The following is a 70374-nucleotide window of genomic DNA, read 5'->3' as shown; positions in this document are numbered from 1 at the left end:
TAGTTAGAAATCTAATATTCACAAATTGTTGTAAAGTGCCATCACATTGACATACTTTTTTGGATAATAGATTTGGTGCTGCAATTTCTGGCTTTAGGCTTATCGTAATAATTTGATATCTAACTCGCAATTTGCAAGTGGAGGGAAATATCACGAAAGTCTATTTTTACCCTGATCTCCCTGCATGATATGACAAGGCTCTCTTTACAAGTTTACATAGTTTCTTGGTTTTTGTTATGGCCCCCTTAGACCTGGCTGCCCTTGCCTTCTTGTTGGTTATGAATCCTGAAGACATCTATGCATGATCTAGTTGGCGTGAAAAAGATCCCCCGAAGAAATCTGCAACACCTGTTCTCTTGAACAATGCGGGTCTCTGTGGGGTAATGAGGCTCGGCGCAGGCCCCGTATCTCTGTCCAGTTTCGGGCTGTAAAATGTGGCTATGGACAGCCTCTCGATCTCACGATTAACCGTTGCACGATGTTCGATGCTGCTGTAAATTTCATCTGTCACAATCTGTCAAACAAGAGAGACATCTAGCTAATGTCAATCTAAATTATGCATTCAAATTAACAACCTAATAACATAACATATGATATTGTTTGGCAATAAAAGCATTATTCAGGGGTTTTAGAGGAACCCAAATCCCATCCTTTTTTTTATATCTGAAGGCCTTCGATTTCATTGACTATGAGGACAACGTCCGAGCAAGGGTCGAGGCCAAAGGCGAGCCTAACGGTAAATTGAGAAAAAAAAGCATTTCATTAAAAAAAAAAGAGAGTAGATTCTTGAGGTGTTCACGGGAAGGAAAAGACTTAATAGGAAGCGAAGTCGAAGTCAACTTATTCAATCGAAAAGATGAACCTAGGGTCTATTATTGGAGATGCTCGTCTTAGTTAAAAGTGTGATACCATCTTTTGAATCATATTTTATAAACCATATGATGTGCAGGTTGATGATTTTGAAACCTTCTTTTTAGACCATATTTTTTGAGTCATTAAAGATGGAATCCAAGTATTAACCAACATACCATGTGGTCGATAACACGCCTACGCAATATCACTTCACACAACTAGTCAATATTATGTTGTCAATAACATATCAAGATGATTTTCGTATAACTTGCACAAAAACTATGCTACAATACTATAGTGCTATTTGAGAACATCATGTTGAGAATGTATTTCAAATTAATGTGAGAATGGGTTTGCATGAACTTATAAATAAATTGAGATTCTACTATAAAAATTCATCACTAGTGAGGGGCATGTTGAGAATTTATTCCACATTGATGGAAGAATAAACCTTGCATGAGTTTATAAGTATGCCGGCTACTCTTCCATATTATCAATTAGTTTTATAATGAAATCTCAATTTTCTTCACATCATTACGATATTATTTTAACTTTGAGAATAAACGGTCATTTGTTTTTAATATTATTTTACGCAAATACAATGTACCTGGATTTTAGATAAGGTCCAAAGTATTTCTTTGGTGCCTCCAATTGTGTTACTTGAATGGTGCCTCCAATTGTGTTACTTGAACAAAAACAAACAAACAAACAAGTTGTACTATTTCAGACAGCGACTCACTAATTCTAGTAATGCCTTTAAGTTTAATATAACAAACAATGTCATTACGTCAAACACTTGTCTCCGGTAGCTATCGATACATGCATACAAATTAAATGGCACTTAATATTCTTGACAATCTTTTTTTTTAACTTGGCGGCAGCAATCGATCGACACCTGCAATCAATTGCACCGATCCCTTGAATTTGAGGGTTGTCCACTTTGAGGATGAGGAGGCATGACCATTATTGGTTTCCATCTTATCTAGAGAAACCAGATCACAAGTAGCTTTCCACTCTAATTTGGATATAAGGTTACGATCCAAATCTTAAACCTAGAATTAAACCGCTACACCGTGACTGATTTTTGAATCCATTCGATCTCTTAAAAGGATTACTAATCCTTGAACTTTTCAAGGAATCCTTCATCAATGGTTGTGAATGATTGATTTCTCTCAATCTTTTTTACCTTGGTTATGTAGGAGCAAGTCAGATAGATTGAGAAATAGAACCATATAATTTGATTCGTTTCTCGATAGCCAAAGAATACTTCTAACAAGATATATATCAAAGAATTAGTGCGAGATTATTTATCTGAAGCTTGGTCTAAAATTCCATAAAAAATTAGCTTTTATGATTACATCTGCAATAAGGCAAAGGAGTGGTTGTTCAGATTTTGCCTTTCTAAAGGAACATAAGCTATAACAATTGTGTCTCCCCCTTCCAAAACAACCAGAAATGTTAAAAAAAAGTATGCCACGACGTACAAAGCTTTCATGCTCCTCTTTATCACTAAATATAGGATGTCCTAATAATTAACCACCCAACAAATATTCCAACCTTGTCGTCCAATGTGCATGTAGCATATGTTTACTTATCATGAAAGAAAATGTAAGATATGAGTATCATTCTTATTTATGGCAAGTAGTGACAATTAGACTCCCCTTAGACCTGGCTGCCCTTCTTCTTGGTTATGAATCCTGATGACATCTATGCATGATCTAGTTGGCGTGAAAAAGATCCCCTGAAGAAAATCTGCAACACCTACCCTCTTGAACAATGCGGGTCTCTCCCGGGTAATGATGCTGCAGGTCCGTATCTCTGTCCAGTTTCGGGCTGTAAATTGTGGCTATGGACAGCCTCTCGTTCTCACGATTAACCGTTGCATGATGTTCGATGCTGTGGTAAATTCCATCTATCAAATGTGAGAGACATTTAGCTAATGTCAATCTAAATTATGCATCCAAATTAACAGCCTAATAACGTAACATATGATATTGTTTGACAATAAAAGCATTATTCAGGGGTTTTAGAGGAACCCAAATACCATCCTTTTTTTATCTGAAGGCCTTCGATTTCATTGACTACGAGGACAACGTCCGAGCGAGGGTTGAGGCCAGTGGTAAGCCTAACGGTAAATTGAGAAAAAAAAGCATTTCATTAAAAAAGAGAGTAGATTCTTGTGGTGTTCATGGGAGGGAAAAGATCTAACAGGGAAGCGAAGTTGAAGTCAATTTATTCAATCGAAAAGATGAACCTAGGGTTTATCATTGGAGATGCTCTTATCTCAGTTAAAAGTGTGATGTTAAAGGATAATCTTTTGAACGATATTTTATAAACCATATGATGTGCAGATTGATGGTTGGAAACCTTCCTTTTAAACCATATTTTTTGAGTCATTAAAGATGGAATCCAAATATTAACTGACATAGCATATATGGTCAATAACACACCTATGCAATATCACTTCACACAACTAGACAATATTATGTTGTTGATAACATATCAAGCTGATTTTCGTATAACTTGCACAAAAAACTATGCTACAATACTATAGTGCTATTTGAGAACACTGTCTTGAGAATGTATCTCAAATTAATGTGAGAATGGGTTTGCATGAGCTTATAAATAAATTGAGATTCTTATATAAAATTCGTCACTAGTGAAGGGCATGTTGAGAATTTATTCTACATTAATGGGAGAATAAACTTTGCATGAGTTTATAAGTATGCCGGCTACTCTCCCATATTATCAATTAGTTTTATAATGAAATCTCAATTTTCTTCACATCATTGCGATATTATTTTAACTTTGAGAATAAATGGTCGTTTGTTTTTAATAGTATTTTATACAAATACAATGTACCTGGATTTTAGATAAGGTCCAAAGTTGGAGGATTTCTTTGGTGCCTCCAATTGTGTTACTTCTTGAACCAAAACAAACAAACAAACAAGTTGTATTATTTCAGACAGTGAGTCACTAATTCTAGTAATGCCCTTAAGTTTAATATAACAAACAATGTCATTACGTCAATGTCATTACGTCAAACACTTGTCTCCGGTAACTATCGATATATGCATACAAAATAAATGGCACTTAAATCTTCTTGACAATCTTTTTCGTACTTGGCGGCAGCAATCGATCGACACCTCCGATCAATTGCACCGATCCCTTGAATTTGAGGGTTGTCCACTTTGAGGATGAGGAGGCATGACCATTATTGGTTTCCATCTTATCTAGAGAAACCAGATCACAAGTAGCTTTCTACTCTAATTTGGATACAAGGTTACGATCCAAATCTTAAACCTAGAATTAAACCGCTACAACGTGACTGATTTTTGAATCCATTCGATTTCTTAAAAGGATTACTAATCCTTGAACTTTTCAAGGAATCCTTCATCAATGGTTGTGAATAACTGATTTCTCGCAATCTTTTCGACCTTGATTATGTACGAGCAAGTCAGAAAGATTGAGAAATAGAACCATTTAATTTGATTCATTTCTCTATAGCCAAAGAATACTTCCAAGAAGATATATATCGAAGAATTAGTGCTCGGTTAGCTGAAAACCATAGTTTATCTGAAGCTTGGTCAAAAATTCCAGAAAAAACTAGCTTTTTATGATTACATCGGCAATAAGGCAAAGGAATGGTTGTTCAGATTTCGCCTTTCTAAAGGAACATCGGCTATAACAATTGTATCTCTCTCTACCAAAACAACCGAAAATGCTAAAAAAAAAAAAAGTATGCCACGACGTACAAAGCGTTCGTGCTCCTCTTTATCACTAAATATAGGATGTCCAAATTAACCACCCAACAAATATTCCAACCTTGTTGTCCATTGTGCCCGTAGCACATGTTTACTTATCATGAAAGAGAATGTAAGATATGAGTATCATTCTCATTTATGGGAGAGTGTAAAATACATATCATTTTCGCAACACATTCTCTCTATATAAACATGTGTCAATATAAAGGCATCTTTGCTTATCATGTATGAGGATGGGAATGACGGATGATTCTAATCTTATGTTTACTACGAAGAAATTTGAGGTTCTGTCATAAAATTACATGACAATATGAAAAGTTACACAACTTCTAATAAATCCTTACATTGTTTGATTCCATACCGATGTGGGAATGCTCTAACCATATGAGCCGCATCAGTTTTGAATATGGGATACTTGAAAAAGAAAGATATCTCATTAACGTAGGAAGTGGTCCTTCAAATCCTCATTCCAATCCACATGGTTTGACCACTTTCTTGATACATTCCCCATGTAAGGTTGAAATGCTTTGGATGAGAGATAAGTTTACTCTCGCATCATGGCTTTATTTTAATAACCCATTCTAATATTATCCACCAACAAATTAAGATCTATGTATATCACAAGAAATTTTTCAGTATATTGGAAACACAGCCTGTTATATCAATTGTAATAACACAATTGGTTAAAAACTTAAAAAACAAAATTCAACTAACTATATTATAACAATTAGTGTACCAGATCGTGTTCTCGATACATTGAAAAATCTCTTGCATTTTAGGCTTTTGATGGTGGAGAGATTTTTCAGAATACTAGAGCACGGGTACATACACCATATGTTCTTTTACAAGTAGAGCAATACTTGGGGAAAAAAAAAGAAGAACCTTCTTTCACTTGTATAATTTCATATGACATATTGCCCTGTATTTCAGCCACGTTGAAAATTTTCTCCATAGAGTAAATGGAATGCATTGGTCTTAGGACCATGCCACCATGTCCAATATCGGGTTTAATTACCCCAATTGTTTGATAATCATGCATGTTGAATCCTCCAAGATCTTGGAAATTAAGAAGTATTTATTTCCCGCATATTTACAACGGCGACCGAGAATAAAATTATCACTTTATTTGATCATTTTTCTACTTCTTTCCCTCGCCCTACAAATTGAGGAATGTACGTACGTGGAGGCCCTAATCTTTTTTTTTTTTTTTTTTTTTTTTAATATAGGAAACCCTAAACATGTTAAGACTGAGACTTCAGTATTAAACAGAATGGAACGATTCTAATTCAACCAAATAATAGAGTTCAATCAATTCAACAAAGTGTGTTTGAAGACATGTTCTTGGTTTGTATTTACTACGCTTTAATAGCAAGGAATACGAATCCTACCTCTTCGAAATTAATCGATTTTCGAATATGGATAGAGAACCAAATGCAAATCAGATTATACATATTTTGGCCATTGATTAAGTCCATTTCTTTGCTCTGGAAGGTCATCATCCACTAACTTTCGGATATTCTATTTAATCATGAATTCTTGGAATCAATATTAACCACTCCAAGAATATGTATTAATTAATTCTAAATTAGCTATCTAGTTAATCATCATAAAATACTCAAAGCACATTAGACAGTTAGCCCTTGGACCACTTCAAGGAGAGGTTTTTAAGTGTTTCGGAAACACAGTTTGATACACAAAATGTTGCAATATAATTAGTTGAAAACTTGAAGAAAATAAAATTTTCAACTTTTGCATTATGACACTTGATATACATAGCTTGTCATACTAAAAAATTTCTCCAAGAGATTAAATTGGCCAACTTGAGTTAAAAAACCATCATACTTGCATCAGTTGTATTAATTTGTGGTTAAAACATGACTAATTGCCATTCCAATTTCCAGCAGCATGTATGTCACTGACGTCAGTCGTAATCCTTAGTAATAATTATCTTTGGGGTCTTTTGATCGGATCGTTTCGATATGTAAATTGTAATGATACTTCACATCAACCTCTACGTAACCTAAAACTATATACAACCTTTTTTTCTCAAATAACATGAAACATGCATGTGCCATGTATGATGACCTAACAGAAACACGGCATACACAACACACACACACACACACACACACTGTTTTGATAAACAGGGCATTTATAACTTTGACATTTCAGCAGAGAGTCCATCATGCATCCCAGAATCCCATGATATATATATATTTCTACATGTACGTATGCAAGTTATATATACCCATGCATGCATAGCCTTCAGGCAGAGAAATTATTAGGTGATACTGTAGCACCAGTCAGGACCGGTCTTGAAATTTTCAGAGCCTTGTACGAAATTTTCACTAAAAGCATTATTACGAAAATTTTATATCACGAACTGAAGATGCACATTAGTTCTTCGGCTCTTTTTTGTTAAAATTATTTCAGCACAAGTGTATACAAATATATTATAGTTAGTTGAATTGGCCATGGATTTTTAAGTCATATATGGGGTCCTGGTTTCCAAACAATTGGTGCTGTTTTGAATTTTCCTTTTTTTTTCTTCTTCTTAAAAATAAAAAAAAACTAATGAAAAATATTTGAAAACTATGAGTTTTAACTATAAGAACAAAATAAAATATGTTAACTCTGCTAGCTAGCAATGGCACTGGCATCACCTGCTAGCTAGCTAGCAGTGCCGAGTGCTGTTACTGATCCACTAAAAATTTGACACGTGTACAACTAAAATGCGTCAACTCTGTCGTTAACGCCCAATTACACTTACAAACCACCCTACCGGGTTCAAGCAACTCCATGCGAATACAAATAAGGACGAGAGAGTGAATTAGGGTTTAGGGTTGAATTGGTTGCGCACTAGTACTGCTTGGTATTGAAAAGGATCAAGAACGATGAAGTAGTTTCTCAACGAAGGCTGATTGTTTAAGTAGGAAACTAGATCAATAAAAGTTGTGGAGCCCCAAAGGTTCTGATACCAAACCAAGACAAAAGAACAAAAAGATTAGAATTTCCTGAATTTTATCAGTGGATAATTACACAGGCAGCACCTTTTAATACAACAAACACGCAGTACCCAGATTAACAAGCGGCGGGTTGGCTTCCAATAACTCCCTCCGCCACCACCATTTTCAATTAGATAGATTTTCTCCCATCTTCAAGCTGTAGCTCACAAAATTGAAATCAATTGCGGCGGTGACCATGTCTGTCGCAATGGTTTCTTATTGTTAAAATTACATATTAATGAACACAAAATGCAGATAAAAAAATAGAGAATACTTAGCGATCTGAGTCTTGACCATTACCAGAATAATTTGACATCTTCCTTAGTATGTAACTGGACGTTAACAGCAGAAGCTAATTTGTTTTAGTTGTACACGTGTCAAACTTTTAGTGATGAATATCACCACTCAAAACTGCGAGCTGCTGCTGCTACGATACCACCTAATACCGTGGACACATGTATAGAAACGGCACCAAACAGTTTTCCGCCCGGCGCGGTGAAAATTTTCCATCACTGATGACGATCGTCCCACCATTTAATTAAGTGATCACTTGAATATGTCCGCCGAATCAAGACATTATTGCACCACAAATCGGCTCGTCCTAATCAGAAACGTGCTCTTAAACTACTAAACAACTAATAAATACTCCATCAGTCAGACAACGTGTATTCATTTTCCAGTTAAATAGTACATAAAAGGTCAAGTCAAATTAGAGGTATCAATTTATACCCAAAAAAATGGATAATTAAGCACGTTTTTGTTCTCTAAGGATTAAATAATTCATTCCGTAAGTAGCAAGCTGTAGGTGAAAATGACATCCATGAGACACCCATCACGCAACCTTACATTGTTTAAAAAGAGAACAAAATTGTGGGGTTGTTTACTTTAGAAAATTAGATTGTCATCTCTGAATGAAAGTGTTAGTTTTATTAAACTCTGATATTTGGTGGAATATTAATTTATAAAAAAATTGAACGTCTCCCTTTACGCAAGAGCAAAGAAAATTACATGACTTAGATACGAGGGTAGTATTATGTGTCAGTTAAACGATAATATGTAGAATAAATTTACACGTATTATTATATAATGTGCAATGTTAAAGAGACTAAATTTGTAGACTAAATTTTGTAAACTAAATAAAATAGAAGTCGATAATTGAATTATTACTGAAGTATTCATTAATGTACTTATTTTTTTATTAATGATAGTTTACAAATTTGATTTACATAATATAGAGATGACAGTGTAATCGTGTGGTTAAATTCTTATCGGGGACAAGGACATGCACACCTAATTATTTTTTCGAGGAGGGTAATGTTTAATTAGTTGTGGGAAAGTAGGTAGGAGAAAAATAAATACGTGTACATAAGTAAATTGTATATATGCACTTACGTACCTACATAAAACCAAAATCAGAAGATCTTAAGTACATTTGGAATATGTTTTTTTAGGGGTGTGATATCCACACATTTGCATTTGCATCCTTTCATACACTGGCTTTTTTTTCACTAAGCCTGAGTGTAATTTCCCTTTTCCACCCGTTCCAAAATAAAAAAATGGAATATGTTTGAATTTCTAAGAAATACAAATTCTCATTAAACTTAGACATATACAATCATTTAACTTGATGTTCTACCAATAAAGCATAATAGATCATTTGAATTTTTTCCTTAGCGATTTGTTATAGCTAAACCTATATATGTATGTATGTATGTATGCTGATTGAAATCTTATGCCAATTTAGTCAAGAGTCATCTATATAGTTAATGCATATAATAGGTTGTTTGAACATATTATAAATTAAATGTTCCCAAGCCTGCAACATGCATCTGGGAAGAGATTATCAATCACTGTTCAATCTATCAGCTGCCACCTTAAAGGATGCTCCCGCAATTCATCCTACATATTTTAACGGCAAAGTTTACAAAGCTCAGAGATCAATCCACGAATTATATGGGGGTGGAATATGCATTGAAAATAAAATCCTCTATTCACTCGAACATATGATATAAAGACTGAAAATACACACTCGGATTTTGTTTGGTTCTTAATCTTAAAAACCAAAGCTAATTTTGATTTTTAATAACGACTCACAACTGTGAATTTAATTCTTAACGGATTATCTATCTGGGTACTAATAGTTGACAATAATGCATGTGTATTTTGTATGATTGAACTCACTTCCCGGGGGAACTTGTAACAGATATGCAGGCAATATATATGGGATGTTTCTTTTCAGGTTAATTTTTATAGCTAACATAAAAGATGTAGACACCGGTTCATCTCCAATTGACGACGTGCATGAAAGGCGTAAACTAACAACGTCGGTCTTGCAGAAAACTTCAAATAGAAGCATTCGCCGAGAAACACCCAATGATTTGGACCAAGTAAAGGGAATAACACTTTAATTACACTACTATGCCCTAGTTTTTTAATAATTTGATATCAAGAGTTTTTCTCTCTCAATATTTGCAGTTTTTGCCCATTCGTTTTAGCCTATATAAACACCCATAACTTTGTGGTGTATATAGACTTGAGCTCATTAATAAGAAATAAGAAATGGCATCACTATCGCAGCTCCCAGCAGGCTCTGAAAGCTCTAATTCGCTATTCAGCGTCATAGAGACCGCCAAAGAGCCCTTAACTTCAGTCCCACAATGTTACGTTCGTTTGGAACAAGAACCAACTCCATCTGAACTCTCTGATGATAATAAGGGCACCTTCCGTTCTATCCCTACCATCGACATGACGAAATTAGTTAAGGGAGAAACCTCAGACTTTGCAAATCAACTGGAGAAACTGCACTCAGCTTGCAAAGACTGGGGCATTTTTCAGGTCTAAAATTGATCTTTCAAATTTCTTGGACTTAAATACTTTTTCTTAACATAGACACTAGCTAGTACTCCACTTAAATATTATATATCTCCTCATCAAGACAAGCTATAGTAGATTTACATGAATTTAATATCCGATGAACTAATAAATTGTAATTAAGATTTCATAGTTAAGCATAGCTAGTTAGATATATTGTCTTGTTTTATAGGGCTTTAATTTTTTTTCTTTCTATTTCTAATTTCTAGATTAATTTTTGTTATTGTGTAAACGAATTTTAATTTATTATTATATATATATGTCTACATAATTTATCAAACTAAAGTTGGAGAAAACTCATAACCTTGATGTCCTTTTTTTTTGTTCTTGAAGTTGGTGAACCATGGAGTTAACCCTATGCTGTTAGAGAATCTGGAACATGAGATTGAAGTATTCTTTAAGCTTCCCTTGGAAGAGAAAATGAAATATGCAATGAGGTCAGGTGATTTTGAAGGCTATGGAAACATAGGCAACACCAAAGACCAAAAGCTTGACTGGGGTGATAGGTTATTTATGATAACCAACCCTATTCATCGAAGAAAGCCGTACCTCTTCGCAGAGCTCCCTTCATCCATCAGGTCCTCTCTCTGATAAATCTCAAGCGCCTATTTGATAACCATTTCAGTTTTTTTTTTTTTTGAAAACAAAATGAAACAAAAGCTGAAAACTTAAATGCAAAATGATTATGAAATGGCCCCCTAAACTTGTATACAATTGTTCTCTTACGCATTCAAACACGCATGCACCCCGTTTTTCAAAATTTTTATTAAATTGACATGTTTTCTTGGTATATACTAGGAATACCTTGGAGTCATACTTTATGGAATTGGACAAACTTGCCATGAGACTTCTTGGGTTTATGGTTAAAGCTCTGAAGACAGAGATGAGAGAGATAGAGGAGTTGTTCGATAAAGACGGGATGCAATCAGTGAGGATGACATACTATCCTCCATGTCCACAACCAGAGCTGGTTATAGGGATCTCACCTCACTCAGATATATCTGGGATCACCATCCTCAACCAGCTTAATGGAGTTGACGGTCTCCAAATTAAAAAAGACGGGGCTTGGATGCCCGTCAACTTCCAAAAAGATGCCTTTGTGGTGAATGTGGGGGACATCTTTGAGGTTTGTCCTGTATATACTTCTTTCCTCGCACTTCTTTTCTAGGTAAGTTTAGAACCGAAAATTTGAGTTTTACTCCCAAGCTTTGGAGTAGGTCTAAGGTTAGCAAACGTCGGATTTCGAATCTCTATATATGAGTTTGTGGGAAAATTTGAAACGAAATTGTTCAGTACTATACAAGCACTAGGTGCGGACAATAATTAACTGTTGCATTTGATTTTAATGATCTAACTGAATGAAGAAAGATTGTTACACTAAATTCAGCGTTAAAATATGTAACGTTAAATATATAAGTAATAAACAACATTGGTGAAATTGAGGCATAAATTAGATAAGCTGCAGCAAAACACGTGAGTGCGGGCAGACAGAAAATTTGAGATTTGTAACTCCACACACTCGCGTTAGCAACAGGTAATACTACTTAAATAAAACGGTGCGTACTTGCTTTATCAATATTATTGGATTGGGCTGTAGAATGAACAAACTAGGCTGTGGAAAATTGGTTAATGTTAAGAAGAAGGAACCAACAACGCAGCGGAAAATTGGTTAGTGTTAAGAAAAAAATTATAGAGATCATGCTTTTAGATCATATTTTGTGAATCACATGATGTGACGGTTGATGATTGGATTCCTTCTTCCACATCATGTGATCTACAAAATATAATTTAAGAGATGATATTTCTAGTATCACTCCAGTGTTAATATGTTGAGACTGTTGAGTTCGATCATTTAACAATAAAATAAAAACTTGAATCTATCATATTAGGACAATACTTGGCTTCACGACTTAAGTCCATGTTCTTTCAATGACAATGAGTAATCGTTTCACATTGTCACTGGAGAAGGAATGACTTCTTATATGTAAAAAGTCAAATCGTTGTACCCATGCTATTGATTCATTTACGTTATTATACGTGTATTCATATGGTAATACTATACCTTAGATCATGGCATATATGGGGACACCAATATTAAGGAAAATTTATATTACATTTGCAGATGCTGAGCAACGGAGTTTACAAAAGCATTGAACACAGGGTAATGGTGAATTCGGAGAAAGAAAGGGTGTCGGTTGCGATGTTCTTCAACCCTAAATTTGAGGCTGAGATTGGGCCACTCAGAAGCTTGATAACCCCAGAAAACCCACCACTGTTCCAAAGGGTTGGGATGGAAAAGTACATCAACGATTTCGTCTCCCGCCGTAGGCTTGATGGAAAATCGTACTTGGAGCAAATGAAAATCTAAAATGCTTGATTAATGACTGATCGATCACTTATTAATCGATGAGCCATTAATCAAGATATATAGTACTATATGGTGTGACAATAATTAAAGTTGTGCATATATATATATATATGCATAAGCTTTTCCAAATATGTGGATTCTGCAAAACTGGGAATGAATCATACTGCTATAAAATAAGGCGTTCTTTGTACAGCAAGAAAGCCAGCTTCTATTTGGTATATTGTGTATCCTATATAGTAAAAGTGAGGAAGGAAATAAAATGTGTGGTTGTTCTAATAAAGAGATGATTATTGTGTTACATATCGTTTTATATCTTATAAAAATCCCTGATTAAGTTTTATTTATACACAGTTATGTCTTACAAAACGAAATAATTCTTGAAGAAGTAAAGTTTTTGAATTCCAACTTGACACGAGTCACGTTTTTGATTGAGTTAGGATGAGTTTGGTACGATTTCATAAGATTGTTGTTAGTTTGTTATTCTCACTTGCATAATTTCCCAACCACCTGTAAATAAAAATATTAATGTCAATTCATGCTGTTGAGAGTATCCCCTTTTGTGATAAAATAGTTAAGTGTGACAATACTAGTATGGTTAGGAATGGGTCAATGACCCATCTCTCTGAATATCTGACATATACAATGAATTCTAAAAACATGAGTAAAAGTAAATAGAAATACTAGCACCATATCAAACATGAAGAAATTTCAAACCCAGGTGTCCAGAAAACACTCATCAAGACAAGCTATAGTAGATTTACATGAATTTAATATCCGATGAACTAATAAATTGAATTAAGATTTCATAGTTAAGCATAGCTAGTTTTATAGGACTTTAATTTTTTTTTTCTTTCTATTTCTAATTTCTAGATTAATTTTTGTTATTGTGTAAACGAATTTTAATTTATTATATATAATTTATCAAACTAAAGTTGGAGAAAACTCATAACCTTGATGTTGTCCTTTTATTTTGTTCTTCAAGTTGGTGAACCATGGAGTTAACCCTATGCTGTTAGAGAATCTGGAACATGAGATTGAAGTATTCTTTAAGCTTCCCTTGGAAGAGAAAATGAAATATGCAATAAGGTCAGGTGATGTTGAAGGCTATGGAAACATAGTCAAGACCAAAGACCAAAAGCTTGACTGGGGTGATAGGTTCTATATGATAACCAACCCTATTCACCGAAGAAGGCCGTACCTCTTTGCAGAGCTCCCTTCATCCATCAGGTCCTCTCTCTGATAAATCTTAAGCGCCCATTTGATAACCATTTCAATTTTTTATTTTTGAAAACAAAATGAAACAAAAGCTGAAAACTTAAATGCAAAATGATTATGAAATGGCCCCTAAACTTGTATACAATTGTTATCTTACGCATTCAAACACCCATGCACCCCGTTTTTTAAATTTTTTATTAAATTGACATGTTTTCTTGGCATATACTAGGAATACCTTGGAGTCATACTTTATGGAATTGGACCAACTTGCCATGAGACTTCTTGGGTTTATGGTGAAAGCTCTGAAGACAGAGATGAGAGAGATAGAGGAGTTGTTTGATACAGACGGGATGCAATCAGTGAGGATGACATTCTATCCTCCATGTCCACAACCAGAGCTGGTTATAGGGATCTCACCTCACTCAGATACATCTGGGATCACCATCCTCAACCAGCTTAATGGAGTTGACGGTCTCCAAATTAAAAAAGACGGGGCTTGGATGCCCGTCAACTTCCAAAAAGATGCCTGTGTGGTGAATGTGGGGGACATCTTTGAGGTTTGACCTGTATATACTTCTTTCCTCGCACTTCTTTTCTAGGTTATATATTCGACCATAAAGTAGAAGAAAAAAGAAGACTACTAAGACCATTTCTAAGGCCTTCTCCAACTCTAGGCTAAAACTCAAATTTCACCCCAACCACACACACCCTTAAAAAAAAAAAAAAAAAAAAAAAAAAAAAAAAAAAAAAAAAGAAAAAACCTCAACCCAACGCAACCCAAGCTTAAAATGTGGCCTAAAACCAAAAACTCAAATAAAGGCCAAATTTAACCCAGGATTAGTGAGGCTAACCCACCATTAAGATCTAATTTGATGAAATTCAATGGTAAAATAAAATTTTAACTGTCCAAATTTAAATCTAACGGTTAAAATAATTATAAAAAAAAAATTCTTTCATTTGTTTCATATTTTTTTTCATAGTGTTTAACGAGTTTCATGATGTCAGTTAGTGATTTTTTAGTATTTGTCAGAATCTAAACATTTTTAGGTTAAAATGTTCATAAAATTAAATTAGGATAGTCTACATAATTTTATTTTTTAAAAAAGTTACTTTAAGAAAAAAATTAGTCTAAATTCATTCTTTAATAATTTGGGACTAAAATTTTAGTCAAGAAGGGTTGGAGCAGAAAAGCTCTTTCTGGGCTAAAAATGTTAGGTTTTAAGCTAAGGGTTGGAGATGGTCTAAGGCTTGGGTTAAAATCTAAAATTTTTAGCCCAGAAAATTTAGGTTTTAATCTAGAAGCAACTTTTTTTGCTCCAACCCTTTTGGGTTAAAATTTTAGCCCCAAATTATTAAAGAATGAATTTAGGCTAAGTTTTTTTTTTCTTCTTAAAGTAACTTTTTTTAAAAGAAAAAATTATGTAGGCTATCCTAATTTATTTATGAACATTTTAACCTAAAAATATTTATATTCCGACAAGTATTGAAAAATCACTAACCAACATCATGAAACTTGTGAAATACTATGAAAAAATATGAAACACATAAAAGTTTTTTTTTTTTTAATTACCTTAGCTATTGGATTTAAATTTGGACCATTAGATTTTTATTTTTTTTTAACCGTTGAATTTCATCAAATTAGATCTTAACCGTTTGATTCAATGAATTTATAAGTATAAAACTAAAAAAAATATACATATATGGTGGGTCAGCCCTACTAACCCTTGGTAGAATCCTGGGCTAAATTTGGCCTAGAAATGAGTTTTGAGTTTTAATTCATATTTGCTGCAAGGGTTGGGGCAAGTTGAGATAAGTTTAGAATTTAAAATTTGAGTTTTATTCCAAAGGTTGGAGTAGGTCTAAGGTTAGCAAACGTCGGATTTCGAATCTCTACACATGAGTGTGGGAATATTTGAAATGAAATTGTTTAGTACTATACAAGCACTAGGTGCAGACAATAATTAACTGTTGTATTTGATTTTAATGATTTAACTGAATGAAGAAAGATTGTCGCATTAAATTCAGCGGTAAAATATGTAACGTTAAATATATAAGTAATAAACAACATTAGTGAAATTGAGGCATAAATTAGATAAGCCGCAGCAAAAGACGAAAATTTGAGATTTGCATGATGCATGAGTACTCCACACACTCACGTTAGCAACAGGTAATGCTACTTAAATGAAACGGTGCGTACTTGCTTTATCAATATTATTGGATTGGGCTGTAGAGTGAACAAACCAGGCTGTAGAAAATTGGTTAATGTTAAGAAGAATGAACCAACAACGCAGCGGAAAATTGGTTAGTGTCAAGAAAAATGTTATAGAGATCATGTTTTTCGATCATATTTTGTGGATCACATGATGTGACGGTTGATGGTTGAATTCCTTCTTCCACATCATGTGATCTACAAAATATAATTTAAGAGATGATATTTCTAATATCACTCCAGTGTTAATGGATTGAGACTTTTGAGTTCGATCATTTAACAATAAAATAAAAACTTGAATCTATCATATTAGGACAATACTTGGCTTCACGACTTAAGTCCATGTTCTTTCAATGACAACGAGTAATCGTTTCACATCGTCACTGAAAAAGGAAAGACTTCTTATATGTAAAGAGTCAAATCGTTCGTTGTACCGGCGCTATTAATTCATTTATTTTATTATATGTGTATTCATATGGTAATACTATACCTTAGATCATGGCATATATGGGGACACCAATATTAAGGAAAATTTATATTACATTTGCATATGCTGAGCAACGGAGTTTACAAACGCATTGAACACAGGGCAATGGTGAATTCAGAGAAAGAAAGGGTGTCGGTTGCGATGTTCTTCAACCCTAAATTTGAGGCAGAGATTGGGCCACTCAGAAGCTTGATAACCCTAGAAAACCCACCACTGTTCCAAAGGTTGGGATGGAAAAGTACGTCAACGAGTTCTTCTCCCGCCGCAGGCTTGACGGAAAATCGTACTTGGAGCAAATGAAAATCTAAAATGCTTGATTAATGACTGATCGATCATTTATTTGATCGATAAGCCATTAATCAAGATATATAGTACTATATGGTGTGACAATAATTAAAGTTGTGCATATATATATATATATGCATATGCTTTTCCAAATATGTGGATTCCGGAAACTGGGAATGAATCATACTGCTATGAAATAAGGCGTTCTTTGTACAGCAAGAAAGCCAGCTTCATTTGGTATGTTGTGTATCCTATATAGTAAAAGTGAGAACGGAAATAAAATGTGTGGTTGTTCTAATAAAGAGCTGATTATTGTGTTATATATCGTTTTATATCTTATAAAAATCCCTGATTAAGTTTTCTTTATACACAGTTATGTCTTACACAGTTATTAAGAGTGTGTGAGGCTTTTAACATTTGTTGTTACCCTCCATTTGTTGAAGCTCTTGTGGTGAAGCTTTTGTAGGTGAAACTTTGTAGGTGAAGCTTTGTTGGGCACCATGAATTGATTTTGCTTCAAACTATCTTGATCAAGAGTGTGTGAAGCTTTTGAGAGTTGTAGTTACCCTCCATTTGTTGAAGTTGTTAAATTTCCCAAATTTTTTTTTTTTTTGGGAAAATTAGAAATTTGAAAATGTGGGAGAGACAACATATACAAATTTTGCTTCCACATTGTTGAGCAAGAGATTGTGATGCAAGCCACACCTTGTAGTAGTCAAAGGTTTGGATGAACCATATAAATTAAATTTGCTTCGAACAGTCTTGATCAAGAGTGTTGAAGCTTTCTACGAGCTGTAGTGTTTGCATTGTTACAGAGAAGAAATGTCTGAAGCAAATGTAAGAAGGCTGAAGAGCTTGATCTCCGTATACCATACACTGAAGCCGTTGTTGGCTTGCAATAAGACTTTGTTGGTGACTATAACTCTTGTTAGGCATAAGTGCTCCCCTAGTTGAGTTGTAAAGCTTGAGAGTTTTTGATTATTTAGGAATGCTAGGAGTTCACATGTACAAGTTGTACCAATCGTCTTCTGGTTGGTGGAATGAATGGTGAGTTGCTTTCATCACTTGGTTAGTGGTACGAATGTGAGTTCCTTTATCACCTTTCATCACATTTCATCACCTGGTTAGTGGCACGAAGATGAGTTTGTTCTTCACCTGGTTGGTGGTATGAGTGGCAAGTTATTAAATGATGTTAGAGTACGGGTTATACATTTCATCACCTGGTTGATGGCACGAAGATGAGTTCTTTCTTCACTTGGTTGGTGGCATGAGTGGCAAGTTGCCAAATGATGTTAGAGTACGGGTTGTACATTTCATCACCTGGTTGGTGGCACGAAGATGAGTTCCTTCTTCACTTGGTTGGTGGCATGAGTGGCAAGTTGCCAAATGATATTAGAGTACGGGTTGTACATTTCATCACCTAGTTGGTGGCATAAAGGAGAGTACGAGTTGTACACTTCATCACCTGTTTGGTGGCATGAAAATAAGTTCCTTCTTCACCTGGTTGGTGGCATGACTGGCAAGTTGCCAAATGATATTAGAATACAGGTTCTACATTTTATCACCTGGTTGGTGGCATGAAGGATAGTACAGGTTGTACATTTTATCACGTTGTTGGTGGCATGAAGATGAGTTATTTCTTCACATTTCATCACTTGGTTGGTGAGAATAAGGGCGAGGTGTCAAGGCAATTGTAGCAAGTGTCGAATGACACAAAGTATGTTGAACCCTTTTGAAGCGCAGTTGGCTTATGTATGGATGTGTTGGAATGTATGATGTTTATGTATGAATGTGTTGGAATGCATAATGTTTATGTTAATTGACATGAGTAATGCTTATGAATGTTTTCCTATGCATGAAGGGATCCATGCGTTCGATATATGAACCATGTTGGTTGTAATACTTAGTATCACATACTTTGTGTCAAAGTACGCATGTTGAAGTTCTATGTTGAAGTATAGGGGTAGGTCAGCGTAGACCAAGTGTTCTGGTGTTAGGATTGCAAAAGACTCGGAAGAAGTTGTCAGCGTAGGCCACATTATAATTATAAACCAAGTTCTTTAACTACATTTATATACTATTAGGAATATTATTGGCACTATAAAAATCTCATTTTATACTATTTATTAGTGTAATTTTTTCAATTACAGAAAGTTTAGAGTGCAAATGAAATTTTGGAAAGACAAAATGAGATTTTTGAAGTGCATATTGTTGTAGGCATAATTTACTGAACAATTATGGAGGCCATAGAGAGAGGGAGAAAGTGCGGCATAGAGAGAGAGAAGAGAATGTGTAATTGTGAGGTATGTTCTATTCCATCCCATTGTGCCTTTATTTATAGTAGTAGGGAAGGTTAATTTCTTACCTTTTTAGGATTACAACTCTTAATAGGTTTCAACTCCTAATAGGAATATAAGAGATATTCCAAGATATACTAGGATTTACACCATCACATTCCTAATCTAATAGGATTGCAACACTCCCCTTTGAGTGTGTAAATACTAAAGTAAAAGGCACATCAGGTCTTCAGCGATGAAGTAAGTACAATTGATGAAGTTGTTGGCACAATGAGCGAATGCGAGTCTCAAAACAACGGAAGAATGTATAAAAAGGTAAAACTCACAAAACCTTACTATGGTAAAACCTAAGGTGAGGGAAAACCCCATAGTCTAATGAGAAAAGTGAGAAGTTGCATTAAGTCAAACTTATAAATCTTTTGGACGCAAGTAAAAGAGCTCACAAAGGTATGATAAGCCCAGGATAGTTGCCTCGTTAAAACTTAGTTAAGTAGCAAAAACCCAGTAGGAAAAATGCTCTTTATCGTAAGGAAAAATAGTACATTAAGATCAAGTGAGTATACTTCTGGATACTCCCCCTGAGTTTAACATAACTTCCAAATGAGAACTACAAGCATTGCATATGATAGTTAAGCATACCAATTCTTCGAACAAGTTTCTAGAAGGTTGACTTCGGCAATGATATTGTGTAGAGGTCGGCAAGGTTATCTAGGATTGGCTTGCATGACTTCAATCTTCTGATGATTTGTTGATGTAGATGTAGATACAATATGTCTTGGTGTTGACTTTGTTGATGTATCATGGCTTGGTCGGGTTGATACATGCGGCATAGTCTTCATGGATCATCGTCAGAACTCAACGATGGATGAAAACACAGCAAGTACTTCGAATATGCTCAACAAGAACTCCTAACCATGTCTCACTTGTGGCGTAGTGAAGTGAGGTGAGTCTTGGAACGATTCGAAGATTTTTCAACTAACCATTTGGAGATTTTGCCTTATATGGGTTTGATAGGCAAGCATCATTCCGAGGATCAGGGGGGTTGGATCCCCTCGAGATGCGTTGGGATTTAATTTGCCCAAATTCGTAGTACCTTCAATGTACATCTTTAATACCAATTCAATAGTTGCGTGTAGGCGTGGTGCTGTATCTTTACCGAGATCAACAGTGAAAGAGATGTCTTGTCTAAATACAATAAGCTAAGTACAACAAAGTGCAAAGTTGAACTTAGATATGGAATTTCGAATTCCATAACCTCTTCGAGGGTCTCATTTGCATATAACGTATGGGATCATGGGTATACTCAAAGGTGACACCTTCAGGATGTAGTTCGACTGGTAGACTAAAATACCGTCATAACAATGCTTTAACTTCAAGTCAAGGCATAAACGAGTTTTCCCAAGATCCTTCATCTCAAATTTCATCTTCACGTGCGAGGCAATTTTCTCAAGCTCTTCCAGAGTTTTTGTGAGATTCGTGTCAACGACATAAACTGTAACTCTAGCAATTCAGAATAAAACTTCATATTTTAACACGCAAAGGCATAATTTATCCCTGATTGATCAAATAATCACTTAGACGGGATACCACATCCGTCAGATTGTAAGTGAACGCCTCAAATAAGTTAAGAGGGTGTTCCGTGGTTTTGGAACTATTTAAACCAGTCCATGTAATTCTTCAGGAACTTACACTTAAATGTCCGTATTAATATCCCCATGAAGAAAACACTAACCACATTTCATAATGTCACTATCAATCACATGACGTTTTGAGAGAAACCTTGCGTCGTAAGGCATGCATCATATCGCACTATTTCATTCATCTCATAACATTTCCTTTCCCACTTGTAACATAATAGGGTTACCTTGGGTAGTGTAGGAACGACAAGTCCAAAACACACTTTGGTAAGGAATTTGACCTGGATTGTAATTTTAGTTGTCCAATCAGTTTTACGTTGTCACTTAATCAACGGAACACGATTCGATATTGTTGCTTTTCATTTATGTCGGTAGCTACCATATAAGTGAAAACATCATCGATGGTAATATCATTTCAATTCCATTTAGCTTATCCAAACTAGTATACTGGACCAAGAACTTCAAGTCTCGGGAGTAATCCGGATTAATCTCATGAGATGGAAATGATTTGAGACAGCAATCAAGTATAGATTCATTGTTGTGTCATGTCTTCTTCTTCTAGAGAAATGAATCTTATGAACCAAGTGATCTATCATGCTCCAGGCCAAGACGAACTGATTGGTTATCCACTGGTGTACTGGACCGTCCAACAAGGGCGGCACACTCTCCAAAGGATGTTGACTCGACGTCCGTTAAGTACGTTTATCCTCGCAGGCATGATTGTAGCTGGTATATGTTCTCATCACTTCAGCTAGATCAGAGGAATGCGTCTGGGGCAACATTCTGAAAGGTAGAATTCATCGCACTTGCATATCACACTGGTGTGATACGGGAATTGAGATGAAACATAGTGGGCAACGTCCATGCAAATTTGCACCGTTCTCCAGGAACGTTGACGTTCTTATCTCCTCCTGATGGTTGGAATACTATCTCATTGAAGTGACAACCCGCAAATGAGTGGTAAAGAAATTGCGTGCAATGGCTTGAAGAGAGCTAGTGTGAAGAAGAATCATAATCGACAAAGATTCACATCCTTGGGCCATGAGGATCATGGCGGCCCAGCAAAGAATTGCTTGCTGCTGTCCTGAAAAAGAAAGGCTCAGGCCAGGCTGCACGGGGCAGCCCATGCAAGTAAGCAAGCTGCAATTGCAGCAGGGAAGTGGGCCAAGGGGAAGCCTAACGATGCTGGCATATTGGGATGAGATGCGGGCATAGATCCCAGCATGAAAGACTCAGGCAATGTCCAATACAAGTGCAGCAAGCCCAAACAGAGGCTGCTGATGTAGGACTGAAGTCGTCCGTGTCACTGGCTCAAGCTGCAGGCTTGGCGCGGCTGGGAGCAGCGCTCAATCGCAATTTTCCCCAAAATAATTTTCTTTCTTTTTTTTTTTTTAATTTTTTTTTATTGAATTTTAGGGTTTGAAAAAACCCAAAAGTGCTTATATTTTCTTTCAATTCTTTGACTCACAAATTCCCCGTAGCGATTTATAATTGTGTATTGCATGAACAAGTATATATATTGACAAAAGATATGAACATATATATGATATATATATATATATATATATATATTGGAAGAAAAATATAAATGTAGAGGGTTCATGCATCATGGGGAATGTTTTCATGCTTCAAGGTCGTTTCAAATATCTTCTTTTATTTTAAGCGTACCTGATTGGCAGAAGACAACAAAAGCCTTTGAATTTGTAGAAGATCTATCTCGGAAAGCTGAAATTGCATCTCCAATGCATTGTATCACGTTTAACATAGAAAAATTAAATTGAATCAATAACATGTAGACAATTTAATAAATAATTAATCATAATAAAAATAATAATTAAAATGTAATACTTTCCTGATGGAAAAATAAACTCTCTTTAGCGCAACATCAAGAGCGTGCTAAAAAAGTATTGTAGGCATAATTTACTGAACAATTTGGAGGCCATAAAGAGAGGGAAAGAGTGCGGCATACAGAAAGAATAGAGATGTGTAATTGTGAGATGTGTTCTATTCCACCTCATTGTGTCTTTATTTATAGTAGTAGTGAAAGTTAATTTATTACCCTTTTAAGATTACAACTCTTAATAGGTAATCAACTCTTAATATATAAGAGATATTTCAATATATACTAAGATTTACACAAGCACATTTCTAATCTAATAAAACTGTAACACATATAACAATTTCCTATTATTAATATCCAATATAAAACCATGTGGGACCCCATCATGTGTGCCTCGACAAGATTTTTTTTTTTTTTTTAATTGTACTATTATATTCTTGAGCCATTCAACCAAGAGATTTTTCAAAGTATTTGAACATGAGATAGTATATCAAATGTCATTATACGAGTGGTGAGATAATGCTAAAAATTTCACAACTTAAAAAATAAAAACTTTGTCCCCTTACATAATAACACGTATTATATCATTCGTATTTCAGAGACAATAAAAATATTTTTCCATTCAACCATGTCTTTTATCTTCAAGAGATGTAAATGAGTTGTGACTTTCAGCCATTCAACATTATCTGTCCCTTCAGATAGCTCAAAAGTTTAAAATTCTTCTAATTGAAAAATTAACTAGTCTTATTCAAAAGTTAAGCCATCCCAACTTGTGGTCGTCAATTAGTTCACAACCAACACGTGTTAAAAATAACAGAAATTCTAGACAGACTCTTTGGAAATAGAACTAGCTATAAATTTTCCATCATTTTATATTTTTGATATAATTTTAGTGTTAATATTATTAAATATTATGTCAAAAAAAAAAAAAAAATGATTGAGTGTTTCACTTTGAGAGAGTCCAACTTTAAAAGAGTCTACTTAGCATTTCTCTAAAAATAAAAACAAATTTACATCTTAATGAAGATCACAAATTAAAACTAGTTAATGAGCAAAGGTCACGAGTTAAAGACTAGTTATGCTATAAATGCTAAGCAAATTTTTTTAAAAGTGAGATTTTTTTATGAACTTGCTGTCATCTTATTTTTGTGGCACAATTCTCGTACCAATATTATAAAATAATATGTCAAAAAATAAAATAACAAAGTCCATAAAAAATTTTACTTTGAGATGATCTATTTAGTATTTCTCCTAGTTATGATTGCTCGTCAACCTACTCGACTTAATGTCTCCATTATTATAATAAAAAAGTCATAAAAATAATAATTTTACTTCAAAACGCATACATTTTTGTCTTTATTTGTACTTGAACTTTTTCGTCTAATAATAAGTTCTTTATTTTAAACTAAGGTGTTTCTACCATTTAATATTATAATTTAATGATATTTATTTTCATAGGTATTAGGTTCGATTCTCACCATAAGAGAATTTGATCATATTATTATTAGTCTATTGTAAGGTTAAATACACCCTCTTTTTTTAATGTAAATAATATCATTAGTCCAAAAACATAAAACTAAAGTGGTCTTAGTACATGCAATCAACTATGCAAATTCTCTTGTGTAATGATAAGCAGTACATTCACTTTCCAATATCAAAAGCTTCAGCTTCGTACTTTTGATTACAACCTGGGTTGGAAGAATAAAAGCTCTTAATAAATTGAGCTAGCTCTAAATGGTTTGCTAATTCGCTATGTAGAAGCTCTATGTAACAAAGCAAGTGCAGAAAGAAAAATACAATAATTTTAAGTGATTTAAATTCAGTCCAATCATTGCTTATTTGATTGTCAGGATCAAGCTGTCAATTTTCCACTTGACATGGTTTAAGTTGTAAGGAATTACGGCAGGGACGAAAGGTTGAATAATTCTAAGTTCTGTTTTTCAGGCTCGAGATGCAAATGGATTGGTGGTTCTGCTACCACTACGTCTTCAGGCCTCTACAAAATTAGTCCTAGTTCTTGTTAAGGGACGCCAATTCTTGCTTTTGTATACATGGAATATTCATACAAAAAGTCTAGGAAGATGTGAACATTTAGATTAAGGTTACGGATTTTAATTGGGCAGACAATTAAGGTGCACTAAATTGTTGTTTATGATACACGATTTAGTATTTGTTAAACCACTACTAGTTCTATTCCGTAGTTGGTATTCGTAAATGTTTCTTTTTATGCATGTTAGTCCAAAGATCTCTTGCTAAACGCTCTCTAACTACGTTTAGCAGAACATAAATTTTTTCAAGTCATAAAACTGTTTTATAGACAAACGCAGGTTAGATGACCCTTTTAAATGCACTTTCAAGTAATTTTTCATCAAGGACATGAAATTTTAATAAAAAATTTACTACATTCTCAAGTTTATAACAAAAACAATTGTAACATACACTATGCTTATTAACTAAAGTGCTTTCCACGAATGCATGCCCTTTACGATAACCGGTCTAAGCGTAACATTCCCCATAATTAGTAACCACAGCCACATCATAATTATAAACCAAGTTCTTTAACTACATTAATATGCTATTAGAAATGTTATTAGCATTATAAAAATTTCACTTATTAGCACTATAAAAATGTCATTTTACAATCTTCACAAGTGTCTTTTTTCTTTTCAATTATAAAAAATTTAAAATGCAAATGAAATTTTAGGAACGCAGCATAAGATTTTTAAAATGCATAAAACAATTCCTTACTATTAATATCCAATCGAAAACCATGTGGGACCCCATCATGTGTGCTTGACAAGATTTTTCCTTTTTTAATTCTATTATTATATTCTAGAGCCATTCAACCAAGAGATTTTTCAAAGTATTTGAACACGGAGTAGTATATCTCATACGAGTGGTAAGATAATGTTAAGAAATGCACAACTTAAAAAATAAAAACTCCGTCCTCTTATATAATAACATGTAATGTATCATTCGTATACACGATGAAAATAATTTTCCATTCAATCATGTCATTGTCTTCAAGAGATGTGACTGCGTTGTGACTTTCAGCCATTCAACATCAGCTGTCTCTTCAGAAAGGTCAAAAAATTGAAAATTCTTCTAATTGAAAATTTGAGTAGTCTTATTCAAAAGTTGAGCCATTCCAATTTGTGGCCGTCAATTAGTTCACAACAAACATGTGTTAAAAATAAAAGAAATGCTAAAAAGACTTTTTGGAAGTAGAATTTTTTATAAATTTTTTGTTATTTTATATTTTGCCACAATTTTAATGTTAATATAATAAAATAATATGCTGAAAAAAAGATAAAGGAAAGTTCTACTAAAATGATAATTAAGCACGTTTCTTTTAGTACACAAAAGGTCAAGTCAGATTCCAGGTATCAATTTATACCCAAGAAAAATTGATAATTAAGCACGTTTTTTTTAGTACATGAAAGGTCGTCAGATTACAGGTATCAATTTATACCCAAAAAAAAAAAAAGGGGATAATTAAGCACTTTTTTTTTAGTACGTTCGACAAAAAAAAAAAGATGGAGGCAGATTGTTTACCCGTCTGTTTGGATATCATTCATATTCTCTTCTATTTTGTGCGGTTATGATTAAGTCATGTAAATATTTTATATTAATTTTATAAAGATAATAAGACAAAAAACAATATGAATATAAAATATTGACATAATTTAACCGTGATCACACAAATAGAAAATGATGGAAAGGGCATCCAAACAGGAGGGCAGACAATCTGGCTCCCGAAAAGATTTCAGCTATCAATTTATACCAAAAAAAAAAAATGATAATTAAGCACCTTTTTTTTAGTACATAAAAGGTCAAGTCAGATAATTAAGCATGTTTTTGTTCTATAAGGATTAAATAATTCATTCCGTAAGTAGCAGGCTGTTAAAATGACATCCATTGGGCACCTATTACGCAACCTTGCATTGTTTAAAAAGAGAACAAAATTGTGGGGTTGTTTACTATAGAAAATTAGATTGTCATCTCTTAATGAAAGTGTTATTTTTATTAAAATCTGATATTTGGTGAAATATTAATTTACCATAAAAAAATTGAGCATCTCCCTTTACGCAACAACAAAAAAAAACTTACATGACATAGGTATCAGAGTAGTATTATGTGTCAGTTAAACGATGATATGTAGAAAAAAAAATTACATTTATTATTACATCATGTGCAATGCTAAGGAGTTTGAACTTGTAGACCCAATTTTGTAAAATAAATGACATAAAAATTAATAATTGGATTATTTTTCAAATATTGATTAACGTATTTATTTTTTATTAGTAATAGTTTACAAATTTAGTTTATAGAGATGACAGTGTAATCGTGTGGGTTGAATTCTTATCGGGGACAAGGACATGCATTCACCTAATTATTATTATTATTATTTTATCGAAACATTATGCTAATTTAGTCAAGAGTCATCCATATAGTTAATGCATATAATAGGTTGTTTGAACATATTATAAATTAAATGGGCTCAAGCCTGCAACATGCATCTGGGAAGAGATTATCAATCACTGTTCAATCTATCAGCTGCCACCTTAAAGGATTGTAACAGATATGCAGGCAATATATATGGGATGTTTCTTTTCAGGTTAATTTTTATAGCTAACATAAAAGATGTGGACACCGATTCATCTCCATCTGACGATAAGTCATCGGTTCGATCTATTTACTCATCGAAAAATTAGCAAATGTATATATGTTTTCTGACCAACTGAGAGATAATAAATTTGAATTTGAGACTCCTCATATCACAAAATTAAGAGCTAGTTATTAGTTACTTTTCCAAAATGGTAAAATCTCCAAGGAAAAGTTACCTTCAGGTATCAGTAGTAAAATAACGACATGCATGAAAGGCGTAAATTAACGACGTCGTTCTTCGCCGAAAAACTCCCAATGATTTGGACCAAGTAAAGGGAACAACACTTTAATTACACAACTATGCCGTAGTTTTTTAATAATTTGATATCAAGAGTTTTTCTCTCTCAATATTTGCAGTTTTTGCCCATTCGTTTTAGCCTATATAAACACCCATAACTTTGTGCTGTGTATACACTTGAGCTCATTAATAAGAAATAAGAAATGGCATCACTATCGCAGCTCCCGGTAGGCTCTGAAAGCTCTAATTCGCTATTAAGCGTCATACAGACCGCCAAAGAGCCCTTAACTTCAGTCCCACAATGTTACGTTCGTTTGGAACAAGAACCAACTCCATCTGAACTCTCTGATGATAATAAGGGCACCTTCCGTTCTATCCCTACCATCGACATGACGAAATTAGTTAAGGGGGAAACCTCAGACTTTGCAAATCAACTGGAGAAACTGCACTCAGCTTGCAAAGACTGGGGCATTTTTCAGGTCTAATATTGATCTTTCAAATTTCTTGGACTTAAATACTTTTTCTTAATATAGACACTAGCTAGTACTCCACTTAAATATTATATATCTCCTCATCAAGACAAGTTATAGTAGATTTACATGAATTTAATATCCGATGAACTAATAAATTGGAATTAAGATTTCATAGTTAAGCATAGCTAGTTTTATAGGGCTTTAATTTTTTTTCTTTCTATTTCTAATTTCTAGATTAATTTTTGTTATTGTGTAAACGAATTTTAATTTATTATATATATGTCTACATAATTTATCAAATAAAGTTGGAGAAAACTCATAACCTTGATGTTGTCTTTTTTTTCTTGAAGTTGGTGAACCATGGAGTTAACCCGATGCTGTTAGAGAATCTGGAACATGAGATTGAAGTATTCTTTAAGCTTCCCTTGGAAGAGAAAATGAAATATGCAATAAGGTCAGGTGATGTTGAAGGCTATGGAAACATAGCCAATACCAAAGACCAAAAGATTGACTGGGGTGATAGGTTATTTATGATAACCAACCCTATTCATCGAAGAAAGCCGTACCTCTTCGCAGAGCTCCCTTCATCCATCAGGTACTCTCTTTGATCAATCTTAAGCGCCCAATTTGATAACCATTTCAGTTTTTTATTTTCGAAAACAAAATGAAACAAAAGCTCAAAACTTAAATGAAAATGATTATGAAATGGCCCCTAAACTTGTATACAATTGTTCTCTTACGCATTCAAACACGCATGCACCCCGTTTTTCAAAATTTTTATTAAATTGACATGTTTTCTTGGTATATACTAGGAATACCTTGGAGTCATACTTTGTGGAATTGGACCAACTTGCCATGAGACTTCTTGGGTTTATGGTGAAAGCTCTGAAGACAGAGATGAGAGAGATAGAGGAGTTGTTCGATAAAGACGGGATGCAATCAGTGAGGATGACATACTATCCTCCATGTCCACAACCAGAGCTGGTTATAGGGATCTCACCTCACTCAGATGTATCTGGGATCACCATCCTCAACCAGCTTAATGGAGTTGGCGGTCTCCAAATTAAAAAGGACGGGGCTTGGATGCCTGTCAACATCCAAAAAGATGCCTTTGTGGTGAATGTCGGGGACATCTTTGAGGTTTGTCCTGTATATACTTCTTTCTTCGCACTTCTTTTCTAGGCTATATATTCGACCACAAAGTAGAAATAAAAAAAAAAAGATAATAAACGAAAGAGAAAAAGACTACTAAGACAATCTTTAACCCTTGAGTTAAAATCTAAAATTTTTAGTCCATAAAATTTAGGTTTTAATCCATAAAAAATTTATGTTTTAATCTAGAAATAACTTTTTTGCTCCAATCCTTCTGAGTTAAAATTTTAGCCCCAAATTATTAAATAATGAATTTAGGCTAAGTTTTTTTTTAACTTTTTTAAAAGAAAAAAAAAATTATGTAGACTATCCTAATTTAATTTTATGAACATTTTAACCTAAAAATATTTGTATTCTGATAAATATTAACAAATCACTAACTGACACCATGAAACTCGTGAAACACTATGAAAAAATATGAAACACATAAAAGATTTTTTTTTAAATTACTTTAGCTGTTGGATTTAAATTTGGACCTTTAGATTTTTTTTATTTACTGTTGGATTTCATCAAATTAGATCTTAACCATTGGATTTAATGAATTTATAAGTATAAAAAAAAAAGTACATATATGGTGGGTCAGCCCCACTAATTCTGGGTGGAATATCCTAGGCTAAATTTGGCCTAGAAATGAGTTTTGAGTTTTAACTCATATTTGCTCAAGGGTTGGAGCAAGTTGAGGTAAGTTTAGAACCTAAAATTTAAGTTTTACTCCCAAGCTTTGGAGTAGATCTAAGGTTAGCAAACGTCGGATTTCGAATCTCTATATATGAGTGTGTGGGAATATTTGATACGAAATTGTTTAGTACTATATAAGCACTAGGTGTGGACAATTATTAACTGTTGCATTTGATTTTAATGATCTAACTGAATGAAGAAAGATTGTTACACTAAATTTAGCGGTAAAATATGTAACATTAAATATATAAGTAATAAACAACATTGGTGAAATTGAGGCATAAATTAGATAAGCTGCAGCAAAAGACGTGAGCGCGGGCAGAAAGAAAATTTGAGATTTGCATGATGCATGAGTACTCCACACACTCACGTTAGCAACAGGCAATACTCCTTAAATGAAACGGTGCGTACTTGCTTTATCAATATTATTGGATTGGGCTGTAGAATGAACACACCAGGCTGTGGAAAATTGGTTAATGTTAAGAAGAATGAACGAACAACGCAGCGGAAAATTAGTGTAGTGTTAGGAAAAATATTATGGAGATCATGTTTTTAGATCATATTTTGTGGATCACATAATGTGACGGTTGATAGTTGGATTCCTTCTTCCACATCATGTAATCTACAAAATATAATTTAAGAGATGATATTTCTGGTATCACTTCAGTATTAATGAGTTGAGACTGTTGAGTTCGATCATTTAACAATAAAATAAAAACTTGAATCTATCATATTAGGACAATACTTGGCTTCACGACTTAAGTCCATGTTCTTTCAATGACAATGAGTAATCGTTTCACATCGTCACTAGAGAAGGAATGACTTCTTATATGTAAAAAGTCAAATCGTTGTACCCGTGCTATTAATTCATTTATGTTATTATATGTGTATTCATATGGTAATACTATACCTTAGATCATGGCATATATGGGGACACCAATATTAAGGAAAATTTATGTTACATTTGCAGATGCTGAGCAACGGAGTTTACAAAAGCATTGAACACAGGGTAATGGTGAATTCAGAGAAAGAAAGGGTGTCGGTAGCGATGTTCTTCAACCCTAAATTTGAGGCAGAGATTGGGCCACTCAGAAGCTTGATAACCCCAGAAAACCCACCACTGTTCCAAAGGGTTGGGTTGGAAAAGTACATCAAAAATTTCATCTCCCGCCGTAGGCTTGATGGAAAATCGTACTTGGAGCAAATGAAAATCTAAAATGCTTGATTAATGACTGATCGATCACTTCTTTAATCGATGAGCCATTAATCAAGCTATATAGTACTATATGGTGTGACAATAATTAAAGTTGTGCATATACATATGCATATACTTTTCCAAATATGTGGATTCTGGAAACTGGGAATGAATCATACTCCTATGAAATAAGGCGTTCTATGTACAGCAAGAAAGCCAGCTTCTATTTGGTATGTTGTGTATCCTATATAGTAAAAGTGAGAAAAGAAATAAAATGTGTGGTTGTTCTAATAAAGTGATGATTATTGTGTTATATATCGTTTTATATCTTATAAAAATCCCTGATTTAAGTTTTATTTATACACAGTTATGTCTTACAAAACGAAATAATTCTTGAAGAAGTAAAGTTTTTGAATTCCAACTTGACATGAGTCACGTTTTCGATCAAGTTAGGATGAGTTTGGTACGATTTCATAAGAGTGTTGTTAGTTTGTTATTCTCACCTGCATAATTTCCCACCCACCTGTAAATAAAAATATTAATGTCAATTCATGCTATTGAGAGTATCCCCTTTTGTGATAAAATAGTTAAGTGTGACAATATTAATATGGTTAGGAATGGACCAGTGACCCATTTCTTTGAATATATGATACATACAATGAATTCTAAAAATGTAAGTAAAAATAAATAGAAATACTAGCACCATATCAAACATGAAGAAATTTCAAACCCAGGTGTCCTGAAAACACTAATTGAACACATTGCCAAGATAGGATATAGTTCACGCACACATTGAATTAAAGTCAATTAACATGATGTTGGATATTGCACAAAAATACAATCAAGAAACTGAATATTGCAAGTTTGCAACGACGTCGAATATTCATCTCTGGTTTTCCCAGGAGTTGTGAATTTGTTTTTTCAGCTCCTTTATTCCTCTGTTTCTTCGAAAGAAGTTGACAACTTTGGCATCTCCCTTTGCACTGTGAAAAAATAAGGCCATGCAATATAAACTTGGACATATATAGATGCAACTACTATACAGGTACAAGTAGTTAGTGCAGCATATATCTTCTCAGGGATAAATTTCTTATCAAATGTCTGAACTTGGGTTGTACAGAATCATAAGCTTGTAGACAGTTAATTTTCAGATTTATTTTCCTTGCAAGTTGAGTGTGTGATTTGCGTTGGTAGTGTGAATCCCATGTCGGAGATTTAAAGAAATTTGCATGTGCATATAAGGGGTGGGTTAGTTCTCCTATTGCCAATTAGTTTGAGGGTGAAACCTCTACTTGTCATACATTATCAGATGTTATCCATGTGCTCTCACGTCACTCAATATGGTTGTGCACATGTTAGGCTTAAATATGACAAAATATTATTCTTATATGTAACCTATAACATATAATTTTTTTTAATAAAAGATAAGATAATTTACATTAAATTCATCTAAACTACAGAGAGAGAGAGAGATTCAAACATGAAACCTCAAATGCATAAGCGTATGCTCTTAAGTTACCAATTGAGCTACAAGGCACGTGCAACCTACAACATATAATTCGCTTTTAAAATTGAAATGGTTGATGTGTGGGATTAAATTATTCTATCAACTTCAAAATTGCCCCAATTCCATGATGCCACTTGTTTTTCTTATAAATAACACAAGACATGGAATGCATATTGCACAATTGGTGAAAAGCAAGATTAACATCATATCAAAGATCGATCCGCGCCGGCAAATACATGCGCCACGCCTACATGCATCAAGAAGTGAACAAATATAACTTGCGTGAACGGCATCTCAAATTCGCTAGAAGAGCTTGTTCTTTCAAGGACGATTTGCAGTGTCAATCTCCGCCTCATAGGCGCGAGAATCGAAACCCAAAACGTCGTCAAACCGGCCATCGGAAAGGCCGTTAACCTTTCCAAGGACTATAGGGTGACGGTAAGGTTTATAGCAACAGAGGCTTCCTGCGATGTTCCCGTCTTACACTTGCAGGTGGTCCTCCAACAATAACAGTATGGAGACTTGGCTGGTCCTCCACTTCTTCGCGGATGTTAGTTACGTGATGGTTGTATGGACTGCGTTCGTTACTTAACAATAAGATCGAGTTAAACGAAATAATTGAAGAGTCTTCAATGCGATTCTGTTTCTTGCGTTTATAGTCTTCCAAGTAACTAGTAGATTCGGATGCAAGCAGAACAGTTTCGTAGGACGTAAACAACTCAACCAACTCAGTCATATAACTCATCCGTTGTAGCACATTCACATCTTAAACCGAAAATACGAAGTCGTCTAAAATCTGTAATTGTAAACGTACGAGGCCCGAAGAGAGCAAACATTAGTCAGAAGTTACTCTGCATGCTAGTATAGAATGCTGTTGCAGTTTGGACAGCATTGAGCGCTACCAAAGAACAACACCATACACATCAGGCTACGTATTTATTCTTGGCAGCTCTCTCCTGTCTCATCGCATCCTCCTGCAAAAACCGGAGCATATAGGGTATTACTTATTTACGAGGCCCCCAACATGACATGAAACTGAATAGAATAACGAATAATATACGTAAGAAATAACATCCTTACATGAAATATGAATCCAATAGTTTCATTGCAATCCAGAAACCCCTTCCATTGTTTCCCAATGCTCAGCTGCAGCAAGAAAGTGGCTATGAGACATCATTGCAACTTTCTTTACCAGAGTGCAACTCATAGCTATAAATACAATAAGTGCATGTAATTTGACTGCCATACTCTCAAAGAAAGGGCCTGTTTCCACGCTCGGTGTTTAGAGTAGGCAATAAGTCCGGCTCAACAAGTATAAGTTATGTACAAAATAGATTCCTATAAACCATTTGGCCCTATAGCAGCCAAGTGGCCACCTTCTGGTTTTATAAGAGACCATATATTTGACTAAAGGGGAAAGCAGTTGAATCGCCGAGGGTCTTGACAGATTTAGGGGGAGAAACATAAATTGATCAACTTTACGAATAATTCTTTCTTTCTTCCTTGCAGCCGGGAGGACTATAGCAACACAAACAAAAAAAAAAAAAAATATCTTATGCTAGAAATAAAAAGGAAATCTTTCCTTCTGCTAAAGCAAAAAACCCAAAAATGTGATGCTGTGAAATTCTATCTAATGTAATGATACAAAAGTTTTATAATTTTCAACTTTCATGTATGTAATGTGCCTTCGTGCAATACACAACATACAGGGAGTCAATCAGCAATTACCTGAGCAGCTTCATTTGCTGCATTCTTGGTCCAAAGAGCTATTTTTTCTTGCCTAGTTCTGACATTGACAACTGCTCCACAGATTTCATCTCCATGATCAAACTGTTCTCCTATCATTGCTAGCAACTAGTACCAGAAAATACAACAATTAGAGGCCCACACACGCACGCACATATACACATGTCAATTCACCCTCAAATACCACTTTCAGTTTAGACAATACCGTATACAACCAAGGGGTATCAGATTTCCCTTTAGGATAAGTGACAGTCCACTTTCCTCCATTAGCACAAACAGGATCCTCCCACTTTGGCTCAATTTTGTATTTGAAACAATGGAAATCGGTCCCCATATTCAAATTGCTCGGACGACGTATATTGTTGTAAATGCTGAATGCAAAACAAATATTATGAGCAAATTTGAGTCCCTATAAAGAAATAGGAACAGAGGCAGACAGCAAGCGCAACTGCTGGATAATTTGTGCAGTTCCATGCAAGTAATTCTCATTACAAACAGTTTTTTTAGATAACATTTTGGATTTAGGTGTCTTTATGAAAAAGAACCAAAGAGTTTGTTATACATACGGTTAATTTGCTCAAATCCCACAACAGAAATACTACCGTGCTTGCTTAAATAACATTACTTGGATCGCAAACATCCACACTGGTACATTTCGAAGCACCCCAAAGATCTAAGGAAACCGCTTCTAGCAATTATTTCAACGCCGTGTGAAATCAACACGTGGATGTAGAAATAGACACATTCAATTCCCTAATCAACTAGGAGTGAACCTGATGAAATATGACTATAAATCCAGATCAGGAGTAATCGGAGAACCTCTAAAATCCCAGTATCACGAAAAAGACTAATTGGACAACAGGAAATCAAGAAACAAATGCGACACCAGATTCAACACAAGATTTTCAAGGCTAACTACTTTACAATCTCACTAATTCTGGCAGCATTCATCGTTGCTAAATCAATCAAGGAGGCTACAGAAGAGACACAAGCAACCGAAATCGACACAAACACCCCCAAAACATTTATCTCAAACAGAACCGAGTAACGAATTTACAGAAAACATACGAAAAGAAACGAAAACATTGGGGGCACTAAGAAAATGTAGGAAAACAATAGAAACCAAAATCTCGAACTTTTAACGGTGGGGAAGCAAATCATCACTCTAAATCACCGAGCGGTTCCGTGAGTTCCATAGTTTCCAATTTCTAGGTTTACATCGATACGAAACCAAATCCATTTCCTTTACCAAAAACCGCCAAATTTGTTTATCACAAACTACAGCAAGCACATAACAAACGCGAAAGATTCAGTTATCCTACCAACCAAACAAAACTAAACCCAAAAACAGAGGAAATGAAAGAAATTAACCTCCAGAACTCCTCGACGGTAGAGAAGGTGTAGATCGGGCGGATGGTGCTGCCCCAATCCGCCTGCTTGAGCTTGGCGGACTTGGCGGCGGGGTTATCGAACCAGAAGGTCCAGGAGTGCTCCAGAGGGTGTGACTGCGGCGCTATTCCTTTCGACGGCTTCGAAGAAGCCGAATCTTGATCGCCAACGATCTCTCCTTCTTCGGTCTCGTCGTCGTCCTCCCCCCTCGGCATAGGGTGCGCCTCGGTCTTGGCCTGATCTTCGGAAGCTGAAGTCTTGGATGCGTCTTCGACCACCATTGTTACGGTTTGCATAGGAGTTTCTTGCGCTCTCTCTTTTCTTTCTCTCGGCGTTTCTTTTCTTGTGCGAAATGTGAAACACTTGCGTTTCGGTAATCAGGCAATCTACAGAGCTCAGATTGTGGAAATGGTGGTGGGCTTGGCCCATAAACGCTCACAGTAGTCATTTAAACTGGTATAACTCTTATTTTGGTATCAGACATTGAAAATCGATGAAAGTGATTTCTAAATTTATCCATCATTAATCATTTTAGTCTTTTCGTAAAAAATCTTTACTAAGGAACATTTTTTGGACAGACCCACAATTTAATAGAGATTTTTTACAAGAATGACCAAAATGATTTACGATAGACAAACTCATAACAACTTGTATCGATTTTCAATGTCAGAATCAAAGTGAAATATTATGTCAAACTCAGAAATCATTTTAACTAAAAATCCTTAATTATTTTTAGCTTTTAATTATTTTTTAATTTATTCAATTTAAAAATTAAAAATAATCGCATGTATATAAAATATAGGACAAGAATCACTTATTTTCGTATTTATGAACAGGGTTGAGTCAAAAGAGAAATTCTGCTGAGTCAGGACTACCAAACCACTAAAGCCCATCGAGCCGTAAACACATCTGGTGGAGCCGAAGGAAGTGTCTTCGACCGAATGGGCATGCGGTTGGGACTTCCCGTATCATCCGGTCCTAAGAATTTCTCCAAATGATGAAAAGTAGAATCAAATTCGAACTCATGAATCACTACTCATCGAACCATACATTATAGCATTATACAACTCTGCCTAAGAACATTCCAGGAGAGAGAGAGAGAGAGAGAGAGAGCTGATGAAGAACAATATCATTTTCGTTCTTTAAGATAGAGAACTATACATATATATATATATATATATATATATTATACGTGTGTTCAGTCAACATGTCCACTACTGGAAAACTATTTACATCGGTCTCTCTTCCCTCTCAGCAGACTAATATGAAACATCCCGAGTAAGAAAAATAGAGCGCACACAAATAATAGCAGACCGACGGAAACCACCGCGTATCAAACAATCTCTCCTTCCTCCCCATCCCCGTACAGCGTTGATTCATCCTCCTCCTCCTCGTCGTCGTCATCTCCTGAATATTCGGGCTTTAGAAATAAACCTAGCTGCTCCAAAGGAGATTGGGGATGTGACCCCCCGAAAGCCCCAGACCCACGATTAAAGTTGAGAATAGGAGCGGATACGGAGAACCCAGTAAACCTTCCAAGTTCCTCTAGGATCTTCAAGCTTGTCTCGATCTCAACTGTTTGCCTCATCTGGATAAGGGATTTTATTAAAGTCAGACCACAAAGGTGAAAAAAGAGACAACATTCATGCAAGAACCCGTAAAAACTTTAAAACAAAGGTAAACCTTCTCAACTGCCATTCGAGCTTCTTCTCTTTTTCTTTCCCGTTGCTGCTTCAACTCATTCTCAGCCCTCATTCGTGTGGCAGCTTCAGCAGCTCTTATTTCTGCTTCGATCCTTGCTTTCTCTGTAATTAAGGTAAGCTTAAGACCGTCAATTATAGGCAGGTGGCAACAGGATTAACAAGGAGATCTTGGTCTGTGACTGATGCACTGTAGTATCTTATGAATTTAACAATAATAGAATGTTACTAATTGAGATATTAAATGTTTTCTGCAGAGACGGGCTTAGGAGTAGGTGAAAGAAAGCAATCAATGCAAAAGGCTAAAGTCAGGGGGGTTGTAAACAAACATATCGAAAGCGAGCACTTTCTCATTGCAAGTCACGAGAAAGGAAAAAATACCATGAGGCTAACGTAACATGGTATAACCATTGGCTACAGTCGCATAAAATAAAGAATCTCCCAACCCAAAATGATGAAATACACTAAAGGAAGAAACAAAATGATGAAATACACCAAGTTATTTACCTTCACGATGCTTCCTCTCCAGTCTAGCCCTTTCTTGCTGCATCTTAAGTGGATCACTTCTATCACCCTGGATATAAGGAGAAAACATTGGATAAGCAAACCCAAATGCTAAAAGCTATCAAATAATCACGTGAAAATGTTCTAACACAGTATCCAACAAGCTTTACATGATCTTGCTAAAAGTAAAAACTGAAGCTTACATGATCTAGGAGTTTCTGCTGTTGAGCTTTCCAAATAGTGTCTGCAAAGCGACTCTTTAGCATTGCAGCACGAAGAGCCCTTTTTGGTGACAGTTCAACATCAAAAAGAGAAGTGCTCCATCCTGAAAGAAATGAGTAAGACCACCAAATTAGTAAGTCTAAATATGCCAAGCTAAATAGCCAGCGGCCATACATAAGTTTGGCATTGCTGGTGAATAAACTGACCTTCCCCAGAAGCAGCATCCAATACTGGAGTTGTAAGCTGAGAACTGGAACATATGTTTTCTCCATCCAAAGCACTTAAAGCCCCTTCACATAATTTGCAACATCGTTCTGGATCAGATCACTAAAAATAACTAAGTGGCTAAATATCTTAATATGCTGCGTCATCTCACCATCAGATTCTGGATCTGATTTGCTCGTCTGGGATGTTGACAAGCTTTTTGTTTGACAATCCTATAATTGAATAAAAGCTCCAATTATCACTAAGAAACATAAAAGTCCTCATGAGAAATGTCAACAGTAACAGAAGCATCATCATACATACCAGTCTGGGTACATTAGAATGAGACAAACCATGTTCTCTGCCCATTGACCTTTCAGAAGATTTGTCTGAACCAGAAGAGAGAAATAAATCCATTGTTCAACCATACACTATATTACAGGAAAGTTGCAGCAAATGAAAAGACAATCTAACCATTAAAGGACTTATGGGTTGAGTCACTAGGACGCCTGCATTGACATGCAATGTTGCCACACGAGCCACATGTTAAGCAAACCAGGCATGATGGCTGCTTTGCATTAATAGAGCCTGAAGCTTGTTTACAGGCACTATCGGTGCTTCTATTTAAGTTCTGTGACAATTTGGGATTAGAATTCTGAGCTGTTTTAGAAAGCTCTGCCTATAAACAAAATATACATACATTACTCAGGTAGAAAAGGAAAATGCTCTTCAACAGCGTCAGCTTTTTAAATAATAGAACAAAAGACAAGCCACCATCTATTAGCTGACAGGCTTAAAACTCCAAATTTTATTTGTTTTTGAAGCAATCCAGTACACATTATTGTAAACTTAAAAAATCACAATTTCATGACTATCTCTTACCTCAGCATCAGTTGCACCAACAGGGACTCTGACCTTCTCTTCGCCTGAAATAGGCCTCTTGCTCACCAAACTATTTTGCAAGGGAGGAGAGTTGCCTGGATTCTGTCTAGCACAAGTTACTTTCTTAATTTGCCCACTCGATGGATTCCCTGATTCAACCTTGGAGCTTCCATGACTCAACTTCTCATCTAAAAGACCCCATCTCATCTCAAAAAAACTATTCAGGTTCTCTGCCAGATGATGAAAAGGATTGCCAGGAGGATTATAGAGCATGGCATTAGAAAAAGTCAGCCTGACATCGGCTGCAAACTCTTCAGCGCTGAAGTACAAATCTTTCTGCAGCTTTGATTTTACCGTGCCCAAATCCATGGGATGAGAAATGATGCGAAAGTAATCTGGGATTCTCAGCTTCACAGGATCAACCGGTTCATTGAAAGGCCAGCTTTCCTTTTTGCTCATCAGTGTTTTGAGGATTGTCAAGCATTGCACCTTCACGCTACGATCAATCTTCCTCTTCTTCTCTTTCTGACCCTCAAGATCCCCAGAGGATCCACGCTTCTTAGAACCTGGAAGTGAAGATTTCGCCATTGCGCTGACCTCCCTGATTGAGGCTTGATGCCCATAGTCATGTGAGTGACTCCTAGAATAATTAGTATCAGCTTCCAATTTTTTTCCAGGATCAGCTTCAATTCTTTTGCAGGCAAATTTAATCTTCAGCTTGTTGCTCGACAGCATGGTTTTAGTGGCAATCATCGTAAGGAACTACGTGAACTCTCAAGAAAACCCGAACTTCAAGTTCTTGGACAAATTTGTATGGCCTCCTAATACGTAATAACACTAAGAATACCAGTTCCCTCTCACAATAAAGGCATGAAAATCACCGCTCTCTGCAGAAAATAAGCGACGAATATTTTACGAATGTAACAAGTGCACTACTTAACAGTTAATAGTATACAGTAAAAGTTCAAAGAAAACAGGAACACTTGGTATTTACTATTTAGATAAACCCCTCCACCTTTTTCCATAACTTTCAATTGAAGTCCTCAAACTTATGGAATTCACCAACTATAATCAAGGGTCGTACCAAATTACTAAATAAAAGTAATTTACAGAATTTCAACACAAATTAACCAAGCATCAAACCCAACTCAAATCTGTTGACTTCCGAACTATCCGAGTGCGAAAAATCACGCTGTTGGCATTATAACGAAATTTGACCCCAAATACAACGTAATTACTGAAACCCCAAAAACATAAGACGCCTAAAAACCCCATACAAAATCATCACACCGACCGGAAAAACGAAAAAAAAAAAACCCCAAGAAACTAAAAGTAACAAGTAAGAAAACCCAGATCAAAACAACGACTAAAAACGCCAAAACAAAAAATTGGGAAATCAGACGCCAAGGATCGAAGGAGAACTCACCTGAATTGAATCGAAAGTAGAGAGCAAAACAACCGAGAGATCGTGCGTTGCGGCGAGAGCGAGAGGGCTGAATAGCCCCCTCGCGGATGTGGGGATAGGATGCGGGACTAGGGCTTTACAGTGAGAGGAGGCGTGAGAAGAAGGAGAAGGGAGGGAGGGAGGGAGGGAGAGAGTGAGGGGTTAGGGTTTTTCTCGTCTCGCTCGATCTCCCAATACAGCTAGGATTTTTATTTTTATTTTTTAAATTTTAAATACTCGCAGACTTGGATTGGATTGGAATCATCGGATCTTTATGCGCGATATTTATTAGATTCTCCCTGGCCCTTTTGTGAATTTACCGTTTTGCCCTTTGACTTCCCTTGTTTCTGTTCGAATTAAAGTTTCATTTCTTTTTTTCTTTTTCTTTTTTTAAATTTTACAAGTACATTAATATTTTTATACTAAAGAAATGAGAAGTTGAACAAAATCATATAATAGACAATCTAATTTGTTCATGTTTCCTTGTTAAATTTATTAGCATTCAGTTAAGAAAAGACACTTATCACAAATTGTATCATCTTTTTAATAGAAATAAAACTGATCAACATATGTAGGTCCAGAGCATTTTTGTTCACCGCCACAAATTATAGTGTATGCTCATCATACACCTAATCATCCGTCATGTGTCATTTCATTTAGGTTTGGTTAACTTTTTTTCAAAATTAAAAAAATAACATTTAATATGAAAATTAACTTGAATTAGATGAACAGACACATGATAAATAATTAAATGTATAATGAGCATACATCTTAGTTTGTGACGGTGAGCGAAAATGCTCCCGACCCACGTATATTGGTCGGGAAAACAAGAAGGTGGCCGAACCCAAAAACCCTCCCTTTTAATTGGTTGCGTTTCCCGTTGATCAAAAACAAATAGCAAAGCTAAACAACTCTCAAGCTCAAGACCCCACTTATCCCACAAACCCTTCAAAACAAATATTGGCTTACATCACACTAGGGAGTACACTGTTGAGTTCCAAACATTTTAGCACGACAGGCAAATGTTTCGAGTTTATCTAAATGACATCACATGATTGATTTGGAACACAACGATCCATGTAAGTCCGTCACATCAATAAAATCTAAAATTCCGAACCAGAAAACCTTCACTGTTAACAAATTAAATTAAAACTGCAGAGCAACTTCTAAATGAATGCAAATTGAAACATAAACAGTAGAAATCAAGGCGAAGGCTGCATTGTTACTCTAATCTCAATCTCAACTGATAGTTAAAATTAGTGTCACAAACGCATCGATGTTCAACGTAAAACTACCAAAAACTTGAAACAATTCATCCATATTTGCTTTGACGCTTCAACAACATTCGTAACATAACAGTACAGCCAAAGCAATGCATTTAAAACAGAGATGTTCCCTTCCCCTTCTTGTCTCCACCGATTTCAAAGTGCTTGCACCTCTGCAGAAAAAACCAGTGCGCGTTAGATATTATCGATAATCTAAGGTAGACACCAAATGGAGCAATTTGCACCATAACAGTAACCTTGATTGGGTGCTGGGATACATGCTTGCAACCCTGGCATTGGAGCCTCAGCACAATCTTCTTAGTAGTTTTTGCCTGTTTATCAACGTCAAAGTTATCGATGCAACAAATTTGAAATCAAATAACAAGGGATGAATTAAGCTGTCATATACCTTCTTGTGGAAGACTGGTTTTGTCTGTCCACCATAACCAGACTGCTTGCGATCGTAACGACGCTTTCCCTGAGCAGCAAGACTATCCTTGCCCTTCTTGTATTGTGTGACTTTGTGCAGGGTGTGCTTCTTGCACTCCTTGCTCTTGCAGTAGGTCTTCTTCGTCTTGGGAACGTTCACCTGAAAAATTACAACTTGGGTTACGATCCATATGCAAACGAATCAAGCCAAAAAGCAAGACAGAAAACGGATTATGAAATCTGATCAAAACCCAGATACAGTAAGTTTCAAACAGATCAAACAAAAAAATGTGTAATCTTTAAACTTCTAAAAGAAATCGAACAGACCATCAGAACAGAAAACGATTTATGCAATCTGACATAGAAGCAAACAAATCAAACAGCAGAGCAAAATTGAAAACGATTCAGTAATCGGATGAAGACCCAGGTACAGTAATAAACAGGAGAAACGAATTACTGACCAAACGGATTTATGCAATCTGACATAGAAGTATGAAGCATAAGAACAAAATTGCAAGACAACAGCAAAGCCCTAAACTATCAACGAAATCAGATTAAACCCATAAACTTCAACCCAAAGATAAATTATTTAATCTTATATTTAAGCTGAAACATAACACGAAATTGCTACAGTCCCTTCGAATCAAATTCACGATTAAATTTATCAGTAATTATTGCATAAACAGATCCAAAACAAAAAACTAAGAGAACCAAGTTGCACGTAATACTGTGGGAGAGAAGAAGAGAGAGAGAGAGAGAGAGAGAGAGAGAGAGAGAGAGAGAGAGTGAGTGATACCATGGTGGATTTGCCGCGGCGTCGATACAGAAACGAGCAGCTGAAGCTTGTTACAAGAACCCTAGAGGGCTTCGGAGCGGTATGCGTTGGATTTTATACTTTGACGGGATGATGGGCTTTTGTTCGGCTACAACTGTTCTTATTTTGGAAACGGGCTGGGCTGCCTTCATTGTTTTATCAAAGTTGGGCTTTTGCAAAACCTGAACCCTAAACCTTTCTACGACATAGGTTTGGATAATTTTTTAGTTATATTTGTTGGTGTATGATACAAAGGAACGTAAAATTTAGAGGCCTCAGTTTTTGTGTTGTTTTTTTTGTTACATTGGATGGAATCGAACCCAAAGGTTTCGAGTTTTGTTACTTTTTTATAGTTTTTTCTTTTTTTTGATAAAAAAAAAAAAGACCAGATGGTGGAAAAGATGTTGCGATAGCTGGGTTTTTAGGAGAATGTACATTTTCCAACACCTCCAATATTTGGCAAAGTACGTGCAAGGATATGTTCACGACTTCGAAGGAAAACCAGAAGTTTATGGCATCTCACGGTTAACGCAGTGGTAGTCGGATGATTTGGATCTTTCAAACTATCCATTCTGATATCATTAGCAGACAGTTGACACCCCATGCGCCTTAGTCTTCAAAGTCTGAGTGACTTCATAAACAAAACTTTCTGCAAATTTGAGATGCTATTTTGTTTATTTTAATTAGGAGTTTGCTAGTAAACGACTCAGAATATCGTTACATTTCGTGTTGATCTTGTAATGTGTAGTAGTTAAAAGATACCAAGTGTTGAAAATATTTGTGGGTTAATGAATACCCACATAGTAATGTTGAAACTATTGGTGGATTAATGTCCACACAGTAATGTGGATTTGAGAAATGAATGAGGATCGTATTTTCAAAAGGTGTGTACTGTAAATTTTAAAATGTAATTATTACGTTTGTTTGGAGTTGCTCTATAAATAGAGTGTACTATCAAAATACACTGAAAATAAGAAAAGATCAATAACATCACTATCGATCCCTCCCTCTTTTATTTGTCATCCCCTTGTGTTATAGTTACAGTGTGGTATTTTACACCTACTTCACTTCAGTCACTAGTAAATGTTATCTTTCTTAACTTTTGCCTATTTATAAGACTAAGAGAAATTTTCCAACTAAAGAATAGTTGGAAGATTACCTTTTTATATATGCTTTAGTTTCCATCCTGTAAAACTCATACAAAATCTGATACACTGCTCTCTCACCGTGACACTTTTTAGAGTACTTCTCATCCTATTCAGGCCAAGAAGCTTATATAGATTTAATGATACAGACAAAATCAATGCCTTTCCGGCGATCCTACACATCCCGAATGCAGTCTTTTCCTCTTGGCAGCTGAAAGAAACTTTCACTTCTCAATGTATTAAGGATGCCAATATGTTCGTCAGGCGTATGAAACTATCAATGGCTCTCTTGAGGCATCTTCGGATATTTTGCTGTAGTAGGAGTACAGAGCTAACTGGACAAGCCCTAAAATTGTTCCAATACCGTTTGGGATCTGCATCCAAAATGTAATTTGAAGAGGATCAACACAAGTTCTGAAATTCGGGTTTGGCATGTTAACATCTTGCTGCAGAAAACACAAAACTTACATAGAGGAAAGGGTCTTCCTTGAGCACTCCATATGCAGAGAAAGAGAGACTCATCAAAAAAGTCGCGAGAGAAAGATTAAATGGCATGAACTCGACACTCCTTGTTTTGATCACCAATTTCTGAAAAAGGGTACACGCGAAACCATATGTGTGAGGATAAATTGCGCTGTCCAAAACCTGTGAGCGAAAAATTTAACACGCAAACTTACTATGATAAACAGCGGCGAAGCAAACATTGAGATGAGAGAAGCAACACTCAGGTATCCGACAAACGTTTGCCTCTCGTTGTAGTCTAAAAGCCCCAAGCTCACAATGACAACCAACGCGAACACAACAATAACTGCCGCTATCAATCCCATCATCCTCAGCTGCAAAAAGAAATTTCAAGAACGCAGTCATGCAGTGTTTTAATAGGCATTGGCTGTCTACATGAGCTGGTAGATTTGGGGAAGAATATCACCTTGATTGCTCTTTTGGCGTGCCTAATGAAAATGCTTAAGTAGACTAACTGGAAAACCGCCCCGATTGAATTGACTGTAGCCACCAGTATAATCCCAGTTTTCACAGCAGGCATTCCATACCAGGAGCATATCAAGCAGTTCAAAAGTGCATATATGTAAGGCAATCCGGAAAATTGTTCCGTTGACTTAGTTTTGACAATTCTCTTAAATGTTGGTCTGGAAAACAAAACATGGCTATATGATCAGAATAAAGAGCAAAATTTCATTAATCTCCATTTTTTCGTGAACTTTTTAAGTAACTTACATTGGTGACACAAATAACACAAAGGCAAAGATATTCCCTGCAATTGACAAAGATATGTGTTAAAACTGGCAATCTGAGACATTCTTTTCTTTTTCTAGATTCCAAAACTGCATAGACATATATTTCCAACTGATTCTTATGCATCTTTTTGACAAGGCGGTATTCTAAACTCTGTCTACGGAGAAGGGGATTCAAACACGGGTAAAAGGAGTAAGCATATTGCCCTGGTTAGCCTTACCTCACATGCATCTTGAACAACACATGCTTTTCTTCATAAATCAACATTCCAAAAACCTCCAATCACCACAACAATATCTTATAAAGTCACCCAACAGAATTCATGGTTTTGCTTCCTTAAAAAAAAAAAAAAAAAAAACATAAAACTATGGACTTACCCTTGCACCGGAGGTCCAAAGTTCAATTCCCCCGCTTTTGATCAAAAAAGGGAAGAAGCGTAATGAAGCAGATATGGTGTTAAGATAAAGAAGGGTACCTGCAATGCCGGCTGCAGTACTCCAACCTAAATAAACAGAAAACAGTCCAGTCGGCAACATCGATCTATGTCAATTATCAAAACAACTGCTCAATAAATGTAAGTATTCAACTTTACTTAATGCTACTCCACACCAAACAGAAGCTCTCTCTCCCTCTCTCTTGTAACTTTGTATATTAATGGACCAAACGAGAAGGATTTTTCTTAATATATATACTTGTTACAGAGGACCCCAGATAACTTACACCATCTATTATTTACTACCAACTTTTCGAGACTTCTTTAATTTGCCACAGAAAGTTTTTGTTAAACTAATGATATCAGATTATTAAAACTATGGTATTATGATGGGAAATTGGGAACCGTTAGTACTCCAAGCTAGCCAAATGCAACTATAATCCATACATTTATATATTGAACATACGATAGGTTATGTACAATGATTTTATGACGGTTTTAACCGCACAATAGAGTTATATCATTCAAGTTTAAACGTTGAACCCTTACATCATCGTAATAAAACTAAATAGATATGTGATACAGCTGCCCAGGAAAATGCTAGACCGCATACGACTTGTGGCTTAGATAGACTTCAAGTGGGTTCATCCCTCACTTTCACTCATCAATTGGTTGAGATTTTTATAGATTTTGGGCCATGCAAATTATTTGGAACCTGCTAGTCACTTATATGTACGTTGTATATTGGTTATTATCACGTGTGATATATATATATATATATATATATATATATATATATATTTATATATAATTTATTCACATCTCATCTTTTATATTAATAAATATATTAGAGAACGTAGAAGGTTATTTAGGATCGTGCTATCCACACATTTGTTTTTACTTTTCATACTTTCTCAATTTTCAGCTATTCGATCGAATGAATTGTATGAAGTTCAAATGACATAAATTGACAAGGAGTGTGTGGAAAATAAATTGAGTGTATGGATAGCACCATCCAATTTTTTATTGTCAATTTTGGTTTTTTGTGTAGGTTAATTTGATTGGGACAACGAACAATACAACGGATGTCTTGATCAAACTTTATTTTGATAATTTTATGCACAACTCAAATCATATTAAGTGTTCACACATGAAAAATATGTATATGAAAACAAAAATGGACCTGTCAAGACCTCCTCGTCCTCATGTTACATAGTACCTCAATTTACTTGAGAGAGAAAGAGTGAGCTAGCTGTACTTTTGTTACTAATTACAAGTAACAATGGTCCCAAAACCTCATGTTAAAGAAATATGGTTTGCAATTTATTGTGAAATTGGCCCTCATTTAAGGTGTTGCGATATTGACGGTTAGGATATGAGATTCATACTCTTAACACGTTCTTATATTTGATGAATTTTTAAGTTTATCATGACCATAAATGAATTGACAATATAAGGAATAACTACTTATAAGCACATACAAGGTCATTTCTTTTTCCAATGTAAGATTCATACTCTAAACGGAATGCACATTGACCAAACCACTATATATGAAGCTTGTGTTCTTGTATGTGCTTGATTTTGCTTGGTGTTTTGGTATTTGCATTGTGGTTGGTTTGATTATTTGCTCATCAACATTGATAAATCCATAAAGGCATTGTACACCATTTATATATATATATATATATATATGTAGATCCAAGGAAGCACAATCTCTATATTTAAAAGTATAGTTGTTATTGTCGCTAAAAAAATGATCATGTATTTCTTCATTTTATAAGTACAAGAAATATACATTATTGGAGATGCTTTAAATGTATCTTAAGTACACTTTAAGAGTGAATATTATTTGTAAACTTGTCTTGGATTCTAAGCCGTTCAGATTTTTCTATAAACTCTTTTTGCTTTTCTTCCGCATATTTTTTCGCTTCTCACATTACGTGCTTTTTAAATATGTAACAAAAGAAAATGATTGAAAAATATATATTTTGTATTTGATGTCTTGTCTTCGATTTGTTTATTTATGTGCTTTTTTTTTCTTCCCTTTCTCGTGAAGAATCGGGTTGCCTTACTTATAATTTAAAACATGATTACTTAAAATATTATAATGCGTATTTATATATTCATCTACTTTTCAGGTTATTGTGTGCATCAACCATTGAGTGATTAGGAATTGGAATCAACCGAATTAAGAATGGCATGGAATAAGCACGTGGAAATGTATATATTCATTGAAACAAGACGGTCAAAACATTTGCCAGTTGCAGATGCAAACGAATATATGCCAAACCACAAAACGTTACGAGCCATCCGCCATGATCAGTGATGAGTTCACATGGCCATTCTAAATTCATACTGGCGCATGTTTCATCGAAAAAAACTTCAATATAGTCGTTATGCATTCATTTAAGTATTTGATTTTCTTTCGAAATAAATTCTTAAATTATATTTGGGAGCTCATTTACGGAGCCGATTGGAGATTCTCTTACCTAACGTACCAGTGTTACATAAGATTTACTTTCCTAGTATATCTCTGGCGACTTTGTCGAATGCGATATATGTGTACACACTTTTATAGAGAAGGAAACCAGGTTGCAGATGCTTTAGCTTCATTTGAGGCAAATAATTATGCTTATTACTGGCGGTCTATAATTTCATATTTCATAGCCTCTGCTCATGCTCGTGACATTTCGTTAGCGATTTTTGTACTTGCAGATCTTGGCATGGTCCCCCGCCTGCATGTTTTTCATTTACTTTCATTTTTATCAATAAATTTGGTGTACGAGGGGCGTGGTAGGGGCTTCCTAGGTGTAATGGTCTTCACCCCTTCATAGGAGGATAGGTGTCTCGCATAGGACCATTGCTGAAAAGCTAAGCTAATCTCACCTAATGTTTCTCCATTTGAAAAAAAAAAAAATATATATATATATATATATATATATATCTCTGTACATGATGCCTATTCTTGCTATTGTCTATTAAGCAGAAGGAGAAACCTCATTTTCCAGTTAAGCTCTAAGGAAATGTCACTTTGACAAGAAAAAAGAAGGCAGTAACTTTGGTAAATATTTAAATAACATATTACACACTAAGAATTAAAAGGATTTGCATCCTTATGAGAAACATTCCTTCAAAATCTGAAACTCTTCTCTCAATGTAACAATTTATATCAAACAGCGTATAGTTTGAAGAAATTGACGAATTTCTCCAAAGTAAATTTTGTACTGAAGGCCACGCATTTCTCCAAAGGAAATTCGGTCACGGATGTGTAGCTAGCAATGGTTCTTCTTCTTCTTCCGCATCTTCTTCAGATGGATTTTTGTAGCGGCAGTACAGAACCAACTGTACAAGGGCTAACATTGTTCCAATACCATTTGGCATCTGCATCCAAAATATTCAAGAAATAAACGTAATGGTTATGTAATGCAAGTGTGATGTGGTTGATTGGTGCTTGATATGAATGAGATTCAACTACGTTTTAGGATGCAATTTAGACCAAGAAATGAGACTGACGAATAGGTGCTACGATGGTTGAGATTATATAGCTACTGAAATTTTGGATTGAAGGAAACACAGTACTTACATAGAGAAAAGGGTCCATCTTGAACACTCCATATGTAGTGAAGGAGAAACTCACTAAGAAAGTTGCAAAAGAAAGATTAAATGGCATGAACTCAACGCTTTTTGTTTTGATCACCAAATTCTGAAAAAAGGGTATGTGTGAAACCACATGAGTGAGGACAAATTCAACCGTCTAATAGCAATCTGATTGAGGATCATCCGGCACAAACTTACTATGACAATCAATGGCGAACCATACATGAAAATAAGTGAAGCAATACTCAAGTATCCAACAAATAATTGCCTCCCATTGTAGTCGAAAAGACTTAAGCTGACAACGACAATGGACACAAATAGAACGAAAACTGCAATTAACAATCCCAACATCCTCATCTGCAATAAACATTTTAAAGAACAACACATAGTCAGTAATGCAAAGGTAAAAGGTGTTTTAATAAGAAAAGATGAAGGTACGGTTACCTTAACCGCTCTTTCGGCGTAAGAAATGAAAATGCTCAAGTAGACTAACTGGAAAACAGTCCCAACTGAATTGACTGTAGCCACCAGTATAATACCACTCTTCACTATAGGCATTCCATACCAGCAACATATCAAGCAATTCAAAAGTCCATATATGTAAGGCATTCCAGAAAATTGTTCTGTTGACCTGTTTCTAATAATTCTGTTAAATGTTGACCTGGAATCAGAACATCAAAGATTAACAATCAGTGGGAAAGTATGACAGAGATTAACAATCTGTGTGGGAAGCAAAAAAATTTCATAAATCTTCATTTTTGGCAAAATTTTGTTGAGCAACTTACAGTGGTGACAGATACAACCCAAAGGCAAAGATATTCCCTGCAGTTGACAGAGATGGGTGTTAGAATGTTTCTTGCACAACTACCGTCTTGTTTGTGAATTGGCAGAATTTTTCAGGTTGCAGTAATCCATATTGATTTGTTAAGCCAACTTGTTATCTGATTCGGATCATGAAATTGAGATAAAAAGTTGAGACTCTCTTAACTGTATAGGATTCAGATCAAAATCCGATCCATTGACACGTCTACACATAAGGCATCTGAAACAACATATAAATATATCCTGCAACCTCAGACATTTCTGTTCTGCAAGGTATATGAATTTTCTATTCAGATTCCAAAATTACTAAGCAAAACCATACGGCATATGAATTCTTCACCTTAAACTAAGAATTCAATCAAGGTAAACTTATCGATCCGTTACAATATATTATAATGTCATTCAAAAGAATTCATAGCTGCGCTTCATGACAAGCAGAAATCTGCATCTAACCAAAGCATATAATGGAAGAAGCATAAAGAAAGAGATTATATGGTGCAGAAATGAAGAAGGTTACCGAGAACGCCGGCTCCATCGCAGAAACTTTGATAAACAGAAGACAGTTCAGTTGACAACATTGATCTATCAATTACCAGAACCCAGGTTATAAGAAAATATGTATGTATATATTCAAAACACCAAGCAAGCAGAAGCTCCCTCTCTTCTCTCTGTATCTATTTTGTAGCCTTGTACATTAGGGTCCATAAGGGAGGCTCAAAAGATGTGGGACCATGTGTTATTTATTTACTACCAACTCTTTCGGAGATTTTTCATTGAGTTTGTATAATACTTCCAAGGCTAGTCATCTAAACACAATACTTCCTCCAAACAATGAAAACTTTTTACGAAAATGAAACGATTTTCGATTTGATTTTTTGCAACCGTGATTTTTAAATAATTTCTTAAAAATTGTCTGATTCATATCATAAAATAACGTTGAGAGGAAAACTCAAATGAGTAATTAATGCCGCAGTAAGAACTTACAACCATCAAATTATGTAATATAATTCAAACTTTGCAGCCATTGGTCCTTTCACTACTCTTTAATAGAACTTTCATCAGGTTTAACAGGTGTTATATAGTCTGAATCTGTGACCTAACAATTTGAGTATCCGATAGAGGCTAGGAGATCAAATCTTCTGTATCTATTTTGTGTATATGATATTTCTGTGATCTCTATCATTAATTAACACATGTTAGTTTATGATCACAAAATTAAAAAGAGTTAAGTTTATTAACACGTGTTAATCAAGAGTTACACACAAAATAAGTGCAAAAGATTTAAACTTTCGATAAATTATTGGGGTGTGCTGAGTGCCCTTTTTGTGGTCGGGTAAATTGAGTAGGTCGACAAGCAATCATCACATGGGGTCTTGATCAAAGCTTCTCGTCCAATATTACTATATCATATATATACCCAACAAAAATGGAGCTCTCAAAACCTCCTTGGTCTCTCTAAGTTGGCCGATAAAGATAGAGAAATGCTAAGGGAATTTTTCAAAGTATGACCTTTTATAGATTCTGTCATTTTACAGTTTAACGTTAATTTTCATATTAACATTATAAAAATTGTGCAAGAAACACAAGATGATAAATAGTTATGAATAGTTCCACTTTTAAAACGGTATTGTTAACATTTCTGTAAAGATATTTAATGTAATAGAAAAAAAGCCTGTGCTTGAAAGTGCCTGACTCATTTCATGCTACGTTTGACATGATTCGCAATAATTGCTTTTCTTTACTGGTCTCTAATAATTTGCAAAGAATGGTACCAGACACTTCTTTATTCTTCTTTTTCAATTGACGTTAAATTATAATATAACAGGAAGTTTATAAACAATCTTACTTAAGTGGTAGAGAGTCCAGTTCTACTTAAGAAAATCTTCTTAAAATTCCTTTTTTTTTCTTTGCTTCTTCCTTTTTTTCTTGGGACATTACGTAGAATATCAAATTGTTTTCACTTGACCTAATTGTTTCTTTACCTACGGTAGTAGATGTGATACATGATCGGTGATAAGCTTCCAACTTCATTTCGGTTTTAAATGTTTTATACATGCGTACGGACATGACCTAAGCAAATGAAGTTGGTAACTTATTATTGATGATGTATCACATTGAATACACAGATAAAGTTTGCGTTTGAAAATTTTATATTAATATGAGAAATCGAACTCGTAATCTTAAATGCATAACCGATGTTAATTGGCAAGTTGGGTTCGAAAATTTAATATTATCATATAATTTTAGTGTTCGAATGAAAACTAGGTTAAAATGTTTGCATTGATTCACAAGCTAACCTGATAACCTAAATAAATCTTGCAAGCTTCAATCACTAATTTTGTTAGCGTTTTCTTTCTTTCATTCTCTTATTTACCTTTGGTTTATAAACACTTGTAATTCATTATGTTTCATTATTATATTGTGGGTGAAAATTCTTTTATAAGAAGTTATTAATATTTGTTGATAATTGTCCCATCAATCTGAAGAGTAAAGATAAAACCATTATGGGAAGATGGAAACAATCCAAAAATTTGAATGTGAAAAATTTTCGTACTCAGACTAGAAAGTATATTATATTGGAAGAAACATCACATCATGGCGAAAAGGGTCAAAGCCTATCGCGGCTCACTGAATTAAGTGAGTTATAATTAAATATTATAATACAAATAGTTATAATTTTTTTTAAATATTTAATTATTTATATTATAATATTTGATATACCAGATCATATAGAAACAAGAGAGGCATGAAGCCAAAGCGAACATAAAAAACTACAGACGCGAGCCATTCATGGCAAAAGCAGCGAAAAAGCAAAAGTCTGCCCAGAAACTAAGGGCGATTACATTAAATCCAATTGTCCACGCGCCTCCTCCTCATAGCAGCCTAGTTAGCTTCTATAGGGACCCAAGACCAGCGGAAACCAGTAATGCAGTTTTTTACTGTAAACGTTGCCATTGGAAGATGTTATATTTGACGTTGAACTACCCCTCTTTCTTGCGAGACATATTTGAATGAACTTGATATGAACGTGGGGAGATTTTTCAATGTGTCGACACGTTTAAGTACAACAAATGTAATAATATAATTGGTTGAAAATTTAGTTTTTTTTTTTGGACTAATTGTATTTTGACACTAAGTGTACTAAACCGTGTTCTCGGTATATTGAAAAATTTCTCCTTCAACCCCTTATGCGAGCTTAGGCATGTTGCCTGTCACGCTTTGGATCCTAGGTCCAATGGAAAAATAACGCTGCATTCGGTGCGAAATAAAATAACTTATTTAAGTCACAGAAGTTTCTCTAGACTTACCGTGAAATTCGACTACTTTTCAAGTTTGGTTCAACTCCAGTCAAACAATTAGAAGGGGTGAGCTTCTACCTTTGCACTCTCTAGCATTTGCATTTAATAATGCAATAGACAATCAAGTGACATAACAAGAGATGAGGATAAAAAAGAAAAAACGAGTACGTAGAAATCGTTGATGAAGTTATTTTTTATGCATAATAACTAGTTAATATGATACTCATACATAATGAGAAAGTCAATTTATTTTAAATTGTTGACCCAAGATATGTCTCATGAAAATATGAAAATGACCTCCCCCAAGATAAGAAGCATCTTGGAAATTGGTTTCCCATCAATGCCATAATCAAATCGATCATTTTTCATGATTGAGCATTAGTTGGTGGAACCTAATGGGCCGGACTCATTAGGTCCGAAGGCAGTTTTGATGTATCACAAAAAATGGAAAAATTGATTAATAACGATAGTTTTTTCCCCTTTAAACTATTGGCATCTCTCACTGTGTCATTTTTTTTTTTTTTTTTTCCTTCTAACCGGAGAAGAAAGGCAACCAAATTCCCGATATACATTGTCTGAAAAGCTTTGAATTCTTGGTGCTATGAGGAACACTTGAAAAAAAAAAATTTCTTCATTTGTATAATAAATATATGACATACTGTTATATGTTCTGAGCACATAAAATATCTCTCCACTTTAAAGTCGAGTGGGTGTTTGACCTTAGAAAAGTTGACCAAAATTTGTGCATCATAAGTCTTTTTAGCACATAATTTTTTTTAGCCATTTTTATGTTTTGCAAAATTTTTGTCTTTGCATGGATTGGTCAAAGAAATGACAACTGCTTACGTAAAGGCAAATTTTATTGACTTTTACCATTTTTATTTTAATATTCTTTTTTTTTTAACAACAAAACATGTAATTATTCCCCTAAACCATTTTAGTTGCGACGGTGATATTGACTTTGAGATTTTTTTTTTTTGGAAATAAACAATATTATGTACACTAAAGGGGAGGAGATGTGTTTAGCTTCATAATAGGCCAGCAATAATGTGGTTCAAATTTGCATTTGGCGAAAATCGAACCGATCTCTCACTTACAAGTAAAGAAGAATATCACTAAACTGTAGTACTAATTGACATATTGACTTTGAGTTGTGACAATAGAAATTGGCATTGCCCTTAGTCAACCTAGTAGATCTAATTATTTGTTAAACTTATATGGGTACATTTAATAATGTTATTAAGGCTAATATTTATTTATTTATTTTATTTTTTTTGTGCTTTTGAAAATGTACCCATGCTTTGGTACAATAATTTTTTGGTTAGTTTTGATGAACGTACCCATGTGTGTGTATATATATACACACATAATATATTGGAGAGCATAATTCATCTTTAATATTTTTAATCCCATAAAATATGGGTTTTATTTAAAATCTCATTAATATAAATAACTACAAAATTCGTTTTTAATTTAAAAATATAATGATCTACATAGAAATACATTATTACATTAATGTCAGGGACTTCGATCAAAAACTAAAAACCACCAAGGTTTCAATCAAAAAACATTGGTAGTAAGGGACTGCATCCAAAGTACCCCTTTTTTATTTGGTTTGGACTTCCTGTTTTACCCTTATTTAAATTAGATAAAAGGTAAACAAACAAAATTAGCACCACCTTCTTCACCATACTACTCCTCAACAACCACCCACCATGGCGACACCTTAAGTATACCAAAACATATGCCGACTTACAATTAAACTCATAGAAAGTCAATTCCTAGTTGACTACAGAAGGATTGCTTCTCTGCAAGTAGCATTTTTCCAGATTTATCCCACCCATAGGTATCCCTGACTAGGCTGATTTCGGCATTAAAATTTTCAATTTTATGGTATTCCATGTCTTGCAAAATATTAGCAGAAGTGATAATTCTAGAGAGAGAACGGCGGGAAGAAGGTGACTATCATTGGTCGACGACACTGACGAAGAAGGTGGCGGCGGGTGAGCAGGTTGGAAGCTTTCCATTTGTTAACTATTGTAAAAAGGTGGGATGTCTTCAACAAATAAAAGGGCTAAAATTGAAATTTTAGAAAATAATTTTGAAGTAGGGGTGTATTCATAAGATCATGAGGTGTTAATAGAAGCACCCATTCTTAATTTTGAATTCAGGTGGAGGATTGTTGAAAATTTGAATTGTAATTTATTTAATGGTACAATAATATTAGATGAAAAATAGGTTGAAAGAGCTAATTCACATGCAAACTTGATACTGTTATTCAATAATTAATCAATAATTCCTGAGTAATGTTATTCATACCATATTTTTATACCACATTTCTATACCATCGTAGGTGGCATCTGATGCGGACATCCACATCATTTGAAAAATTTGCAAAACCCAAGGAAATGAAGTAGAAAGACACCTCCTATACCACAATCATCATTTAATTAACCAGTTTTTCTTAATTATTAGTTTATTAAATAATGAAATAAATTTAAAATTTTGATTAATTCAAATGATGTGGCTGTCCACATCAAGTGCTACCTAAGGTGGTATGAAAATATGGTACAAAAACATGGTATGAATAACATTATTACTAGTTTATATACCAATGCAAGGGGAGCGTGAATTATGCAAGAATGAGCGGGACAAAGTTGACAAGATCGAACGGGCTGGGCACAGAAAGAAAACTGATTAATGAGTTACAAGGCTAATGCTTATCGATGGTGACAACCCTAGACTGTTACAATAATTTCCTAATTAAGTAAATAATAACAACAACTAATTAAGAGAAGATATGCGAAGATAAACAGTGCTAATTGTGGAAATAATCCAACAGTTGACCTAGGGCTGATATTACCCTCTTGAGATCTTTTTTGTTGATAGACAAGTGAGATGCTATACTGCATCACGTAGAAACTCCATACCCTTCACTACAACATTTTATGACCTTGGGCTTTGATTTTACTGCATTGAGTTTAAACTGGTCCAGTAAGTTCGTTCACGACGCATCCGAAATTAAACAAGCAATGGTTCTCTTGAGTCATCATCTCCAGATATTCTGCAGTAGTAGGAGTACAGAACCAACTGGACAAACCCTAAAATTGTTCCAAGACCGTTTGGGATCTGCATGAAAAATAATAAACACAAGTTGATGAGTTATACAATTGTGATGTTGTTACTGCTTAGAGTGATAATATAACTTCTGAAAGTCTCTCAAGGAAAAAGAATACTTACATAGACAAAAGGGGCGCCCTGCAACGCTCCGTATGCACAGAAAGAGAAACTCACCAAAAAAGTTGCAAGAGAAAGATTAAATGGCATGAACTCAACACTCCTTGTTTTGATCACCAAATTCTGAAAAAAGGTATATGTGAAACGACATCAATGAGAAGAAATTGCACAGCAACCTGAGGGAGAATATAATTATGATTCCATGCGAACTTACGATGATAAACAATGGCGAAGCATACACTGAAACTACTGAAAATGCACATATATATCCAACGAACAGTTCCCTCTCGTGGCCCGAAAGTCTCAAGCTCACCAGGACGACGGCTGCAAAAAGAACAGAAACTGTTCCGAGCAATCCTGATATCCTCAACTACAATAAGCATTTTAAAGAACGATAATTGGTCAGTCATGCAGAGTTGAAAAGGGGACTTGATCTTAAGAAGAGCAGGTAGAATTTGGGAGAGATGATTACCTTAATTGATTTTTCGGCGTACATAATGAAAATGATCAAGTAGACTAACTGGAAAACAGCTCCGATTGAATTAACTGTAGCCACCATTATAATACCACTCTTCACTATAGGCAGGCCATACCATGTGCATATCAAGCAATTCAAAAGGCCGTATATGTAAGGCAATCCTGAGAATTGTTCTGTTGACCTGTTTGTGATAATTCTCTTAAATGTTGGCCTGAAAGAACATAAAGGATTCAAAAGTCAGTACGTAGGAAGCGAAAATTTTCATGAATTCCTATTCTTCTCATAAACTTTATAAACAACTTACATTGGGGAAAGATATAATGAAATTGCACAGATATTGCCTGCAGTTGACAGAGATGAGTGTTAGAATGTTTCTTGCATGTCTAATCGTTTTTTTTTGTTTGTCAAATTTGCATATCTACCCCATCGATCACACTTTTTATACACATTTCCTTTGATCGGCAAAGGTTTTTTTTTACCAATAATATACTTTATTTTTCATACAAGAAGTTGAAAAAATGATTATATTCTACCAGAAAAAGACCTCCTTCAAATGACATTTATATACAGTAATAAAACAAATAATTGACAAATTATATATACTAACTTGGATCAAATTACTATTAGCTCTAATTCATACTTGATTTGTTAAGGTAATGGGTTATTGACTTCGGATCATAATGGATTATCATCAAATCGGGATCAGGTTTGAATAAAAATAAAATGCATTGACAAGTCTATGTACAACTGAAGATTAACCGATCATAGAAAAAGCTTTCCCAGTACAGTAAAATTGAGGGCATATGATTGTATCAAGGCATGGGGCCTTGTATCATATTCACAATACATACATGCACAATTAATAAATAAATGTCTCAGATTGTTTTGAAGAGTTTCACATTGTTTCTTAAGTTATCATAACCAGGTTTTCTCAATTTTGATCCCCACGTCTGAAGAAGTAGACGTCATAAAAACCATATAATATACATATGTCAAATCTCAGGCGTTTCTTTTGTGCAAGATATATGTGAATATGACAACTTGAATATTTTTTTATAGATTCAAGAATATTAAGCAAGGCCATACTACTTGTGAATTTTCACCTTAAATTAACAATTAAATCAAGGTAAAGTTCTTGATCCGCAACAGGATGATATGAAGTCAATCAAAAAATTTCATGCATGGTTGTGCTTCATGAAGCAGAAACATGCATGTATCTAAAGCTTATCAATGCATGGAAGAAGTTATAAGCAAATATATATACATATATATGCACACAATACATACACGCGCGCGCGCACATAAATGGATATAGTGTAAAAACGAAGAAGGTATACCAGCAATGCCGGCTGCAGTACTGCACCATAGATAAACAGAAGACAATCCAATTGTCAACATATCGACCTATCGATTATCAAAACAACTGCTCAGGAAAATGCTTGTATTCACCAAGCAGAAGCTCTCTCTTTCTCTTCTATTATGGCTGTGTACATTAATGGTCCAAAGGGGGAAGCTATTTATAGATATACTTGTTAGTTGTTACATATAGATTGCGAGCATGTCTAACTTACCACCATCTTTTTTTATATTTTTATGTGATGTCATCTATGATTTGTGGTTTCACAAATGAGAAAATGTTTATAAATATGCTATTTTGCAACCGCACACCCAAAAAAAAGCAACGGTACACTAAACATTGGAAACACACAACTGTGAATCAAACTCATAACAAGTATCTGTTTGTCTTGCATTCCTATATGTTTCCATATAAATCTTTTGTGAAGCAAACGATATCGAACTATATATATGCATGCTAAACTTGAAAATTTATGGAAAATATAATTAGGGCATATGTTTGGTTTCAATTCAATTTTTAGGTTTTGAGTTTTATTATTTGTGATATAGATAGAGATAGAGATTGAAGTGTGTGAGAGATGGGATGGATAAATAATGGTAGAGAAGTGATGGTGGAAGGAGAGTGATAAAGATTTATGTGAAAAGTTACACAAAATAAAAACTAAAAGTAATTTTAAATCTTTTTTTCCTAAAAATTCCCTTCATTTCTTCCTCCTCCCTCAATCAGTGATCATTATTCTTTCATATTTTCGCCTTTATATTTTTCCTATGTCTCTAAATCAAATAATAAAAACTAAAAATAAAATGGAGCCTATAAAAATTGGAAACCAATAGTTCTCCAAGTATAATGCAAATTATAACTAACTTTGCAATTAATTATTAGTTCTTTCACCACCTATTGGTAGAACTTTCGTCACTTAAAATGATTGGTTCCTTCCACCTTGCAGCCACACACAAACACAACACATGTGTTTTGGTTCATCAGAACTCATCTGTTCCACCTCTGGCACTGGCAGCCTTACAGCTTTGTATTGAGTGGTAGCACAAGCCTGACCACATACGTGGCACCTCACTCAAGATTCTCTCGACATATAATATTGAGATGGGAGTGATGTCTTGACATATAATATTGAAATGGGAGTGATACAACTAGGAAAGGTCAAAATCATCGTTGGTTGAGATTTTTATAGATTTTTCAGAGCCAATGGAAACTTTCAGTACCGTTGCCTGTTGGCTGCTTGTCACTTGCATACACGTTCATGTATGCGTTGCAGTGACTGTGCCCTCATGCATTCTTTGACATACTAAATTAAACATCCGAAAGAATATTGGAATATGCAGAAATGTTCATTTGTGGTCGGCTTTATAGAGTGGGACAACAAACTACTACATGTGATCTCCCTCAAAATTTCTTCTCCAAATGTACACTTCATCAAGTCCTTAAAATGGATATTTCATACCTCATTCCTCCTGAAGTTGGTCCCTAAACATATATACTTTATATGAGAGAAAAAGTGCCAGCTAGTGAAAGAAAAAGCTGGAAGAGGCGGTCGAACAGGTTTTTTGTGCGACCCCTCTCATAAAGAACTACAATGGTTCCGCTCCGATGCAAAGGTCGCCATTTCCTATAAGAGCGGCACTTCACCAGTATTGCCCATTTTCATCTTCAACAAATAAGCCATATTTCTATAACAAAAATACATCAAAATAGATTGAAAAATGACATTTGTTCGTTCATTTCCTATAATTGTAAAATCGAATAAATCAAAAGAAAATCAGAAATAATAAATAAAGTGATGTAAAAGATAAGAGTGAAAATCATTTCTCATTCATAAAATATTCTTAGTGAAAGATAATAAAATCAGGGATCCAAATGAGTACAAGTTCGCTCGTTATTGATCATGGCTTGATTTGAAATCATTATAGTATCCATCAATTCAGGATTTTTTAATTTTTCCGATGATGTACATAAAATCACCTATTATTTCATGTAATTTCTCATGTGAATTTAAAATGCTCATAAAACTTTCTCACTTAAAGCTAAAGCTCAATGAAGGGTCCAAAGGAGGACAAGTGTACTCGTTATTGATCATATCTTGGAGAAATTTTTTAGTATGTCGGGAGTACGGTCTTGTACATCAAATGTCATAGTACAAATATAGTTGAATTTTTTTAAGTATTCAACTACTTGTATTATTACATTTGGTGTACCTAGCCATGTTTCTTGCACACTGAAAAATCTCTCCATGTCTTGATTTGAAATCATTTCATAGGATCCACCATCTCCGGATTTTTTTTCTTATTTTTTATACACTAGAAGGATCTATTATTTCATGTATATAATTTCAATTATTGCTTCTCATTATTTGCAACTGACAAATGTTTGAACCGTAGCTAGTCTTCTTGTTTTTGTAAAAACCTATCATTTCATATTATATTAAACGAATCTTGCATACGAGGTGAATCATTACATAGAACATGAACATACAGATGGACACAACAAAGCACTGATGCAGGTTTCATTTGGCCAAGGTCGGCATGTTTTACTTGTTGGCATCGATCCTATGTTCTTATTTCACTCTTTGTTTAAGCCAAGAGATATGATTTTCATTAATGATTTGCTAAATAAAATAATAATGAAAGGTGTAAATGTTGTCGGTCATGTGCATGTTTCATACCATCAAAATACAAAAGCTTTTTAAATTAGAATTTTTTTTAAATGTCATATGAACTTATGCACATTTTTCAATTTGTCATATGAACTAAAATCTTAAGTGATTTGTCATATCAATTTTCCGAACATTAATTTGTCATCTCACCCTAACTTCGTTAAGTTTTACATCCAAAAAGTTCATGTGTCTTGCACATGACTTGTATCCAAGGTTACTTCGGTCATTTCAACACCTCACTCCCCCTTCGATAAAAATAAATCTAGGATTTCTAAAACAAAATACAAAAAGGGGTTGATCTGGTATACGATGATATGAGGGTTTGTTGTTCGAAAAAGGAGAACGAGCTATCACTTCAATGTGTTTCGGACTGAAGATGACCCAAAATATAGAGTCATTGGCCCTCCAATCTATGGTAAAGTTGGATGGTATTCATTATGTTGAAATAACCCTGAACACAAGCCATGTGCAAGGCACATGACTTATCTTGGATGGAAAACGTAACAGAGTTACGGTGAGATGACAAAGTAATGATTTCAGAAAGTTAGTATGATAATCGCTTAAAATTTTAATTCATATGACAAATTAATCAAAAGTCTATATATTCGTATAACATTTCAAAAAATTTCCATTCAAATTTCGCATGTACTTTATTCCATAAAAAATAAAAGCAAAAATTTAGCAATGCTCGTGAGTTGTGAACTTATTGCATGTTAAGTTTGTATGACTGCTTTTACTTGTTTCTCATAATTCAATTATCCGAGTTTCGAGTATTTACTAGTTCTCCTTCTGAAGTTAGCGTTTTATTGATGCATATGCTCTTAAAAGTTGGTCAAGTGTACCACACGTGAGAAATTAACAGAAAAATAACGACATAATTGATAATTAAGGGGATAATTATACCAACTAAAAAGGATGAAAGAAAAGAGATGTGTGCATGATGAATGTTTTTCAGTGCTATTAAATATTAATGAATCCCTCAATATATATATATATATATATATATATATATTTTTCTTTTAACAAACACAAAAGTGAATTTTTACAAACACATTTTTCTCACACGACACATTATTATTTATTATCGGTCAGTAAATTAGATAAACAAATGAGAGTCACGGAGTATATAAATAAACAGAATGTGCAGATGAGAAAATGAGTGCGTGAACAAAAAAACTCTATCATATTTGATAGGGTCATTTTGGTTCCAGTCCCTAGTTAACTAAATTATTAGAATGAAACCTTATTTGTTTAAATAATTTGATCAAGGTCCCTAACATTATGTAAGGAATTTAACTCCTGCATTTATGCATTCAATGTTCCACAAATTATGAAATTTAAACGAATTCAAATAATATTTTACAATATAACAATTACTTAAAAATTAATAATAGAGTAATATGATTTTTCACATAGTTTTAATATAAAAAAATAATAATGTAACCCACGTAATTATTAATATATTTTATGAAATAACTATTGATATATTTAAAACAATAAAATAAATACATATAATTAGCATGGGTACATTCACAAAAAAAATATATATATATATGGGTACAAATTAGTACATATTAAATTAAAAAATTATGGGTACAAATCAAAACTTAAAAGAATATTAATACAAATTTAAAAATGGGGTACAAATTATAAATCGAAATATATGAAAAATATACTAAAAATATATATTTGGAAATGATTAATAAATTTTTCATTTTTAAAATTATAAATTGACATATGATGACTTGTAAATAATTTAATGTTTAAATAATAACATGGAGAAAAGTGAAGGGACCTTGATAAAAAATGAAAAAAAATAAAGTCTCAATTAGTGAGAAAAAAAAAAAAGAATGAGAACCTAATTTAGAGAAGGGTACAAATGTTGGATACACTATGTACTAGTGTAATGACTTTTTTTAATCAATAATGCACTAAACAGGCTGCTGGTATCGATTTGAGCTACCATTGGGCTAATTTCCTGGACTACAATATTGGGCTGCTATTCAATTTCTCAAAAGTCTGAGAGATTGACCATACCTTTTTGTCCTTTACCATTGAAATATTTAATTTTTTTTTTTTGTTTTTTCAAACCAATTTTATTTTAATTAATGAAACCTCCCATGACCCAACACAAAACTCCTCGCCGCCAAACAAGCCACAGTTTACTTGTACCAAACGAGAAATTTTTTATTCTCTCTGAACATGAGTGGTATACTCTTTATCATTACACAAGTATGAGGAGTTTTAATTTTAAGTGACCTTACACTTGTATAATGATATGTGTTATACTACTCTGTGATCTGATAATATTGAAAAATGCTAAGTAAACTAAGTTTTTAGACAAACACAACATTTTTTAGAGGATAATACTAGGTAGACTAAGTTTTTAGACAAAATTTACAAATCATGTATATGTCACCAATAAAAAAATATACACGTTAATCAATATTAAAACAATTTAACCATAACATCAATAATTACATCATATTCGTATAATTTAAAAAATATGAATTAAATAGATGGCGTCTCTATCTATCGTTACCTATTCCAAAATGTTTCCCGCCATTAGGGCTGGGTTTGATTCAAATCGGTTCGGTTTTTTTTTTTGGGTTCGGTTTGATTTTTTCCGGTTCGATTTTGGTTTGGTTTCGGTTTTATTTATTTATTTATTTTGAAAAATGAAAAAAATTTGAAATCTAAAATTTTAACATCTCCAACATAAGCATTCCAACTAGAATCAAAGACAATAAAAATAAACATTTAAAGTTCAACTAGAATCATCAATCAAGTCTTCCAAAGTCCAAACTTAAAATAAACATCAAAGTTTAAGTCTTCAAAAAGTCCAAACTTAAAATAAACATCACACTTCAAGTCTTCCACACTTCATTGAGTTTAATTAAAATACAAAACATATAATAAGATTAAATTAGGGAACAAAAAAAATCATTACTCATAAAGCTTTCCCATACACCAATTACCTAACATAAAACTGTACATGACAATATGACATCCACTAACACAAACAATAAGACCAAGAATATGTCAGTGATCAAGAAAATGTCCCTAAAAATTATGTTTAAGAATCAAACCTACAAATTGTACTTTTAACCAAATATGTAAAAGTTATTTAACAAAATTGATTGTAACAGGCATTCTTTTGATAAAAAGTGATCTTAGGGACGAGAGAAGCAACAAAAAAGGATAGAAAAATCCACACTTTGATAAATATCAATTAAATGAGCTACTAATCCATCTAGACGCAACCAACAGATCAGCAAACAAATATGTACGGATCAGGATCCTCTCCTGATCTAAGGATGAGGATCCTTCTAACCAAGGAATGTAGGCCGTTGGATGAAAATCTAACGGTTATAATTATTATAATTTTAAAGGGACCCTCCTGTTTGTAGCCGTTGGATGAAAATTTTCATCCAACGGCCCACACTCCTTGGTCAGGAGGATCATCATCCTTAGATTAGGAGAGGATCCTGATCCAATATGTACCACTTGAGCCCTCATATCTCAACACTATAAACAACCAATCATTATCTGTCAAACACCTCCTCAGTATATTATACTTAGGAGGCAGATTATCTGCCCTCCTGTTTGGGTACCCTTCCCATCCTCTTTTATTTTGTGCAGTCACGGTTAAGCCACGTCAACATTTTATATTGATTTTTTTATAGAGATAATAAAACAAAAAGTAATATGAACATAAAATGTTGATGTGGCTTAACCGTGACCACACAAATAGAAGGAGATGGAAAGGGCACCCAAACAAAAGGGTAGAAAATCTGCCTCCTTATACTTATAGTGTCATTCATGCATCTTAGATCATAACTTCAGCAATGAGAGCATTGTAAGCAAACACTTTGTGGTCAAAAGATTGATGATTGAAAGTCGAAACGGTAATGATAGCATTTCAATCGTATTCTAATTGACAACAACAGTAGTAAGCATTATTATCATAGGAACAACAAAAACCACTAAAAATAAAAGAAAATCGCATAACTCATGAAATTGAAAAGCTGCAGTACCCATGAAATTGAAAAGAAAATCTTTAGAACATGAGAGAAATTACCATGAGACTAACCTTGCAAAGGAAGTATTGTGGGTCGAGACTCGAAACGATGAGAGAAGTCACGGGTCATGGGGGCGAGAGACTGAGAGTGAGACGGCGACACTTGCAAATCAGCAAGATGTGAAAGACTGACTAACTGAAAGTGAGACGGGTCGTAGGTCCCTGAGAAGGAAGAAGACGAAGATTGATTGAGTTGAGAGAGAGTGTGTGAAGTGGCGAAGGCTGGGAACTAGGAAGGAGAGGGTCTAGAGACTACAGAGGGATCGATGTTTTGGGTTGCCAATACAAACGCAAGTCTTTCAGACTGAAAGGAGAACAAACGACCCCGTTTCTAGTAATAAAACCATTAATTTATAATTAATTATAAAATGACGTCGTTTTGACAACACTTTGGTTCGGTTCGGTTCGGTTCGGTTTGGTTTCCGAATCCTAGAAACCGAACCGAACCAACTAGATTCGGTTCGGTTTGATTTAACAGCTTCGGATTTGCTTTTTCAGCCTGGGTTCGATTTTCAATCCAGTTTTTTTCAGTTTTCGGTTTCTCGAACCCACCCATACCCGCCATGTTCGTTCTCCTAACGCTCTCTCCAATTGGTAGATGAAGTCATTTGAACAAAACTCATAGCTAGCCTGCGACATTGAGAAGGGAGAAGATGGGGATTCAAGGGCTTCAGCCGCTGTTGAGATCGATAACGGTGCCAATCCACATTAAGGACTTGGAGGGCACTTGCGTGGCAGTGGATGCTTACTCTTGGCTTCACAAAAGCTGCACGTTGACATTTCACCTTCAATTGCACGTGAACTAATCCCGGTAAAAAAGTAGGTACTTTTGGGTTAAAGATCACTATCTCTTTAGATTATCAAATCTTCATAGGGATTTAACTTTATCCTTAGTTCTAAGAATTTTGTCTCCTCTCTTGTTGACATTGTTGCTCCTTGAAGGTGTTCAAGCAAGAGAATGTATGTCATGTGGTGGCTCCTTAAGAGGCAGATGCTCAAATGACGTTCTTGGCTGTCAGCAAGCAGGTAGGTCAGCAGTTATCACTGAGGATTCAGATCTTATACCATTCATCTGACCCAGGGTTAGTTATCTGTATAGCACAGACCACTTCTTTCTTACTATTAGAAACTTCTATCTGTGTGATATTATAATTCTTTCTGTAATCCAGATTAGCTTTAAAATGGACAAATTTGGGCAAGGTGTTGAGTTTCAATATTCCATGCTACATAGGAACAAGCACTTGACCTTTTCAGGATTCACAAAACAGATGCTTCTGGTGATGTGTATTCTGAGTGGTTATGACTATTTAAAGTCGTTGCCTGGAATGGGACTGAAAAGGGCTCACATCCTCGTTAAAAAGTTCACAAGTTATGACAAGGTGAAGTTTATTTTTCATGCATTCTATAAATTTTGGAAAACAGACCGACATCATTTGAATAATTTTGTTGTAAAGTAACTGATGACTGTCCGATTTTCAGGTAATTAAGCACACGAAGTACAGTACTGCTTCGGTTCCTCCCCTATTTGAAGAATCATTCAAGAAAGCAATTTTGACCTTCCAGCATCAACGGGTTCATGGTTCCGTTTCTCAAGATATTGTATACTTGTCTGATATGTCTAATGATGTTGTGGATGATTTCGACTTCTTAGGACTATATCCTTTATATTGTTACTCTCAGTTAACCATCTCATTACGTTTTTTTTTTTTGTTTCGTTACTTCCTTGCTCCTCCTATTATTTTCAGTACATAAATTGTGGCTTAACCTGAGATACATCAGTACCACAACATATAGCTAAAGGTATAGCAGAAGGTGATATTGATCCATTTACCAAAATGAAATTCTAGGTATCCCCTGTGCGATTTCCGTAAGGATTAATTTTGTCCGATTGATTTTCTTCAATTCTGTTTACATCTGTCTTGGAGACTTGGAGTGTGTTAATTTAGTCTGAGACTAAAGTAAATTTTCTTCTTTCCACTTGGCATGAACAGGAAGAGAACGTTAGTGCCGCCAGAACTTACCAATCTAAAAATGTCAATCTTGGAAGGACAAATGAAAGGCAAGATTTGCCTGTGCAGAATAACCTCCTGACAATATATTTTTGTGTCCTTTGAATCCCCTTTTTCTTAAGCTTGATTACATTACCTAGGTTTTAATTCAACATATTGTGCTAAAAATTCAGTATAAAATAATGTTCACAGTATTGCATTTTTGTAGCTTATATTGTGCTTGAGCTATCAAGTTCTGTAGTTTTTCCTTGACAACTAGAGGCTTTACCGCTCTTGAAGCAAAAGACAAAATTCAGGCTCCGCGGAACTCACCTGATTCTCCAAGTCCAGTTGATGATTCTTCTTTCAGTCCCAGTGAAAATTCCTCTGCGGATGATGTTCCGTGTAAAACAAACTGCTCAAAGTCATCCCTTGTTAACTCTGACAACATGGGAAATGAACCTCCTAGTGGTCAGTGAGTTTCATAAATGTGTGTGATATGATAAATTTTAATCGAACATCACTTTTTAATCAACTGTCGTTACACTTTATAAATTATCTTTGTCTTCTCTAGGTATAAGATGACCTCGACACTGATGTCCCTGATTTATTAGAATCTCAAAATCATGGTAAAGATATCGTTTCCCCTTGATAACTTCATGGATCCAGTTTTAGTTTTCTGGTTACTAATAGTTGCAACTCACTTGAATTTATGTTCCTGACATTGAAAGACATGGTTTGCATGAGACGAAGTCCAGAAAATACATTGTTGCTACAATTCAGACATATTCTATTCATAAGCCTTGTCTAACGCTGCATAGGGAGCGTGAATGTAAGAATGCCCCGGGGCAGACACAGTTGAAGGTGGTAAGACAAGAATGGAGCACAGAATGGTCATTGTAAGTTCTTATTTCAAGGATAAGTCGATCAATGAACACAATCCGGAAGATAAACAAGGAAAGCAATTGCTGAAGAATGATCTTGCGATTGTTATGCACGAGGATGCAGTTCCTGAGAGTACTCAGTTTGAGAATAGCTATTTTAAAGGCAAAGTTGCGAAAAGGACAACCTCCCCACATGACAACGTTCAAATGGTAGGCGTTTTTCTCTCTTTTGATTTTAGGCATATAACGTTAGTGTTTGTGATTGTTTTTCGTATAACACTAATGTTAACTACTTCAGGAAAATGTGAAACTAAAACAACTGTGTTTCAGTGCATCCCTTCCAGATGATGGTTAAGTGTTACTTGAAACTCAGAAAAAATAGTAGAGCACTCTTGTTCACTTACTGATCCATGCTAATGCCAAGCTTATTAATCTTATATCGTATTGAATCTTTCATTTGAGCAAATATTTTTTTTGTTTCTTCAATGTAGGTTCCTGTGCATCTAGCCTGAACAAAACAATTACAGACACAAATAAAGAAGGAAAATTCGGATCCAATATTTTTACCCTTTAGGCCGTTATTCAGATATAGCGGAGAAATCAATGGAAAGATATGTATCAGTAATATCATCATTTAGATTTTCCTCGTCTGGTTCTCATGCAAGTGGTCTTCGTGCTCCTCCGAAAGATGTCCAAAACACCGGTACCAATAGGTAATGCCTGTATTGTGTATGGACGATTTAATTTTAAAGTTCATTGCCTTTCTACAGCTAACATGGACTTGATCTTTGTATTGCAGACCAACTGTTGATGATGACTTTATCAAATTTGAATATGTGCCAAGTAATCGAAAAACTTTCCCAGCATCTCGCAAACGCTGTCTTAGACCGGTTTAAAGCAAAACAGTGAGGCTGTGAGCATCCATGTGATCCATTTATTTTGAAATTCAAAACTTGGGGACTACAATTGTTGACAGCACGTAAATCCTCTGTGTGCGTGTGTGTGTATCTAGAGTGTCGCTTTCCTATATCTGAGTGTATATATAGTTGACCATTAGCAGATTTGTCTTTTCTTCGTTTAGCTGATAGCAACACGAACCCTATTTCAAAAGGATAAGATTAAGGCAGGCAAATTAAGTACCTTGTGCAACTGAAACAGCACCTAGCTATCACTATAATCAAAGACTTCTGATTATATCTGGAAGTTCGGTTTAGGCCTTTTTCTTCCACACTTTCACTCATAGGATTAATGGAAATGGAAAAATATAAGGATGTAAGATTTTTCTGTTAAACGAAGAAATACTATTGATTAATGATAGCGTGAAAGAGCTGGAAATTATGACGTCCGTAGTTTGAATCGGTTTGCAGCCTTGAAGCCAATTGTTGAGGAGGGGTGAAATTTAAAAGGGTAAAATTGTGGTCGGCAAGGTTTCTTGTCATGAAAATATCAGATAATATGCTCATTCACTACAAAGGAAATGTTATTAGTGAGGGTCAAATGTTGTTGGAAAAGTATTCTGCCATCGAAAAACTTTTTTCCAGAGAAAAAGTTTGTCGTTGGTCATCAGAAATTCTTATAGTGGAAATACTTTTTTTCCGACTAGTCGTCCAAAAAAACACATTTCTGACGCCAATCACCCTTCGGTTTTGGTTAAATCCTCATAATAATTGAATTTTAAAAGGGTTTATTGATCCATTAAATTAAAGAGTTTTTTTTTACAATGCAGTGCAAATATAGTTTACAAGTGAGCACATCTAAGGATCTCAAGCTCACAATGTCCCCAATTTAAACAAA

The 70374-nt window shown here is 34.7% G+C and overlaps 8 protein-coding genes and 2 pseudogenes across 9 annotated transcripts; 4 read left to right on the top strand and 6 right to left on the bottom strand.

The window, feature by feature from the left end:
* The first annotated feature begins 10180 nt into the window (after positions 1-10180).
* Positions 10181-12860, top strand: LOC137724420 (codeine O-demethylase-like). Its single transcript, XM_068463161.1, has 4 exons — positions 10181-10456; positions 10826-11070; positions 11291-11618; positions 12615-12860. Exons 1-4 carry the CDS (start codon positions 10181-10183, stop codon positions 12858-12860), a joined length of 1095 nt encoding a protein of 364 aa, XP_068319262.1.
* Positions 12861-13557: 697 nt separating this feature from the next.
* LOC137723586 (protopine O-dealkylase-like) lies at positions 13558-17079 on the top strand (annotated as a pseudogene).
* Positions 17080-27939: 10860 nt separating this feature from the next.
* Positions 27940-31255, top strand: LOC137724441 (codeine O-demethylase-like). The gene is made up of 4 exons (XM_068463185.1): positions 27940-28215; positions 28560-28804; positions 29022-29349; positions 31010-31255. Exons 1-4 carry the CDS (start codon positions 27940-27942, stop codon positions 31253-31255), a joined length of 1095 nt encoding a protein of 364 aa, XP_068319286.1.
* A 2124-nt stretch (positions 31256-33379) lies between these two features.
* Positions 33380-36259, bottom strand: LOC137725562 (eukaryotic translation initiation factor 4E-1-like). The gene is made up of 5 exons (XM_068464288.1): positions 35859-36259; positions 34693-34858; positions 34470-34595; positions 33822-33887; positions 33380-33715 (listed from the first exon to the last, which is right to left on the bottom strand). The coding sequence occupies exons 1-5, from the start codon at positions 36170-36172 to the stop codon at positions 33665-33667; spliced, it is 723 nt and encodes a 240-aa protein (XP_068320389.1). The 5' UTR covers positions 36173-36259; the 3' UTR covers positions 33380-33664.
* A 636-nt stretch (positions 36260-36895) lies between these two features.
* On the bottom strand, positions 36896-40996 carry LOC137725230 (transcription factor GTE12-like). Of its 2 annotated transcripts, none has more exons than XM_068463851.1 (10): positions 40815-40996; positions 39389-40275; positions 38981-39137; positions 38831-38895; positions 38679-38739; positions 38509-38592; positions 38284-38405; positions 38084-38150; positions 37560-37681; positions 36896-37464 (listed from the first exon to the last, which is right to left on the bottom strand). In XM_068463851.1, exons 2-10 carry the CDS (start codon positions 40139-40141, stop codon positions 37210-37212), a joined length of 1686 nt encoding a protein of 561 aa, XP_068319952.1. In that variant the 5' UTR covers positions 40142-40275; positions 40815-40996; the 3' UTR covers positions 36896-37209. The 2 variants fall into 2 exon arrangements, with proteins under 2 accessions (XP_068319952.1, XP_068319951.1); XM_068463850.1 differs by having other exon boundaries at positions 38981-39185; positions 40815-40995.
* A 1055-nt stretch (positions 40997-42051) lies between these two features.
* Positions 42052-43413, bottom strand: LOC137725292 (large ribosomal subunit protein eL42). The gene is made up of 4 exons (XM_068463929.1): positions 43323-43413; positions 42507-42686; positions 42355-42429; positions 42052-42270 (listed from the first exon to the last, which is right to left on the bottom strand). Exons 1-4 carry the CDS (start codon positions 43323-43325, stop codon positions 42211-42213), a joined length of 318 nt encoding a protein of 105 aa, XP_068320030.1. The 5' UTR covers positions 43326-43413; the 3' UTR covers positions 42052-42210.
* A 1046-nt stretch (positions 43414-44459) lies between these two features.
* Positions 44460-46387, bottom strand: LOC137725989 (bidirectional sugar transporter SWEET2a-like). The gene is made up of 6 exons (XM_068464838.1): positions 46212-46387; positions 45719-45755; positions 45414-45630; positions 45163-45321; positions 44954-45073; positions 44460-44859 (listed from the first exon to the last, which is right to left on the bottom strand). The coding sequence occupies exons 1-6, from the start codon at positions 46270-46272 to the stop codon at positions 44746-44748; spliced, it is 708 nt and encodes a 235-aa protein (XP_068320939.1). The 5' UTR covers positions 46273-46387; the 3' UTR covers positions 44460-44745.
* A 2722-nt stretch (positions 46388-49109) lies between these two features.
* On the bottom strand, positions 49110-51236 carry LOC137727008 (bidirectional sugar transporter SWEET2a-like). Its single transcript, XM_068465962.1, has 6 exons — positions 51106-51236; positions 50552-50588; positions 50211-50427; positions 49965-50123; positions 49753-49872; positions 49110-49550 (listed from the first exon to the last, which is right to left on the bottom strand). Exons 1-6 carry the CDS (start codon positions 51164-51166, stop codon positions 49428-49430), a joined length of 717 nt encoding a protein of 238 aa, XP_068322063.1. The 5' UTR covers positions 51167-51236; the 3' UTR covers positions 49110-49427.
* Positions 51237-56908: 5672 nt separating this feature from the next.
* Positions 56909-59000, bottom strand: LOC137723710 (bidirectional sugar transporter SWEET2a-like). The gene is made up of 6 exons (XM_068462907.1): positions 58940-59000; positions 57907-57943; positions 57597-57813; positions 57339-57494; positions 57128-57247; positions 56909-57016 (listed from the first exon to the last, which is right to left on the bottom strand). Exons 1-6 carry the CDS (start codon positions 58998-59000, stop codon positions 56909-56911), a joined length of 699 nt encoding a protein of 232 aa, XP_068319008.1.
* A 7271-nt stretch (positions 59001-66271) lies between these two features.
* Positions 66272-69579, top strand: LOC137723576 (exonuclease 1-like; annotated as a pseudogene).
* The last annotated feature ends 795 nt before the right edge of the window (positions 69580-70374 follow it).

Source organism: Pyrus communis, chromosome 2 (genome assembly GCF_963583255.1).
Source record: "Pyrus communis chromosome 2, drPyrComm1.1, whole genome shotgun sequence".
NCBI classification, from domain to species: Eukaryota; Viridiplantae; Streptophyta; class Magnoliopsida; order Rosales; family Rosaceae; genus Pyrus; species Pyrus communis.
This window is presented reverse-complemented; position numbering and strand designations above follow the sequence as displayed.

What these genes read in the sequence shown, in the direction of transcription:
- LOC137724420 (XM_068463161.1), top strand. Translation starts at nt 10,181, where the DNA reads ATGGCATCACTATCGCAGCTCCCAGCAGGCTCTGAAAGCTCTAATTCG. An exon ending in AAGACTGGGGCATTTTTCAG is followed by an intron (nt 10,457 to 10,825) that starts GTCTAAAATTGA and finishes TTGTTCTTGAAG; the next exon opens with TTGGTGAACCATGGAGTTAA. An exon ending in GAGCTCCCTTCATCCATCAG is followed by an intron (nt 11,071 to 11,290) that starts GTCCTCTCTCTG and finishes GGTATATACTAG; the next exon opens with GAATACCTTGGAGTCATACT.
- LOC137724441 (XM_068463185.1), top strand. Translation starts at nt 27,940, where the DNA reads ATGGCATCACTATCGCAGCTCCCGGTAGGCTCTGAAAGCTCTAATTCG. An exon ending in AAGACTGGGGCATTTTTCAG is followed by an intron (nt 28,216 to 28,559) that starts GTCTAATATTGA and finishes TTTTTCTTGAAG; the next exon opens with TTGGTGAACCATGGAGTTAA. An exon ending in GAGCTCCCTTCATCCATCAG is followed by an intron (nt 28,805 to 29,021) that starts GTACTCTCTTTG and finishes GGTATATACTAG; the next exon opens with GAATACCTTGGAGTCATACT.
- LOC137725562 (XM_068464288.1), bottom strand. Translation starts at nt 36,172, where the DNA reads ATGCAAACCGTAACAATGGTGGTCGAAGACGCATCCAAGACTTCAGCT. An exon ending in ACCGTCGAGGAGTTCTGGAG is followed by an intron (nt 34,859 to 35,858) that starts GTTAATTTCTTT and finishes TTTTGCATTCAG; the next exon opens with CATTTACAACAATATACGTC. An exon ending in CTATTGGATTCATATTTCAT is followed by an intron (nt 33,716 to 33,821) that starts GTAAGGATGTTA and finishes CGGTTTTTGCAG; the next exon opens with GAGGATGCGATGAGACAGGA.
- LOC137725230 (XM_068463850.1), bottom strand. Translation starts at nt 40,141, where the DNA reads ATGATTGCCACTAAAACCATGCTGTCGAGCAACAAGCTGAAGATTAAA. An exon ending in GGATGCTGCTTCTGGGGAAG is followed by an intron (nt 38,406 to 38,508) that starts GTCAGTTTATTC and finishes CATTTCTTTCAG; the next exon opens with GATGGAGCACTTCTCTTTTT. An exon ending in AGCAGAAACTCCTAGATCAT is followed by an intron (nt 38,151 to 38,283) that starts GTAAGCTTCAGT and finishes CCTTATATCCAG; the next exon opens with GGTGATAGAAGTGATCCACT.
- LOC137725292 (XM_068463929.1), bottom strand. An exon ending in AACCAGTCTTCCACAAGAAG is followed by an intron (nt 42,430 to 42,506) that starts GTATATGACAGC and finishes GTTGATAAACAG; the next exon opens with GCAAAAACTACTAAGAAGAT. An exon ending in TATCCCAGCACCCAATCAAG is followed by an intron (nt 42,271 to 42,354) that starts GTTACTGTTATG and finishes TTTTTTCTGCAG; the next exon opens with AGGTGCAAGCACTTTGAAAT.
- LOC137725989 (XM_068464838.1), bottom strand. Translation starts at nt 46,272, where the DNA reads ATGTTGCCGACTGGACTGTTTTCTGTTTATTTAGGTTGGAGTACTGCA. An exon ending in GTGTTATTTGTGTCACCAAT is followed by an intron (nt 45,631 to 45,718) that starts GTAAGTTACTTA and finishes TTTGTTTTCCAG; the next exon opens with ACCAACATTTAAGAGAATTG. An exon ending in AGGAAGACCCTTTCCTCTAT is followed by an intron (nt 44,860 to 44,953) that starts GTAAGTTTTGTG and finishes TTTTGGATGCAG; the next exon opens with ATCCCAAACGGTATTGGAAC.
- LOC137727008 (XM_068465962.1), bottom strand. Translation starts at nt 51,166, where the DNA reads ATGTTGTCAACTGAACTGTCTTCTGTTTATCAAAGTTTCTGCGATGGA. An exon ending in GGGTTGTATCTGTCACCACT is followed by an intron (nt 50,428 to 50,551) that starts GTAAGTTGCTCA and finishes TTCTGATTCCAG; the next exon opens with GTCAACATTTAACAGAATTA. An exon ending in ACGCCGAAAGAGCGGTTAAG is followed by an intron (nt 50,124 to 50,210) that starts GTAACCGTACCT and finishes TGTTTATTGCAG; the next exon opens with ATGAGGATGTTGGGATTGTT.
- LOC137723710 (XM_068462907.1), bottom strand. Translation starts at nt 59,000, where the DNA reads ATGTTGACAATTGGATTGTCTTCTGTTTATCTATGGTGCAGTACTGCA. An exon ending in TACTGCAGCCGGCATTGCTG is followed by an intron (nt 57,944 to 58,939) that starts GTATACCTTCTT and finishes TGTCAACTGCAG; the next exon opens with GCAATATCTGTGCAATTTCA. An exon ending in TCATTATATCTTTCCCCAAT is followed by an intron (nt 57,814 to 57,906) that starts GTAAGTTGTTTA and finishes ATGTTCTTTCAG; the next exon opens with GCCAACATTTAAGAGAATTA.